The following is a 70,222-nucleotide window of genomic DNA, read 5'->3' as shown; positions in this document are numbered from 1 at the left end:
AGAGGATGTTAATAGCCTTCATCCCAGAATCACAACCTGTACAATTATGCAGTGGAGTCGGTTGACGCTCAAGTCAGCAGGTAGGGTAAAACTTGCTCATAGGAAAATTTTTCCTTGAGTCCCCCATAAAGAAGAGACTACACTCACAGCTCATACTTAGGGAGGGGGAAATGCTCTCACTATAGGATAAGAAACTTAAAGTGAATGAGGAACCAGGGGATTCTTGTGTTTTATCTCATGCTTAGTCTAGTCCGTATGTTCATTAAATGGAATTACACTCCACCAGCGCCATTTAAATAGCTCTCAATCTGAAGGTTGGATGTGTCTATGCGTATGCCCTCACATGTACATGCTGTTAATTTTGAGGAAATTCATGCATAAGACAACTCAACTCAATCAGGCTTTATAAGACAAAAATAACACATCAATCATAGTTGAGACTCTGGAAACTCTTTTAGTCAATCAAAGTCCTCTCATTGTGTAACTGCTAAGTGTCAGGAAGATGGAAAAAAGATATTTCAAATTCATTCACTCGGCCACATACTGCTAACAGGAAGTAAGAAAGAGAACTGAGGCAGGAAGGTTAAGACGGGGGCACCAAGGTGAGGTGCAGAGGGTCGTTGGCCATGAGCGTAGTGAAAGCAGTGCCCCAGACGCAATGCTGTCTGGGACCTGCCCAAGAGGCTGTCCTCCTACACAGGCGTGAAAGCAGAAAGAAAGAAACACTTCTGTGTGTGGTGCCCTTGCTATTGCCAGCACCACCTGGCACATCAATACCCGCCCCTCCCCCAACCTCGTCTGCCCTCCCCAAAGCCAGAGGACCCTAATATCCTTCACCCCAGAATCTCAGCATTTATGTAACCCTTCGGCCTTAACTATCCCCGGCCATTAGCCTGCAAACGGGTAATCTCAAGGCCAAATCCAACAACGGACAATTCTGTTCGGCTCCTCGCAGCGTCTTTAAAAATGTGAACCAGCCGTGCACATTTAAGTAAAAAGATCTTAAGTAAAAATCCTCGATTTCTGGCTTCTCTTGAAAAGCCTGAATATCTGGCAATCCTGAAACGGAACTCCCAAATGGATACAAGTCAAGCCGCGACTCCTGACTTGGCACGGGGGTGTATACATTTCGCCTCCCGGTGGTTTTCACCCAAACGACTTCATTTTTGTTCGCCTACCGGACCCTGGCAGGCAGCGGTGACCCTCACTTCACGAAGCTGACAAAGAACTAGGGAACCACAGCGCACGGGTCGCCCCCCTCTCATCCCTCCACTGAGAACGCACCCGGCTCCTCTCCGCCGGCTCCTCACACGCGCGCCTCCGGGCCGACGGAAACCCACCCCCGGGGCCGTACCTCTCCCCGCCGCCCCGCTGCTGGATGTCCTGCAGCTTCTCAACAAACTCATGGAACTTCATCTCCTCCCGGTTGGACCTTGGCTTGAAGTTCTGGAAATTGGCCATCTTCTTCTCGTCGTAGTACAGGAACTTGTGGGTGCTGGCGCTGTACACGGAGAAGTCTCCGTGGCCAATGTTCTCTTGCAGGTAGTCCAGGTCCCATTTCAGGGCGGGATACACGAGATTCGTGTCGGTCAGCACCACAGGCTCCTGAGGGAGAACATCAGGTGAAGCAGCGCAAAGGAAGTCACCCCGAGGACTGGTGGGCTCTGGTTCCGTCATTCCAGCTACTTCCCAACTTCCGAGGAACCCCGTCTGCTAGCCAACACGAACCCCTCAAGTCCCGCTTCTCCTGGCCGCCCTCTCCAGCGCCCCTCAGGCCCCAGTCCACCGCCCCGCCGGGTCCCACCTCCGTCGTCGCCCGCCTTTGACCTCTCCTCCCAACCTGCTCCCTCCCCCGCCCCGGCAGGGGACACGGCCCCGCCCCCTACCTCATTCTCGATGAACTCCTCCGCCCGGGGGTCGCTCTGGCTCAGACGCGGGATGGGCCGCGTCGGGAAGCTGTAACTTCGCAGCTGGGACTCATTCCAGGCGGGGCCGGGGGCCTCAGCCTCTTCCCGGGGTCCTCCAGAGCCTGAGGCCGCGGCCTCCGCCGCTGTAGCCGCCATTTCCGCCGCTAGGGACGGCCCCGCCGGAACCGGAAGCTCCGCCTATTCCGGAGAAAACACAACGGAAACCATAGAGATGGGCTGCGAGAAAGAGCGGCCCTGAAGCACAAAAACAAAAACAAAAACGCGGAGCCAAGACGTGGGGGAGCGCCTCCTATTGGTGACCAACAGCGCTACAAACTAGGCTCCGCCCCTGAAGACCTGGGCTAGACGTGAGTCCCACTGATGAGCGTTGCTAACCCGGTTAACCAATTCACAAAAGACTATTGCTGCCTCAGTGTGCCCAGGCCTACACAACAGGCAAAGAAGGAGGCAAGTTTAGCGAGGAGAAAAGCAAATGATAGACCTACCTAAGGAAGTCAGAAGGAAAAGCAGTTGTCAGATTGATAGATGCTGTGGAGAGGGAAGGATGGGGGGGCGGGGGGTGCAGGATGTGGGCAAAGGTTGCTTTGAAGGCCTTTGCAAAAGATATATGGCAAGTTGAATTCTTTTAAAAGCACAGACGGGGTTGCTTGTTTGTTTGTTTGTTTGTTTGGCATCATTTGATTTTTCTACTTGTATCACCATCTCTCCTACTTGAAGGTATTTTTGCTATGAGACCAATGTTATAGTCAAGCATGAGCATCCCACATATTCAAACAATTTATATTGATTATTAAAGGCCCTATCAATGACATCTATTACTTACTTAGTTCTTATGGCTGGCTGTTGGAGGTCAAATTCTAAGATAGATCCAAAGATTTCCATCCCATGGGTTACATGCCCTATATAATAAGTCTCTCCCCTTGAAGAAGAACAGGACTTATGACTATGATAGGCTATCACTCTGGCAATGAGGTTATATAGCAAAAATATAATTAATGTCCCTAATCAGTTCACTTTGAGTTCAGCAAAGGGGAGATTTACCCTCAGTTGGCCTGACCTAGTCATTCTAGCTCTTTAAATCTGAGTCTAGAAGGCAGAGACAGAAGTTAGAGAGATTTGAAGGTACAGATGATGTGCTGTTGGCCTTTAAGAAACAAACTATATGTGGCAGAGAATGACAGATTCTAGGAGTTGAGAAAGGCACGTCCAGGAAGCAACGAATCAATGTTTCTCTCTTTCCCTCTCTAAAAATCAATAAAACAAACCCTTGGGAAAGGAATAAAAAAATACACACTACAATGAGATACAATTCATATCCACTAGGATAGTGATAATAAAAAAGACAGACAGTGACAAGTGTTGAAAATTTGGAGAAATTAGAACCCTCATATATTGCTAGCAGACATATAAAATAGTGCTTCTTTGAAAAATAGTTTTGTAGTTCTGCAGAAATTAAACATAGAGTTACCCTATGACCCAGACATTTTACTAATACTACAAGAGAACTGAAAACATACATTCACACAAAAACTTATACAAGAATGTTAACAGAAACATTATTCTGTTATGCCCAGAATTCAAGATCCCCAAGAAACCACGCCAGGGAGCCAGTCCGATGCAAAAGCAGAAGGTCCTTTATTGAGTTAGCTAACCCGACCCGGGCCTCCAGTCGACGCAGCGACCGGAAACCGAGTGCTACTCACAAGAAAATCAGGGCTTTTAATAGTGAGGGGAGGGGAGCTGACTGTGGGCCCTCCAATTGGCCAGGCGCCAAGTCGGGTCTTGTTACACAGGATGTGGTCATCTCTATGGCGCGCACATCCCTTGCTTGCCATTGGTTAGTTCAAAGAAATCCCAGGCGTGGCCAGGAGAGGCCTGGACCTCCGGGAAGAAGGCACTCCTCCGAGCACATGGCCTCCGCCCCAACATGGAGGATCCAGGGTAAGATAGAGGGCATAGCCCTCGCCCTTTCATATTCATCATAGTCAAAAGTAGAAATAATCCAAATACCCATCAACTGATGAATGTATAAACAAAATGTTATATATTCATATAATGAAGTATTATTTAGCCATAAAAATGAATGAAGAACTGACACATGCTACAACATGGACAAACCTGGAAAACATTATAAATGAAATGTGACACAAAAGGCCACATATTATGATTCCATTTATACAAAATGTCCAGAATAGGCAAATCCACAGAGGCAGAGAATAGATTAGTAGTTGTGGCGGGGTGGGGGGGGGGGGCGGGGGGGGCGGCAGGATGTGCTAATGGTATGGGATTTCCTTTTGGGGTGATAAAATTTTTTAGAGTTAGTGGTGATAATTGCACAACTTTGTAAATATACTAAAAAGTAACTTTATTATATACTTTAAAAGGGGGAATTTATGGTATTTAAATTAAATCTTAAAAATAAATTAGACCAACTCTGTTTTTTGACCCAAATTGGATCAATTGACTACAGATGGTGTCCAATTATCCTGAACATCAACTACTGATGCTTATTTACTAACTAGAGGCCCGGTGCACGACATTCATGCACTAGGAGGGAGGAGGCGTTCCCTCAGCCGGGCCTGAGCCCTTTCACAATTCGGAACCCCTCAGCAGACGTCCCCCAAGGGGTCCTTAGCGCTGCCGCAGAGGTGGGAGAGGCTCCCGCCACCCCTAATGTGTTTGCCAGCCATGAGCTCGGCTTCTGGCTGAGCGGAGCTCCTCCTGAGGGAGTGCACTGACCACCAGGAGGCAGCTCCTGCATTGAGCGTCTGCCCCTGGTGGTTAGTGTGTGTCATAGTAACAGGTTGTTCTGCTGTTCAGTCAATTTCCATATTAGGGTTTTATTATATAGGACTAGAGGCCCGTTGCACAAAATTTGTGCACAGGTAGGGTCCCTAGGCCTGGCAGGTCTAGGGGGTGACCAGCAGGGCGCCCCCCCCCCCACCCACCTTGGCTGGCCTGGAGCCTGCGGGTTGGGGGCAGCTCCTGTGTTGAGCATCTGCCCCCTGGTGGTCAGTGCGCATCATTCGGCTGTTCAGTCGATTTGCATATTAGGCTTTATTATATAGGAAGGGCAAGTTGCTGTGATGTAGTCCTTTCCAAAATTTATATACCAAATAGTATATATCAGTTTTTATTACTCTGATATATGAGAATGTCTATAATAATGAATTCTGCTCCAAAACAGTGATCACCCTAAAAGTTTCTGAAAATATGTGCATATTTACACTGTGTAAACCAAGCATGTCAAACTCGCGGCCCGAGGGCCATAAAAATTTCATAACTTAATTTTTACAATATTCGTGTTTACATAATTTTTAATAATGAACTACAAGGTTCACTAATGACTGATTACTATATTAGTGTTGCATTCATTTCCCTTATGCGCCTTATGTGCAGGTGCACCATTTCTCTCCACTAATACTAGCAGAGAATGTTTTAGCAGCCAATTGCCACGTCATTAGTCTTGGACTGACCTGTTTAGTGTGCACAACAAGAAATATTTTGCTTTCGGAGAACAAGAAAAATAGGTTTATTTGCGTTATGCTTATTAATTGGTGCAGTTATTCAGTGTCTGGTAAGTTAATGTTCAAGAAAAAATATTAATTTTTATTAAAATGATTTATTATTTTATGTTAATGATTACTCATTTATTTCAGCCCTTTGTATTCAGCATGTCTCTATTGAAATAAACCTACGTTTCTATGAAAATTGAAGCTTTTGTTTTTTTGTGGCCCACATAAACTTAAACCTTGTTTAGTTGGCCTGTGTTAGCCTTTGAGTTTGACATGCTTGGTGTAAACTATGCAAATTCCACTTGTTTAAATAAAATGAAAACATATTCATATGCAAATATAATAATGCCTTCCCTCCCCATTCTTCTAATGCTTGTTAATTGTGTCAGTAATGTAATTATCTAAATCTTGACAAATCTGAGCCTTTATGCGGGCTCCTAAAAGCTGCCTCTGGTGATAGCATTGGTTTTACATTTGTTGGGTAGAGGTGACTGGGACAATCCTAAGTTAACAGGACTGAAAATGGGGAACCAATTCGAGGCCGATTTACCTGTTGCACCGCACATCAGCTGAAAGATACCCACCAATTTGGAAAACAACAAAAACAAGTAGGACCAAGGGCTGAATTTGAAGAATGATCACGTTTGGGGATGGATGGAGCAAGTGCCAGTAAAGGAGAGGAAAAGGCAAGCCGTCAGAGATGAACCCGGGCTCACTTCACTTGTGCTGCTCTTGCTGGAGGGGGTCAGCTGTCCACATGAGATGCTCAGGTCCTGAGTCCTCATTATCCTTGGATGCGTCTAAGGTAACTTGGGGAGAAAAAGAGGCACAGCAATCTGAAATATGGAAGCAATGGCCTGCTTGGTTTTCTCCCCTTCCAGCGTTCCCTCTCAGCCTCTGTCCCTCTGCACATCCCGCCTCTGCTTCCCAACACCCTCCACGCCCCACCCTTGTTGAACCCTTAGGACGTGTCTTCGCTACCTGCCGCCTCCACGCCTTTTGGCCCAGCTCAGCCGCCGTGACAGGCCTTTGCGCATGTGCGGAGTGAAACCTCAAGAAGGTCAAGATGGCGGCGGCCAGGGCGGGGGTTCTGGCAGTCCGATGGCTGCAAAGGGCAGGCCGGACCGTGGTACCGCTGGGTGCACGGACAGGTCCGCGAGAAAGGGCGAGGCCTCCGTGTGGGAAGGGGGTGCCTGAGGGTTGGTGTGTTTGGGGGGAGGTGGGTATCGTGGGTACCGCGGCGGCCGTGTCGGGGCTGGGGGCGGAGGTGGAGCTCGCGTTTCCAGAAGAGCGGGTGGAGGGTCTCGCTGGTCCCTGGAAGACTCGGGCTCCGGCCTCCGCTGCCGCTGCCGCTTGAAATCGGCGGGGAGGCAGGCGGAACGGGGTGCCCCCTGACCTGCCCTTGCCTGCCCTCTAGCCTCCCACATCACCAAGGACATGCTCCCGGGGCCCTACCCCAGGACCCCAGAAGAGCGGGCCGCCGCCGCCAAGAAGTATAACCTGCGGGTGGAAGACTACGAGCCGTACCCGGATGATGGCATGGGGTGAGAGAGAGGGGGTCTGCGCGCACTTGGGTAGCGATGGGAGAAGGCGGCTGGGTTGGGCGGCTCGACTCTGACCCTCTCCCCCGCCCCCCAGCCTTCCCGTGACCCCTCCGAGTCAGTGGTGTGGGTGCTTTTCTCGGTGGAGGGAGGAGGGAGGAGGGAGGGGGTGGGGGTGAGCAGCTGCAGCCGGGAGGACTTCAATTTTCTCCTTGGCTCGGGTTATTTCCTCAAATGAGGAAGCGAGGTGGTAATAGCTCCCCGAGGACCCGTGAATAGCGGGAATCTTCCTTGGCTCCATCCAGAGCGCAGGGTTTCATTTGGATGGAGCATCTGCTGGGCTCAGGTGCTGTCATCCAGGCACGTGACCGGGCTGGACCTGGACTCCTGTCTTGAGAACCTTATTCGTAGATGGAGTACTCTTATATGTGTGTATATCTCTTTAAAAAAAAACAAAAACCCGCTATCATTGTCGTTGGGGCTGTGGAAATCCTAGCAACTGCAGAGCAGATTAAATAGCCAATTCCCTTGCTCCAATTAATGCTACTCCGTCCTCCTCTCCTGTCCTCATAGCTACCGCGCATCTCACATCTCTCGGGTTAATTATCTGAAGTGATTGCCAGCACCCTCATTTTCTATCCTAGCATCACTCTTGCAGTGTGATTTCAGCAGCTCCTATTCGTCTTGTTGTTTTCCAATCGCTTTTTGTAGCGTATGTCTAGTTGTCATCATTTCCTGTGTCTTTGATTGTGTTGTGGACAAGAGCAGCCTTGACAGCCGTCTGTATAAGTTGAACCTGGATTGGTTGGAGGAAAACCTAACTTGGCAAGAAGTCCCATGAGGTGTTTGGAACATGAAGATGTATGCCAACTCGGTTGAGGAAAATGCTATGAAAATAATACTTTTCTAATCTGTACCCTTTTTGTTTTTACTCCAATTAGTCACGGGTTTAGACCCCATACTTCAGTTTCATTTTCTGCTCATGAAGAAATCAGAGTGACTGATAACGCCTTCCAGGCCTAGCATTATAACATTATGGGACTTTTTTCTTTTTGTTGAAAGAAGGTGAGAAAAGCTTACGGTATTATAATATTTCAGAGTTTCATTTGAACTTTTTTAAAAATATATATATTTTTATTGATTTCAGAGAGGAAGGAAGGGGAGAGAGAGATAGAAACATCAGTGATGAGAGAGAACCACTGATGGGCTGCCTCCCGCACGCCCACGCTGGGGATAGGGACAGAAACCCAGGCATGTGCCCTGACTGGGAATCCAACTGTGATCTCCTGGTTCATAGGTCAACACTCGACCACTGAGCCATACCCGTCGGGCTGACGAACTTTTCATTACAATCTGGGCTTCTTTGGTTAGTTCTTTGCTTAGTGACTAAAAATTGAGATCTTGATTTGAAAGTCAGTTCCTCTGTCCTTAGGTAAGACAGTTATTTCTGTCAGTTGGTTTCTTATCTTTGAGATGAGGATACTCTGAATTATCTGAGAGACGTTGCTCAGAGCCCTTTCCAGAACTCTTGTTATCTCTCAGGTATGGCGACTACCCAAAGCTCCCTGACCGCTCACAGCATGAGAGGGATCCATGGTATGACTGGGACCACTCAGACCTGCGATTGAACTGGGGTGAACCGGTGAGAGAACTATATCCCGTTTAACCTTTCTTCCTTCTCCCTAATGTATTCCTGGGATTTTTTATTTTTATTTTTTATAGTTCAAATAACATTTCTCTGTCCAAATAACACTAAGGTTTACTGCCCAAAGAAGCCAAGTCCATGAATCTGAGATCTGATGTTCCCTGTGTGGCATGTGGAATGTGACTTCTGGATATTAACAAGCTCTGTATATTTCCATGATTGAGCTGTCTCTGGTCAACGGAAACTACCCATAAACCAGCATCTCAAACTTGGCTCTCAGAATATTGTTCAGGGCAGTAGGATGCCTTTGTCAAGCCCTGTGTCAGGCTCTGCCCACTCTGGACTGCCTGCCTTTGTAGGAAGAGTGGTATGTGACCTTCACCTGTCTTTCTGCCTTAGCTTCACTGGGACCTAGACATGTATATCAGGAACCGTGTGGACACGTCCCCCACACCTGTTTCTTGGGATGTCATGTGTAAGCACCTCTTCGGCTTCGTGGCCTTCATGCTGTTCATGTTTTGGGTGGGGGAGATGTATCCCTCCTACCAGCCAGTGGTGAGTATCTGAAAAGTGCATTCTTATGCACATTTACTTAGCCCTGCTTCCTGGGGGAATGCAGCCTCTGGAGTAGGGACCGCCTGTGGAGGGCCTTGCACATGGACGTGGCACAAGTACCAGAGCACTGCTCCGTCCTACATCTTGGATCAGTCTGAGTGAGAAAACACTTTAGGACTCTGAGGAAAGAGAATATGGAAGCCAGCTAGTCTCTAGAGTTGCCATTTGGGGACTGTACTTACCAATTATATTTCCTCAAGTGATTCACTCTAAGGTAGAGCCATGGAATCTGGAGTTGAAGCCTTATCCTTTTTGAAGGTGTGAAGGGCACCTCCTATGAGGTATTGGAAGCAGTTAAATGTCTACTATAAGCATAGACAGTTATATTTTGGAGAATGTAAAAGAAAAAATACTATCTAGCTTTAATGAAGTTGAATTTGAATAATAAGAAAATTCAAATGAGCAACATTTGAACAAATACAGGAATTTGATAGATTTTCTGTATATATATGTGCGTAGTGAATGTTTGTACTAATGGATATGAGGTGCTGTTAAGAAGGGTTAAACTAGATGCAAAAAATATTATACACTTGGGGTGGCAGGGAGAAGTTGGAGAGAACGTTTGGGGCAAGAGAAAACGGAAGGACAAGGAGAGAGTTAGCTGGAGTGGCACAGGCATATAAAATAATTCCTATATAACTGGCTGCATTGGTTACCTTGAGAGCTGCTAAAAACTCAGATTCCTGGGCTCCACTTCCTGGAAAGCCTAATTCAGTAGTTCCATAGTGGGAATCTAGAATCAATATTTAACAAGTCCCCAGGTAATCCTGATGTCCTGGGAAATCAGATGTGGAAATTGCCCTGTTAAAAATGATTGTGAGGTGAGCTGATCAGTTTACGTTGGACAGCTTTTACTGTATTGCTAAGGGATTTGGACTTGATGGTGTAGTAACACATTATTTCAACAAATACTTATGAAGCCCCTGTTGTGTACCAGTCCAGACCTTGCTAGGGTTTGGGGACACAGTGATGACTTGGTCTGCCTCTAGGCCAGTGGTTCTCAACCTTCTGGCCCTTTAAATACAGTTCCTCATGTTGTGACCCAACCATAACATTATTTTCGTTGCTACTTCATAACTGTAATATTACTACTGTTATGAATCGTAACGTAAATATCTGATATGCAGGATGGTCTTAGACAACCCCTGTGAAAGGGTCGTTTGACCGCCAAAGGGGTTGCAACCCACAGGTTGAGAACCGCTGCTCTAGGCAACCGGAAGCCATGTTGAGTTTTTGAACAGAAGAATAACATAATGAAAGCTGGGTTTTTAGGACGATTATCTGGGAGTAGTCTGCAGCAGCGGTCACCAACCTTTCTGACCTCACGGACCACCAGTGGTCCGCGGACCACTGGTTGGCGACCGCTGAACTGCAGGCTAGATTGTAAGGAACGGAACGGAAAGCAGGGAAGCTGCTGTGTTTGCAGTTGGCTGCTCAGTGCTACCTTTGCAGAGACAATCAATGTCCTGATGGTAGCTGGTATGTCTGTGTGCACTGACACGAGCCTTCCTGCCAAGCCCCAGGGGCCCCAGGCTGGAGAGTGCACGCAGGGCTGGTGTGAGCACTAACTTCACTTCAGGAGAGCAAGAAACACAGTGTGGCTCTTCCATTTTTCAGTTCTGTAAGCACATCACCCTTTTCTCCTCCCCTTGAGCTGTGTTCTCTGACAGCTGTTTGTTGGTAAAGCCAGCAGCCCCTAAAGCACGTCCCGGCCGTGTCTCCTCCGTGCTTCCCTCACTGCTGCTCCTGCACGCCTCATTTGCTCGGCCACTTTAGTGGTGGAACCATTAGAGGCTGAGTGACTTAAAGGAGATTGAGTCTGTCTCGACCCCGAGAGAGTGGGATGGATGGATGCATCGTCTCATTTAGAAAGCGTTCCCTGGTGCTCTCCCTCATTCTCATTCTCTCTCTCTCTCTCTCTCTCTCTCTCTCTCTCTCTCACACACACACACACACAGTGTAGGCGCCACGTCTCTTACAGTCTAGGCTTTCTCTCTGCCTTGGGCTGAGCAGGGAGAGGAGTGCTCTTCCTGCCATTCTAGCCCAGCTGGGTCTGACCAGAGGCTACCACATACCCATTTACTATGCGTGACTATTAAACTCAGAGTGGGATGTAGCCAGGTACTGGCTGATGTATGTTCTTGCTGACCTGTGTTTTTTCCTTAGGGGCCAAAGCAGTATCCTTATAATAACCTGTACCTGGAACGAGGCGGCGATCCCACCAAAGAGCCTGAGCCTGTGGTTCACTACGAAATCTGAGGAGGCTTCATGGGCTTCGTGCCCACTAACTGACTTCCTCATTCCTAGAGATTTAACCTTAATGAAATCCCTGATTAAACAGTGCTGTGGTGTCTGTGCCTCATTTCCCCAGGATCGGCCACTGCCTGAGGAACCTCTCTTCTGCCTGCTGTCTCCCCTCCCCTCCCCCCAGAGATTGGAAGGATGGGAGGGTGGGGGGAGTTAAGCACAAGAAGATGTTAATTTGTCGTCGCTGGGACTGTGAAAGTAGTGAGGGTTTCATTTGTACAGCAGTTGCTAAGGGTAGCTTCTTCTTTACAGGGTTGAAGAAGAAGGACATTCCTAACTTCCCAAGTTGGAACAAGAATTATGTCCCATTAAAAGACCTTTTTAATAATAATGGTTAGCTAACAAAAAAATGGCATTCTAACATGTTGTAAGTATATTATAGGACAAATAGGTAGTGTTTTTGGACTGGCCTAGGGCTATGACTACCTCTTAATTTTACTTCTGTTATATAAATACGTATGTCTCCTTCCAAAGCAACTTCTGAATCCTAGCTTATAAGCTAGCATTACCTATATTTATGAATTAGAGGACAGTTCAGTGAGTTACTACTGAACCTATGGCTTTTGTTGCCTTAATAATTCATCCAAGCGCTTATATAGCCTTAGAAAGAGGAAAACCATGTTTTTGAGAGTCTATCTCAGTGTATCTGTTTTTAAGTGAACCAACTTATGTTCTTTTCTTCCTTTGGAGACATCTTCTTAAATTACAATAATATTGCTGAAAATCTGACCCACTGAAAAAGCATACATTCAACAAACCTATAGAAGCAAGTCTATTCAAGTTAAAAAAGGGGTCCTTTAATGGTTGTCCAGGCAATGAAAGACTTTTATGAGATCAGGGAGTACTTCTCATGAAATGCCTTTCTTTGAAAATCTCCACTGTCTTTTTCTGTCTTCATTCTCTGTCCTTTAGAGCAGTGGTCACCAACCTTTTGGACCTCACGGACCACCAGTGGTCTGCGGACCACCGGTTGGCAACCGCTGCTTTAGAGCATTGCTCATCATTTAACATCTGTGTGCCTCATATATAACAGACACTGATAGGCCCTGGGGATATAAAGTTAAAACAAGACAAAATAATTTTCTTTAAGTAGTTACCGAGAAGAGGAGACACAGTTAAACAAAGTGAAAAGAATTAGGGAAGAGTACACTTAAAAAAAAATCCTGCTTGACACTGATCTTATGCCTTTGGTTCAGATTTCTTTCAGAGAACTTAATCAGTAACATTTCTGCCTCATTCCCCAATTTGAGGTATTGCCTGTGGTTCAGTTATCAATCCTGTTTACTTTCCTCAGGTCTCATCCACTGTTGTGGTGCTAAATTCAAGAAATAGTACAAGGAATGGGCAGGCACAGACAATGCCCTAAATTGTCTTCTGTCCTGAATTGGAAACTTCCAAGTCCACATGAAAGGAAATCTAGGATTGTGTCACAGTGATGTGGGGGCTGTCATAAGATAACCCGGTCACCATCTTTGGAGGCTATCAAGCAGGAATACAGTGGGATTTATGCATTAAATGGAAGTTGTTTTTTTTTTTTTAAAGCTTTTGTCTTTTTTAAAAATATATTTTATTGATTTTTTACAGAGAGGAGGGGAGAGGGATAGTTAGAAACATCAGTGAGAGGGAAACATCGATCAGCTGCCTCCTGTACACTCCCTACTGGGGATATGCCCGCAACCAAGGTAAATGCCCTTGACCAGAATCAAACCCTGGACCCCTCAGTCCGAAGGCTGACTCTCTACCCACTGAGCAAAACCAGTTAGGGCTTAAATCAACGGTTCTCAACCTGTGGGTCACGACCCCTTTGGCGGTCAAACGACCCTTTCACAGGGGTCGCCTAAGACCATCCAGCATGTCAGATATTTACATTACGATTCATAACAGTAGCAACATTACAGTTATGAAGTAGCAACGAAAATAATGTTATGGTTGGGTCACAACATGAGGAACTGTATTTAAAGGGCCAGAAGGTTGAGAACCACTGGCTTAAATGGAAGTTTTTAATTAAATAATTTTAGATATAAGATTTTCAGCTGCCTACAGGACATTTTTATTTGGAAATGCCATAATTCCCTCAATGAGCATAAGAAATATATGATCTTTTCATCTCCAACTCCTTTATCAGTCACAAAAGCCTGTCCAATTTTGCTTTACAAACATTGCCACTGTATTAATGCAGGCTTTCATCACCTGATACCTAGGTCCTGTTAGTCTCCTAATTTGAGTTCATGCCTCCAGCCCTCTATTCTGCCTCCCTGAGTGGGTCCATATTGCTCGTCTCAAAATACAATCTATATCTTACTGCATCCCTACCCACAATTTTCAATAACTCCCTATTTGAGTTGAATTGGTATTTCTCAGTCTGTAACCAGCCTACTCACCCAACTTCTAGCTCAGCCATGGGCAAACTATGGCCCGCGGGCCGGATCCGGCCCGTTTGAAATGAATAAAACTAAAAAAAAGAAAGACCGTACCCTTTTATGTAATGATGTTTACTTTGAATTTATATTAGTTCACACAAACACTCAATCCATGCTTTTGTTCTGGCCCTCCGGTCCAGTTTAAGAACCCATTGTGGCCCGAGAGTCAAAAAGTTTGCCCATTTAGCTTCTTTCATCCTTGCTGAGACATTACCTATGGGGCAACTCCAAGGTATATGCCTGTCTCATGTCCCGGAAAGCTTCCAGGAAAGGAAGCCCCTGGTTTACAGTACCTGGCTCTCTGCACACCTATAGTCTTTATCAACCAATAGTTTTGGGCACCAGTTGCTGGGCTGCGTGTGTCACAGCTAATTATGGCCTCGATTGCTTTTTGCCTGTTCAATTAGGTTCTGCTGAGGCCCAGTCTTCTCGACTTAAGTAGGTAATGAATTAAGTGTTTTCCCTTTTTAGAGCTGGCTCCAGGCCTCGCTCAAATTGAATATCAGAACTTCCCGGTGGTCGGATCTGACCCCCTGTGGCAGAACCGGGCAATCAGGGCAGGTGAGGGGGGCCCATTAAAAGCTATCGTCCTATTACATCCTCTCGGTGGGGCCGCCGGCCCGGTTCTCAGCTCCCCGCTTCGCAGCGCGCATGGGCTGCGTGCCCCGCGGCCAGGACTCTTGGCCCTTCACAGCCGCCGTCCGCAGCCCGCGGAGCCCCGAAGCCCTTCAGACGGCCCGCCCGGCTCGCCGCTGACCCCTGACCTGGGCTCCCCCGCAGGTTGGTGTCCTCGCCGGCCTGGGGCCCTGAGAGCAGAGACAGAGCCCGGGACTCGGCGGCTGCTGGCCGCGGGGGAGCGTGACCTCCGCGGAGACCCTGGCCCGCCCGCCTCTGGCCGTGCGCCTCGGGGCCCGCCGGCTCCTACCCTCGCCTTGGACCCGACTCCACGCCACCTGCCCCGGGCCCTCTTCAGCGCGGCCCCCGCACCTCCCCGGCCCGGCCGCTCTGAGTCTGCGTCCCGCTGGACAGAGGGTCTTCACTGGCCCCCACGCGCCGCGCCGGGAGGCGGGGAGCAGCGGTGCTGGCCGCCCTCCGTGGGGACGGCTCTGCCGGGGTAGCGGGCGCCCTCCGTCCCGCACGTCCGCTCAGCTCTTGCTTGAAGGGTCACAGCTCTCCCAACTGCAACGCCCCGTCCCTGGCCATTCTGACCGCATCGAGGGCCCTATTTGTGAACAGATGTCTCTGAACAAAGTAGATTAAAAGCCCTTTTCCCCAATTTCTAGGCTGTCGGGATTTAAACACTTTATGGAGTTTCGTGTAGTTTAGACCAGTAGAAAGGTCCAAAGCACTGGGCTCTGGAGGCTGATAGGGGTTCACATCTTGACCTACCCTGTTTTCCTCTTTGTAAAATGAGGGTGATAATAGTATTTATCGGGAAAAAATAACCCCATAATGAGCGTTAAGTTAGTTATACATGCCAAGTGCACGGGGCTAATAGCAACTCCTACTTGAGTTACGCGATCTTTTCCCAGAAACATGAAAAAGGCTTTGACCGGCAGGTGGCACTGGTAACGATAGTATGATGTGTAGCCCGCCGGTCAGAAGATTCCTGGGGTAGCCTCAGGTGTTCAGAGGCCTCCTGGAAATGGCTGCACTTTCTTCAAGCTGGAAAGTGCATTAGACATTCAGTAAGACTACTCCCTGGTTTGGTAAGTTGAGAGCATTCTGAGTGTGACGTGCTAAAGCAGGTTGCAGTAGGCCCCAAGTTTCTTCCCACAAGTTCAGTGTCACTTTTCTTCCTTTTTAAAAAAACACCTTTTCTGCCTCCTTGTGAGCTCATTGGGGTAGTACCTTGAACGTGTGTTAGAATGGATGTCTGCATTCACTCAGCAAATATTATGAAGTACTAACTATGTCGTGTTGCTCTGGCACTACACGATGAACAAAGCAGACACAGTGCTAGCTTCGCTCTCATGATGTTTACTCACTGGATGAGACCACTGTAAATGTAGGTAAATATATGATTATAAATTGCTGCAAAGAAAAATATGGAGGCTGTTTTCGATTGGGTGGCTCACCTCTCTCAGGAGATGAGAAGCTGAGCCCAGAAAGATGGAATAAAGAGCCAGTCATGCAAAGATTGAAAGGAAGAGCATTCAAAGTAAGGAACGGATTCAAAACGGCGCTAAGGTGGGAAGAAGCTAGGAAATGCACAAATGCTAATGCAGCTGGAGCACAGTGAGTAAGGGGGAGAGTAGCAGAGATGATGTTGAAGTAGGCTGGAGCTCTTGATTAGGGCCATACTAAGGGGTTTGAATTTTATTCTGAACGTGGTAGAAGCCATTGACAGATTTTAAGTATGGAATGCCAAAATCCCATTTTTTATTTTAAAAAATCATTCCTGATGCTATGTAGAGAATGAATTGGGTGATGGTATGGGTAACAGGGAGATGACCAATTGGAAGATTATTGACGTAATACAGGTGAGAGGTGATATCTTCAAATAGAGTGGTGTGGTAGAGATAAAGAAAAGTAAACAGATTAAGATATACTTTGAAGGTAAAGTCTGGAAGACTCAATGAATTAGAAGGAAATAAGGGAGGAGGGAATCAGGTGATTTTCAGGTTTTTGGATTGAGCAATTTAGTGGATAGTAATACCATTTACTGAGCTAAAGAAGACTAGAGAACAGATTTTGGGGGGATAAGATGTGAATAGAGAATTCCATTTTAGACAGACTAACTTGGTCTGCTATATCCAAGTGGAAATATTTGATTAGCCGTTGTATGTAAAAACTTGGAGCTCAAAGGAGAGATTTGTATTGGTCATATAAATTTTGGAGTCATCAACATATGGATGATATTTAAAACCAAGGAAAATGATAAAGTCATTGAGAGATTATCTGGTTTGATGGTTATCATCACCATGGGGCCTGTGACAACCATGCTTTTTGGATTTAAAGCATTAGATTTTAGTAATCAGTTAATTGAACTGTCCTTACAGACGTGCAAATGGTCATGTGTTTGTCACTCTGTGTTGCCCTGAGATGCCCCATCCCGTGATGTTGAGAGTGAAACAAGATCTTGTGTCCACAGGTGCTCCCTGGATCAGGCCCGTAAGCTTGCTGGTTTCTATTTTCAGTGAGCTGAGGGCCATGTCAGATTTCTGCCACCTACCGGTCAGACCATGAAGCTGAAGGAAATTGAGAGACCAGCTGTCCAAGCGTGGAGCCCAGCCAGCCAGTATCCTGTGTATCTGGCCACAGGTATGGTGATACTGTGGACTAGGAGCCAGGGGAGGTACACAGGTCCAGGGAAGCTTAATATGCAGAATTCTTTATTGAACATCAGAGAAAGCTTTAGAGTCATGGGGTTGGCTCACAGCAAAGCAAGGAGATATTAGCTGTTTTTGGTACCTGGGGGTAGCCTTGGACTATGGCTCAAGGCTAGGCACCTCATTTTTTTTGCAGTTACCATTTGAAAAAGGGTATACTCAGTCTTTTCTTGTTTCTCCTCCTCTCCACTCCCTATGTAAATATACCCCAAATCCATGCATATTTTGTTGCTCATACGTTGCCTCTTCCTAACTTTTCTCATGCCTAGGAACATCTGCCCAGCAGCTAGATGCCTCCTTTAGCACAAATGGCACATTGGAAATCTTTGAGGTTGATTTCAGGGACCTTTCTCTGGACTTGAAATGCAAGGGAGTCCTTTCTGCCTCAAGCAGGTACTATGTCTGAAGTGCTGGTGGGTACGCAGGGTAGACCCTGATGGGGGATCCTGGGAGTAGTGTGTGCTTCTCAGGGCTCATGAGGAGACCAGTGAGGGAAGAAGGATCCTCACTAAGTTGGAGAGAAGTTAACTCTGGGTTTATGTTGCAAAACTATTTAAAAAGCACCCACTCCTTTCTGGTCAGCAGCAGCAGCAGGAGTGTTAGGCAGAATCATGTGTTAGAGATGCCACCCACAGGCCTGGACCTATGAGTACCTGATCTCTCTCTGAGTCCAAAGATGTTGACTTCTTCCTCCCTTGGCTCTTGTGAAGGTAAATACCTTACACAATATCCCCCTCTTCTGCCAAAGGGAGGAGAACGAATGATCCTCTCCTCACTGCTGTCAGGGACCGACTGGGACTCATGACTCTGGCAGGCTTACAGGGCTGGCATTCACTTACTAGCATTCGGTGAGCACATGTATACATGCCAGGCACTATGCTAGGGGCTCTGTATATCTTACTCATCCCTCGAAATGAGCCTAAGCAATAAATAACATTATTCCCATTTCACACAGGAGGGAACCAAAACTCTGAGAAGCTAGGACTTAAGCCTCCACCTGTTTAATTCCAAAGCCTACCTTCTTTCCATTATTCCATTGCTCTTTTATAGGTTTGGAAAGATGAGGCTTCCAGTATGAAGCAATGGTCTCCACATTTTTATGCCATTGGAAAAATGTGAATTACTATATTCAAGTCATTCAATATAAAATTATATATTCAGCCCTAACCAGTTTGGCTCAGTGGATAGAGTGTCAGCCTGCAGACTGAAAGGTCCCAGGTTCGATTCCAGTCAAGGGCATGTACCTTGGTTGCAGGCACATCCCCAGTGGGGAGTGTGCAGGAGGCAGCTGAATCGATGTCTCTCTCTCATCGATGTTTCTAATTCTCTATCTCTCTCCCTTCCTCTCTGTAAAAATCAATAAAATATATTAAAAAAATAAAATTATATATATTCAATGTAAATAATGTACATTTATTATTGTACTATTACTAAAGTGTAATTTTTAAAAGTGTAATTTATATCATTTCTTAGATTAAAAATATGAATCTTTTTCTTACAGCCCAGAGAATTATCTTGCCCATCCATCCCAGTTTAGAATACAGTGTTCCATCCTCTTGTGAATTTTTGGGTCCATCCGAGAGATTAGTTAAGATGTTTAGAAAGAGGTATCCTCTTCTTTATTTTCATGGTTTAATCTATAATGAGGATTAGGTATTGTCTCCTTTTTCTTGAACCCCTGTATAATTTTATGAGAGTATCTGTATTTTGCAGTTTTTCATATATCTTTGTATTGCTAGTATTGGTGCCTTTAGAAGAGCAGGCACTGGAGGGTTTACCAATCATGATGAGAAATCCTTAGCCTCTAAACAAGCATTTCAGAAAGGGCCCCTGACAGGGGTGAGCTAATTCAATAATGTATCAATTCCTGGAGGTAAGAAAGGGGGCAGTGGGCAAGGGATCTTATTCTTGACGGGCCAAGCAGCAGCTTCAGCACAGTCGTGGTTCCTTAAGCTTAGAGTTCCTAAAAAAGGGGCAATATCATTGCTTAGGAAACCTTGAAATTGAATCCTAAGATCCATGTGGGCAGAGATTTTTGTCAGTTTTATTCACTGCTGTATCTCTAGCACCTAGAACAATGCTTGGCATGAGGTGCTTAATAAATATTTATTGAATGCATGAGCGAAGTAAGAAATTCCTGGGTTATCAAACTGAGCATTCTATCTATCACTTCAGTTAGTTATATTAGTCTTCACTTAGTCTAAGAGCTTTTCAAGGGTGATGGTCTTGCGCAAGTGAACTGAAGTGAAAATGTTTTGCAGCCAACTAGGTTGAAGGGACCCTTTTTGAAATGTTGGTACTGAACGTGGGCAACATGAACTTTACCTCATGTCCTGCTCCACCCTGCAGGGATTTGTGGGCTATAACCAACATAAATAGTACAGTTAATTGCACCATAATTGTTTCCAAAGATTGGTTCTCATTCCCAAAGTCCTAAGGGATTACCTTTGACACAGTCCTGTTAAGGTCCTTTCGAAGAAGTCATCTGAGATAGCATAAGCTTAAGACACCCACTTCTTTCTGTTCCAGCCTGGGTTAGGTCACTTACTCAAAAGTCAGTATCACAAACTATTGACCAAAATGATCAGGGTAGATAGAGGGCTACCCATCTACCCCTGTTTTCTCTGCTGTAAATCTTTATGCTTTAAGCTTTACTCTTTCTTTTCTTTAGCGTCATCTTCTGCATGGTTTAGTGCAGCAGTCGCCAACCTTTCGGACCTCACGGACCACAGTGGTCCGCGGACCACCGGATGGTGACCGCTGGTTTAGTGCAAAGCACAGTTGTCTTGGGTTGCAGCCGTAATGAGAGCTGTGTGCCTTTGGGCAAATAGAGCTCTGTCAGTGGTCTCAGGTTTCCTCACCTATGTATAAAGAAGAGGCTTTACAAGATGACTTCTCAGAACCTGCTGAGCTCAAAATTCAGGTCTTGTGTTCTTTTTTTTGGCTTAGTCTCCTTCCTCCCTCCCACCTTTCTAAAAACTCCTCCTTATGTCTCTTCATTATTAACTAAACATACGCTTTTTAAAATCTTCTCCTTTCCTTTGCCTGCCCTGTTCACCAGACCCATGCCTCAACCACATTTGAATCCTGAAAATCCCCTTCTCCTCAATCCATGATGCATCAGAGAAATATCCATTTAGAAATATCTGACTGAAGAGAAGCGTTCTGAAATACTGGTATGGATGTAGATTCGTGACCACCTCAAGCGATAAATAGACTGATAAATGTCACCGAATGCAATCAGAATCAATATGGATTAGCATGTGCACTGAAGCAAGTGATGTTTGACTGGTTAGATGAATCTCACTCAAGAGAAAAGGTTTCTCGGAGAATAATACATTGTTTATGTATTGATTTTTGAACTGAGGACATAGCTGCCGTGGTTGAATGATGTCAGAGGCCAGTGTGTGATCTGCTCTCCCCCTCTGCCTTCTCTGAGGTTCTAGATCTCTTGAGAGGCCTCCATAATCTCTGTATGACCCAACCTCTTCACGTGGAGAAAGCAGGTGATGTATCTGCCAGGACTTCCACTTTGGTTCTATCTTCTCTGGGAGCATTTTGATCTCTCTTTGGGTGCCTGTGTCAGAGACAACACCAAGCAGAAAAAAGATCACTTTGTATACTTCTCTTAGTTTTCCAGTTTCTAAGACTTGCCTTCTCTCTAAAAGATGCTGAGATCACAGCATAGAGAGAGCATGTGCTTTGCTGTTGGACATACCTGGGTTCAAATCCCAGTTTTGCCATCTACTGTCCTCTTGGACATGTTATTTAACTTCTCTGGCCCTGTTTTCTCTGCTGTAAATCTAGGGTATATAGTAGGCACATAATAGGCTGGCACATACAGAGCATTCAGAAAAGTAGTTCTTTTCTCAGACAGCCATTGCTCCACTCCCCCGTCTTCATCTCTAGCGTGGAGCACGGCCTTCAACACTCAGTGTGACTTTTTAAGGAAACTTGGAGTTCCTCAGCTATTTTGGACTGGATGTGGACAAGCTCATTTTCACTTTAGTTCACCTGCACAAGGCTGATATTTTTCAAAAAGGAACCTTTCTAAGCAAATAAAAGCAAACTCCAAAACAAAAACAAGTACATAAATCATAGCAAGAATTTATACAGCACATATTCCTAATCACTAAAGCTTGGCCTCAGAGGAGCTTAACTGGTGTGATGTTCTGCTTTCACACACTTGAGTTTATCCTCTTCAGCCCTGTGTTTTGCTTTTCACTAGAAGCATAGCAGTGAGCTGGTTGTTAGGGCTGGTTCTATCTTTATGAAATTCAATGTCTTCCCTGATTGTTCTAGGCTGGTGTGCAGTCTGATGCACCTAGTACGGTCGTTCTCACCCTCAACCTGGCTGCTGGTTAGAATTACCTGGAGGGTCTTGCTGAAAATGTAGGTTCTAAAGTCCTGTCTCTGAAAATTCTGCTTCACAAGGTCTGAGTAAGAGTCAAAGAACCTGTGTTTAGGTGCCACCTATCATTCTGTCATGTCCTAATGTCTCTAGTGTTGCCATCATTATCCTGGGAACCTCTTTAGCAGAGAATTACATTTCTATTCTTATGTTTTCCTACCTTCCCATACAAACTTTTCTTCCTAAACCTTCCCCTTAAATGGCTTAGTCTCTATTTTCAGGCCAAGGCCACTATTTTTATTTTTACCTTTTTTTTTTTAAGTATGCTAACATAGACAAGTTGCAGACTAATACAATAAACACTTGTGTACCTTCACTTAGTTCATTGCTTGTTAACATTTTGTCACATTTGCTCACATGCTCGCATGTGCTCTCTTTCTCTACACACACCCACAGCTGTCTCTGGTCCTCTGTCCATTTGCAGAGCAGAGCTGATCGACGCTCCTTGAGCCTACTGAACGATCAATCCCTGTCCTTGCTTGAATCATCCCAGGTGTTCTCTATCACGTCCTATTCAGGCTCCAGCTTCGCCCTCACTCATTCAGTGGCTAACAAAATAGAATGTGCCGTCTACATGCTTACAGAAAGAAAATCATTTTGTCTGCATTGCAGCCACTGTAGAGGAACTGGGTCCTCTTCTCAAACCCTTTGGTGACCCCCCAACCTTGAGGTCTCTGGTACCTTCTACTCTGGTCTGTATGTCATGTGCTCTGACCATAGTGAGGTCACTGCACCTCTTCTACCATCCCCAGGTGAGGTTTTCACTACCATACCCCTCTCTGGTTCCTGTGTGACCTGTTATGGGCTTCTCTAGTCACTCTGTTGACTTTCCCACTACTACACTGACCTCTAGCCCCAGGATGCCTCTAGCCCCAGTATACTAGTAAAGCACATTCTTCTGCCCTATTAAGATCAGACAACCTTAGAAACCTTATCAGCCTTTCTGACAATAACTTTAGACCACCATTTGTGTCACCTCTGATGTTGTTTTTTTTTGTTTTTCAATCTATTGGGGTGACATATTAATAATATATCATCTGTATATTGCATTGTGTGCTCACCACCCACAGTCTAGTCTCCTGTCACCATATAATTTGATCCTTTACCCTCTTTATCTTCTCCCCATTCCCTTCCCCTCTGGTAACCACACTACTGTTATCATAGCTCTGCTGTTTTGCTAACCTAGTCTGAACTGGTGCTCAGCTCTTGACTTCTGATAGGTTGGCTCTGCTCTTATGACTGGCCAAACTGGTTCCTGACTGGTCACCCCACTCACTTTCTTTGCTGACTGTTCCTAAGGTGAGGGATCTTAGGACACCATTCAGTGTGAAATCTGATTTCTCGGAAGGGCTGTGGAAATATCCTTGGCTAGCAGCTGGGAAATGGACGTACCACTTAGGAAGCTTTGAAAGGTTTCACGTTCCTTCTTTAGGGGCTTTGCAGAAGACCTACACCTGTCTGCAGAGGGCCCAGGGTCCATCCTTTTTTTTTTTTTTTTGGTAAGACACTGGCAGTATCTTGTTAGAAGCATCCTCAGGAAACCAGAAAAGTGTTTCCCATAAGATATGTTTATTCTTCATGCTTCTGTGTCTCTAGGGCTGGGCCATGGCAGCCACACAATGCTTCAGTGAGCTAGCCACACGGGGAAGGCATGAAGTCCTTCGTTTTTTTCTCACATCCAGTTTGAGAGGGAAGAGGGGACATCAATTCTTAGTCTAGGGAATCTGCTTCTAGTTAGGGGCAGAAAAGTTTGGTCTTCCTCTAAACAGGCATTATAGATCTCAGGCATTAAAATAAAATGGGCTTGACTTTGAACCTCGATTCTGCTACTTCCTAGCTGTAAAATGGGCATAAAATTACTAGCTGTACATGCATAAGTTTCATAACTCCTCTGGCCTCAGTTTCCTCAACTGAAAGTAGAATCAATAATAACACCTTATGGCAGTGGTTCTCAACCTTGGCTGCACATTAGAATCACCTGGGAATCTTTTTAAAATCCTGATTTCTGGGCCTCATCCTCCAGAAATTCTGTTTCTTTGTTACTAATGTTGTGGCCCCACCCCATAACAAAGAAACAGAATTTCAGGAGGATGAGGCCCAGAAATCAGGCTTTTAAAAATAGCCGAAACCGGTTTGGCTCAGTGGATAGAGCATCGGCCTGCGGACTGAAAGGTCCCCGGTTTGATTCCGGTCAAGGGCATGTACCTACCTGGGTTGCGGGCACGTCCCCATTAGGAGATGTGCAGGAGGCAGCTGATTGATATTTCTAACTCTCTATCTCTCTCCCTTCCTCTCTGTAAAAAATCAATAAAATATTTAAAAAAATAAAATAAAAATATTCCCAGGTGATTCTAATGTCCATCCAAGGTTGAGAACCACTGCCCTATGGGGTTGTTGAATATTCGATCAGTTAATACATGTAAAGCACTTAAGATAGTGCTTGGTACATAGAAAGTATTCAATAAATGTTAATTGTTATTTGAGTTGTGAGGATGAGGTGAAGTGACCTATTTGAAGTAGTGATCTAGGCCTATATAATATTAACTTTTAAAAAAAGTATCCCCACACAAGTCTGAGGCAGTGGCTTCCCGGCTTCTAGTGTAACATAGAGCGAATATTTTTCAGAGAAAGGGCAGGACCCAGCAGAGGAGACCTTCATTCTGGGTCTGGGATATGAGGAAGACAGGCAGGCCCCAGCTCAGGGTGGGAATGCCTGCATAATGGCAGAGGCTGGCAGAGATGCTTGCTCATATGGACCTGAACTGGTGCTGATTCAAGTTCCTCCTCTCTGTAGGTTTCACAAGCTGATCTGGGGGAGCTTTGGCAATGGGAACCTGGACGGCACTGGGGTTATTGCAGGCGGCGGGGACAACGGTATGCTTACACTATACAGTGTGACCCACATCCTGTCTCCAGGAAAGGAGCCTGTGATTGCCCAGAGACAGAAGCACACGGGGGCTGTCAGAGCCCTTGACTTTAACCCTTTCCAGGTACTACATTTCATTTGGTCAGACATGGCCAAGCCCCCAAGCAATAGATCGAATGGAAGCATTCACTTATGACTTTCAGTCTGTAACTCTGAACCCTTCCCAGGCTGTTTCGGGGGAGGCTTTGGGAGCCTCATCTATGGGTCGCTTTCCCCCTCTCCTGCTCCCATCTCTTCTGGGATGGTGGTCTCCAAAGACCTGTGCTTTGTACAGGGCAACCTGCTGGCCTCAGGGGCGAGTGATTCTGAAATCTTCATTTGGGATTTGAATAACCTGAGTGTGCCAATGACCCCAGGATCCAAGTCACAGGTGAGGAGGCTCCGGGGCTGCTGCGTACAGTGTGCAGCTGACTTTCCCAGGGAGGCAGCCAGAGCATCGGAGATTTTAGGCTTTACCACTGGAGGGCAATAAAGCTCCACAGACAATGTGCTACCAGCCAGATGATGACAGGGATGGAGGGGAGGGGAGTGTGTGTGTGTTTGGATGGGTGGTTTGTGGTCATTAACTGTCTTAGGGGTTGGAGTAAGACATTGAGAGAAGACATTGTATAGCTTAGGCAAGGTTAAGCAGGTTTGGTGCAGAGGGGACTCCCAGATATACCCTGGTCCTTTTTGTGGGAGGGTCAGCCTTGTCTCTGTATCTGGTTTTCCCATGCAGTCGGGGGTCTCATGTAGTTCTGTCTCTAAGTGTGCCTATCTGTCAGTCTATAGCTGGGCCTATCTTTTTGCTTCCTGGCTTTTCTCTGGCTTATGCTTACAGTATCGTGAGGTAAGTTAAGAATGAATTTCATAGCATCTGTGCCCTAAAAGTAGCAATGGCTTTTTTTTCCCTGCCTTGCTCTCTCTGGGAATCTTGGGTGTTTATGTTCCCCTTCCTCACTTCCTCCTTTTATCCTTGAGGGTTATTTTTAAATCTTGACTCTATCCTCTCAGGAGCACCTTGAGATAGGAGTGAAACCCAAGTGTGCCTACCATTGTCTCAGCTCTGCACCAGTACCCTAAAGGAACCTCTCTGGAAAATTCAACTCCAGCTCCCTGAGACTGTCTTGGTTTGGGTAGCACCATATCTACTGTTAGGCTTTCTGTGGGTGGCTGGGAGCAGTGGAACAGCAATTGCCTTTTGGTTGGAGGGGGAGAGCAAGTTGTCCTTCACCTGCTACCCCCATCCTGCCTCAGCAGCCCCCGGAAGTCATCAAGGCACTTTCTTGGAACCGGCAAGTTCAACACATTTTGTCTTCTGCTCACCCCAGCGGCAAGGCAGTTGTATGGGATCTCAGGAAGAATGAACCTATCATCAAAGTCAGTGATCACAGCAGCAGGGTGAGTCATGAAGCAAAATACAGGCTTGGGCTGTGGCTTCTCTCTCAGGCGTAGTCATTGCAGCTACTCCTCCCCAGGCCAGGTTCTGTTTGCAGCTGTTACACATGTGGATTCAGCCCCGAGCAGATTTCCTATTGAGAGTGAAAGCTTAGGGACCTAAACAGACCTGATAATGGGCGCTTCTAAGGCTCCTTTCTTATTCATGGTCATCACTTATTCCCGATGGCTGTGGTGGTCTCAGTCACCTAGAGGAGACACAAAACCTGCCCTTGGAGGGGTCCCATCCCTATTGGGCAGAATGGGTTCTCACTAGAATGGGCAGGTTATGTTACCCATTGGAGTCTGCTTTGTTCACAGATGCACTGCTCAGGCCTGGCCTGGCACCCAGACATAGCCACTCAGTTGGTGCTATGCTCAGAAGATGATCGTCTCCCAGTGATTCAGCTGTGGGACTTGCGCTTCGCCTCCTCACCCCTGAAGGTGCTGGAGAGCCATAGCAGGTAGTATCTCAAACTTCATCTGCATCCTTGGTGGAGAGCAGGGGCATAATGACCTGGGTAGGGGGCAATGAATGCCTCACTTTAGCCACCAAACATCCTCCCTGTCTTCACAGCCATCCCAGTGAACACACAGTCACCCAGTCCTAGCTCCAGCCCCAACCAAGAGGAGTTCCTTTAGACCCAGAGGTCATGGAAAAGAGCCTGAGATGCCATCTAACTTCTAGAGATGGGAGTGGAGATGGGGAAATGAGAAATATTGGAGCCAGTGTTTAGCCCCTAGGAGAGTCCCCAGGCTCCCATCTGGTAATGTTCATTTCTTTAGTGATGAGGTTGCCTTCTCCAAGACTACTTCTTTTTTTTATATATATATATATTTTATTGATTTTTCACAGAGAGGAAGGGAGAGAGAGAGTCAGAAACATCGATGAGAGAGAAACATCGATTAGCTGCCTCCTGCACATCTCCTACTGGGGATGTGCCCGCAACCCAGGTACATGCCCTTGACCAGAATCGAACCTGGGACCCTTCAGTCCGCAGGCCGACGCTCTGTCCACTGAGCCAAACTGGTTTTGGCTCCAAGACTTCTTAATAGAAGAATCTTGGCTTTTGTCTGTCCTGCACACAGGCCTGCCTCTGAAGCTGAGTTCTGGGGCCCATAGCAGAGAAAGCAGCCCCACAGTCTGTTCTTTGTGACTAAAAGGCCATGTTGCCTTTATACCTTCTTGGGAACTTTTGAGGGTTAGATCCTCGCTACTCTCCTGAGCTAACAAGCACCTATAGGGAGGGTGCTTCTGTGATTCATGCTGATTCATAGTCCCTACTCTACAGTCAGGGAACAGAAGAAAGCCATCCTGCAGTGATCTATGGAGAGCAGAGTGATACAGTGCACAGTGCATAGGCTCTTAGAATTGACTTGGGTTCTGGCTGTTTGCTGAAAATTCCTTAATTTTTTAAAACCCCATTTTTCTCATTTGTAAAATGAAATCAGGCTGCTCATTTTGTAGGGATGAGATTTATCAGAGCTATATAAAGTACCCTATTCAGAGTAGGCCTTCGGCCAATGCTATGGACAGAGGGACCTCCTTCCTTTTTAGGGGTATCTTGTCAGTGTCATGGAGCCAGGCTGATGCTGAGCTGCTGCTCAGTAGTGCCAAGGACAACCAGGTCTTGTGCTGGAACCTCGTGAGCAGCGAGGTAGGCTGGCCCTTCTGTGGGCGTTCTGGGATGGGAGATGAGATGGTAGGGGAAACCCAGCAGCAGCTATGCATTCTGGGCCGCCTTATCTGTGTCAGGGTTTCCCTGATGGTGTGTTCCCTTATATTAGGTGGCATATAAGCTACCCACACAGAGCAGCTGGTGCTTTGATGTGCAGTGGTGCCCTCGGAACCCTCCAGTATTCTCTGTTGCCTCCTTTGACGGCTGGATCAGTTTGTACTCTGTGATGGGTAGGAGCTGGGACGTCCAGCAGATGAGACAGGTTGACAAGGTTTGAAGGGCTTAATGGAAAATGCTGGAGGGAAGGGGCTGTCTCTCTTTGTGGGGAGAGAGCAGGACATATGGCCTGGGAAGAAGTGGGGATATTGAATAGTAGGAGGGGAGGGCCCTGAGTTTGGGAGGGCTCTACTTTTGCTCCAGTGCCCATCTTCCTGGGAGGAAGTCAGTCCTGCCACAATACAAAAGAGGCCTTCACCTTCACTTTTGTTCTTGGATGTTCCCTGTGGTATTTCAGGGACATTGGACCTTATGCTGGGACATTATTTGGAAGTATGAACTGTCTTACCTCCCTTGCTCCTACATATCCATTTTGTGTCACATTCCTCTGCAGACCTTAGAGCCAATAGGCTACTTCATGGGAATCCCACAATCACCATTAGAGTACAGGAATCTCGTCTTTGTGGGCTAGGTTAGGTATCGCAAGGGTTTCTCCCAAAATGGAGTTTGTAGGTGGAGTTCCTGGCTAGACCACCATTTCAGGCTGGTGATGCAGGTGTCCTTTTGCCCCCAGATCTCTTCCTCCTTCAGCAAAGGCCAGCCTCTCCCCCCATTGCAGATGCCAGAGCAGGTGACCCAAGCATCACTGATACCTCCTCTGAAAAAAACCCCCAAATGGATGAGAAGGCCAGCAGGTGTTTCATTTGCTGTAAGTGTAGTGTGTGTATGTGCGAGGTTGTGTGTGTGAGGGCTTGTGAAGCCTACTGTGTGCCCAGCACGGAGCTACGTTCTGTAGGAGATACTTTTTCCATCTACCTGTGTCTCAGAGTAGGTCCCGCTTTACTGCTCAAGCTTCCCTCTCTACCCCTTCACCTGCTTGCTGTCAGTCCTGTATAAAGGCATTGATTGCTTTAGACCTCCCGGTTATGGAGAACTGCCTGAGATGCCACCTGATTTTTATCTAATCTTTATGTGTCTGAGTAGTGAGTACTTTAAGTAGTGAGTCCAGCTATGCAAGGGTTAGAATACAAAGCAGGAAAGAAAAAAATAGATTTCATCCTGTCAGTCCTCTGCTCAAAACCCTTGACCTTTGACCCGCATTACCTTATTGGCTCAAAGCCAAGTATACACAGCGCCCCTTTACCCTTCCAGTTTTTATTCCCACCTTATTCTTATGTGTTCTCTACGGTCCAAATAAATATGACTCTATGTTCCACGAATAATTCCCCAACTCTGCTGCCTCCACCTGTACCCCATCCTTCAGCTTCTCTCTCAGGCTATTGAATCCTGGTACAGCCCTTCAAGTTCCCTCACTTAAATCCCACCCCCTTTCGGAGGCCCATCTTTAACCTCATCAAACTTAACCTCACTTCTGTAATCTCACAGATTTATACTCCTGTAATGATACATTCTAACTGTACTAAATTTATGTAGATGCATGTCTCAGGACCCTACTAAGTAATAGACCCCTAGTGGATAGGGAGCATATCATCTTCATTTTTATCCCTAAAGCAGTGCTTCTCAAACTTTAGTGGGCATACAAGTCATCTGGAGCTCTTATTAAAATTCTAATTTTGGTTCATTCGGTCTGGGGTTGGGCCTAAGATTCTGATTTTCCAACGAGTTCCCAAGGTGATGCCCTTGCTGCTGGTCTGAGGAGTAGCAAGGCCCTAAAACACCTAGCCCAATGCTTTAAATACTAGGCTTGAATTAAAAGCAGAGGGATAAAAGTAGAGGCTCTTGTTTTCAGAGCCAACAGTTTTATTAGGGAGGTTAGACCAACACACTCAAGAGGCAGCGAAGTGAAGGATTCTGAGGTCACAAGACTTAAATTATTATCGATCTGTCGATTATCAGCTGTGTAACCTTGGGCAGGTCACTTCACTTAGGACTTCAGTGTTCTTATCTGTAACACAGGGATAGTGGTAGCTGCCTAGCTTACATTAGTGAATTGACATGAAGCTCAAATAAAAATATATGTAAGCACTTGTCAAACTCTTCAGTACTATACCAATCCAAATTCAGGTGGTTTTGTTTAGCACTAATCGAAGTACAGTATAGATTTTGTGCTGTAGGAGTCAAGAGAGGATTTCTGCTTGGGAAAGCTCATTAAGGAGGGGGTCTGAGGAAGGGAAATAGTAAATGGCTAGGGCAGTGGTCAGCAAACTCATTAGTCAACAGAGCCAAATATCAACAGTACAACGATTGAAATTTCTTTTGAGAGCCAAATTTTTTAAACTTAAACTATATAGGTAGGTACATTGTTATTAATTAGGGTACTTCTGTGGCTTAGGAAGAGCCACACTCAAGGGGCCCAAAAGCCGCATGTGGCTCGAGAGCCGCAGTTTGCCAACCACAGGTCTAGTGGAAAGATAGATAGGTAAAAAATAAGTAAAATTTGTAAATGCCATAATTGGGGTATGATAAGGTGCCATAGATCACACAGAAGAAAGCAATTTACTCTGTGGGGGATGGATGTTTAGGGACTATTTCAGAATGAGTATGATGTTTGATCTCAGTCTTTTTTGTTAATCCTCACCTGAGTATATTTTCCTAAGGCTTAGGAAGAGCCTCACTCAAGGGGCCAAAGAGCCATATGTGGCTCACAAGCTGCAGTTTGCCGATCACGGGGCTAGGGAATAAAGCAGGAGTTGTCAACCTTGGCTGGCTGTAATTGGAATAACCTGAAGAATTTAAAAATACTGATGCCTGGTCCCACCCCCAGAGATTCTGACTTTATTGTTTGGCGTAGAGCCTGGCAACTCCGAACAGCTCCCCAGGTCATTTTAATAAGGAGCCAAGGTGGAGAACTGCTAGAGTAAAGGGCCTTTACTAAGCTTTGTATTTATGCCGAGTGCTTTATTTTATTTTATTTTTTAAATATATTTTTATTGATTTTTTACAGAGGAAGGGAGAGGGATAGAGAAGCTAGAAACATCGATGAGAGAGAAACATCGACCAGCTGCCTCCTGCACACCTCCTACTGGGGATGTGCCTGCAACCAAGGTATATGCCCTTGACCGGAATCGAACCTGGGACCTTTCAGTCCACAGGCCGATGCTCTATCCACCGAGCCAAACCGGTTTGGGCCCGAGTGCTTTATATAAAGCACCTAGTTTGGTGAGAAGGATGCTCAGGTTGAGGTGTTGTGGTGGGTGAGGGCACAGAGCAGGAAGGAACTGGGGACTTGGGGTATGTGGCGCAGTCACATGAATGAGCAGGGAGAGAGGTGCTGCAGAGGCAGGTCTGGCCATGGTTTTGAAGGATTTTGTGTACAACAAGCAGAGCAGCTTCAGGTCTCTCCTGTGGCTTTACGAAACCATTACAAGCCCCTGTGTAGCAACAGATACAGGGTTGTGGGCTAATGCTTGGATTGGAGGGAGGAAAAGCCTAGAGGCTAGTAACCTATTCCAGTATTCAGGTGCGCTAGCACTGGGAATGGGATAGAGGGACCTTCACAAGAGACACTGAACAAGAGGTAAGACTTTGTTGTTGCTTGGCTATAGTTGTATAAAGACTGATGATGCCAAGGTGTTTGGTCCAGGTGACTGGGAGAAGGGTGGTGCCAGGACAGATGAGGAGAAGATGAGTACCATGTGCTGAAGATTTAAGCTGATGGTACTAAAAATGCAGAGCTGGTTTTGATATGGGGGCACATTTGCTACTCAATTCCTGATTCTATTCCATCCCCAAGTGTTTTCTTATTATTGATTTCCTATCCTAGGGTTGACCAATATAGGCCTGTCCTGTGATCCTGACTTGGTGTTAATTTTTAGCTCAAAGGCATGACCGTTACCTTTCTTGTTTTTCCTCATCAGTTTGGGGGGAAGCTGGTTACTTTTGGCCTTCCCAGCACCCCTGCCCACCAGGTGCCACAGCCCTGCCTTCGCCTAGTCTTCATCAGTCAAGTCACCACCGAATCCGAATTCCTGATGCGGTCAGCTGAGCTGCAGGAGGCCCTGAGATCAGGAAACCTCCTCAATTATTGTCAGAACAAGATCCAGCGAGCGTCAGTGCAAAGTGAAAAGATGCTCTGGCAGTTCCTGAAGGTAGGAAGCCTGAAGGCTGGATGCTCAGCGGTGTTTCCCCAAAGCTGGGTACGGCAACACCAGGAGATGCATAGCCACACTGTGACCCAGATTTCAGAAGCCCTGACTCCTAGTAGGTCTTTTCCTACATGACACCCACCCTCCGGACACAAACTCTTCACCCTTTACCAGAGAGAGGCTCAAAGACCATTCGCACTAGGAAAGGTGAGGGGTACAAGTGACATTTGCCCTTTTTGCTACTATTGCTCATGTCCTGGATACTTTGCTGGAGCTGAGGGGAAGACTTCCACAGGGCCATGCTGAAGGGCAGATAAGATGATGGGAAGGGAGAAGATGGGAAGGGAAAGGAAGGGAAGATTAGCTGAAAGAATATATCATTATAAGAAGGCTTTGAGTTTGTTTCAAGTAACCCAAGGCAAGTCATTGTGGTGGGACTCGGGGCTCAAGCCCTGCTCTACTCTGGAGGCATGGCTTCAGTTGCAATACTGCTTTAACTTCAATTTCCTTATGACACCAGGAGGAGTGCTATAGATCAAAGGAAGTGAGCAAATGAGAGGAGAGGGCTAACGAAAGAAAGATAAATAACTGACCAGGCAGACAGTGAGAGGGTTATTCAGATGTTTGGGATTGTAGAGAAGAATGCAATAAGGACAGGGCCTTGCTCCAGGGGATCTGAGAAGGACGTGGGTCTGTGCCTCAGACATAGAACTTAATGAAGAAGGACACCCAGAATCTGGGGCGGAGAAAGGGATTTGAGAAAGATCATCAACTATAGAGTGAAGCTGGAAGACATGTGGGAAGAAAAGAGAAAGGGAGCTTTTGTTATAAGCAGGATACAGATAATAGCTCCAGGAATGGTGGGGTGGGAGAGAGAATAGAGGGAGCGGTCAGGAGTTCAGCCTTTATTTTTACTCAAGCAGCGGTGTCCAGAGGACAGAGGGAAGACTGGTTGAAAAGCTACCCCAGAGCTGTCCATCAGAATGGTCCTGAAGCTAAGTGCAGATGAACATTTCCAAGGGAAGAGCATGGAAGAAGGAGGGGCCTTGAGAGGCTATGGAAAAAATTGTAGTCAGAATTCATGATTCAGTATAGGAGAAATGAAGGGCCCAGACCAGCGAACCCAGGTTAGGGTATGGCTTCAGGAAGGCTTGGCCCTCAGTATCTGGTACACTGAGTAGGTAAACTGACTTTGTTTACTATATCCATGCACTTTCCAGCAGGAGTCTTCTCAACCTGACATTTAGACTCAGAAGACTCACTTGGTATCATCTCCTCAGAAAGATGTGAGATAGAAACCACAGCCTGTCAGCAGGGCAGCATAGGGTGCTCCCTCCTGGGGCCGTTCTTGCAGCATCCATGCAGCAGTGCAGAGTTCTCTTCAGCGCCCCAGAAGGTAGCACAGGCGCAAGGAGTTAAGATGTCCACCAGGCAGGTATATAAGTTGTCCTGGCTTAGAAGTCTCAAGCCCTTAAGAGCCAATATCTCTTGTACCAACTCCAAAAGTGTAGCTTCTAGAGCAGGGGTGGGCAAACTTTTTGACTCGAGGGCCACAATGGGTTCTTAAACTGGACCGGAGGGCCGTAACTAAAGCATGGATGGAGTGTTTGTGTGAACTAATATAAATTCAAAATAAACATCATTACATAAAAGGGTACGGTCTTTTTTTTTTTTTAGTTTTATTCATTTCAAACGGGCCGGATCCGGCCCGCGGGCCGTAGTTTGCCCACGGCTGTTCTAGAGTCTCTGCAAGGGATCTATTCAGTTACAAGAGTCTTTGCAATCAGGGAAGCCTAGAACATGGTGCCCCCATCGATTATTTATAGTCTATATAGTTCCAGTCCAAATGCAGTTTACCAATCACAAGCAATGTTGCCTAGAAACATAGCTCATACTTTACTATTATCAGGTTACTAAGGTAACAAATGTAGGAAGTCAACTGAAGGTTCAGTTTTCTTGCAGAGAGGGAAAAGGTTTTGTTAACACCATGCCTACAGCCCAGCAGGAATCAAATCTGAGGAGAAAAAAAGGGAGAGTACAAAGAACTATATTGGAGAGTACACTGGCACAGATGTCCAGTTTTAGCAGGAGAGGGTTATTTACATTCATATAATGGAGACTTCTGTGTCCTGTGGTTCCTTAGGTGACCTTGGAGCAAGACTCCAGAATGCAATTTCTAAAGCTATTAGGATACAGTAAAGATGAGCTTCAGAAGAAGGTAAGCTGCTTTCACATCAGAATCATGTACTTTATATGCAGAGAATCCTATCAGTGGAAACTATCTCAGAACGCCTCTTCCTGAGTGTCACTAATGTATATACAAACTTAACCTCCTGGAGTTAGGCTGTTTCCCAGGAAAATAGCTCAAGGATCTTAGTCTAGTTGGTGGGGTTTGGAGGTGGAAAGAAAGCAAAATGCTTGTTTGACCTTGTGCTGGGAGAGTGGTACTCACAAGTCTCTCCCTGCAGGTGGCCTTGTGGTTGAAGAGAGACTCAGGGCTGGGTAAGAGCCCTCAGCCCAAGGGAGATAACCTCAGCAGTACCAGACAGCAGGCCTTCGGCAGCCAGGTGTGGTAGGAGCCCAGCCAGCCAGACCTGCAGTAGCACAGGAGTCCGGCTTTTAGGGCATTTCCCCCTTCCTGGCCCTTTGCTTTGCTCTCATGAAGTGCTCAGCTTCTATAGAAGTCTTCAGACCCCTTCCTCTGTGTCAGTGAGACACAGAGTTCATAAGCTTTTGGGCTGGGAGTGGATCGGTGTTTTAATCATGAACTTGAGCCCTTCCCAAACCTTACCTGCTTCTTCTTTTAGCTTTACCCATTGAGGGTCAAATTTATTACTGTTCCCAGAGAGAGCTACTAAGCCAGCTCTCTGTCTTTGGGGTTCATTTCCTAAGTAGCCACCTTGGTCCTTCCTTGTTCAGGCCTCCAAACACACCACAGAAGTCTCTGCCTCCTCAGCTTTCTTTGATGAGCTGGTCCCTCAGAACATGACTCCATGGGAGATCCCCATCACAGAAGGTACCCTCTGCATGGGAGTAGGTAGGCTCAGAGTTCTCAGACTTGAGGACATTGCTTTCTTGTCCCTTGCCTCCTGCCTCGCACCATCACAAATGCTGGGTGGTTCTGTTACAGGTTAGAGCACTCTTTGGCTGTTGATTTTCATGGATGGGTCTTTCCTATGGAAACCTTTCTACTAAGATATTTTCTCAATCTTTCTGGGTTCTTGCTTTAAGGACTGTGACCCTGTCCTTGCTGAGCAATCAGACATCACCTGTGATACTGCCACATGAGTTACTTCCTCATCTTGGGTTCTCTCCTTAAAGAGTAACCAGGACACCCCACTATATTTTGTTGTTGAGGAATGAAACTTGGGAGTTTGTTTGGGGATAAGGAAGCTGAATGATACAGACATAGGAGGCGTGCTATGGGCTCTGCAGGTGACGGGAAGCTAAGGTTTGAGGGCAGGTTAACGTGGAGGGGATGCCTCTGCCCCCAGACACAGATGGACTCCTGAGCCAGGCTCTCCTGCTTGGTGAACTGGGCCCTGCCGTGGAGCTGTGTCTGAAAGAAGAGCGCTTTGCTGATGCCATTATCCTGGCCCAGGCAGGGGGCGCAGATCTGCTGAAGCAAACACAGGAACGCTACTTGACCAAGAAGAAAACTAGAATCTCCTCGGTAACTGCCCACTGTGCTGGAGAGGAGAGGAGGGCATTTCTTGGACTTTGTGAGGTGGATGTCCACACTTTGGGACTGGTGTTCAGAGGATCTGCCAAACTCTTTCCCACTCTAACCCTGGGCCCCTAGTACGTGGTCTAACAGGGAGCCTGCTCCTGCTGCCTGTGCTGGATGAATGGTTGATGACCTAATTCCCTCCCTGCCCATTACAGCTGCTAGCCTGTGTTGTGCGGAAGAATTGGAAGGATATGGTGTGCTCCTGTAGCCTGCAGAACTGGAGAGAGGCACTGGCTTTGCTGCTGACATACTCAGGGCCAGAGACATTCCCTGAGCTCTGTGGTAGGTGGCCCTAGGCTTTAGAATGGAGTGGTGTGACTTCAGCGTGAAGTCAGTGGACATGCTGATGGAGGAGGCAGAAGGGCAGGCTGAGCTCTAGGAGGCCAGGCCGTGTTATCAGAGCCAAGGTCTGGTTCAGCTGGGAGGCAAGGACTGTAGTGCATGCCCCTACTTTCATTTGTTGTCCTGTTTTTCTTGTCACCTCTTGAAGCAAGAGCTTTGCCCTTCATTGTAGAGCAGGGTGAGCCTCAGTATTATCCAAAGCCACTGTGGCTACTTGTCCCATAGCTCATGATCCACCACCCATTTCCAAATTGGGAAAGGAGGAGGAGCCAAGGGAAGCTGTGACATTAAAGAAGTTTCCATCTCTCTGCAGACATCTTGGGTACTCGAATGGAGCAGGAGGGCGACAGGGCACTCACCTCCGAAGCCAGACTCTGTTATGTGTGCTCAGGGAGTGTGGAGAGGCTGGTGGAGTGCTGGGCAAAATGCCACCAGGCTTCATCCCCCATGGCTCTACAGGTACCCCTTCTCTGCAGGGCACAGTCCCTTCATTACAGACCCTAAGGAGAGGCTAGTGGTAGGGATGTGCAGGAACATCAGAGCGAGTCCTCTGGTTACCCAGACTGGAGTCAGGGTATAAGGGAAAATGGGCCCTTAATGTCTGGGACCTTCTCCCAAGGATGAGCTGTCACCTCCTCCCCTCCTCAGTCAGGGAGACTGAGCAGAAGCTACTTAGGTATTAATCTTCATAATGTTTTCCTACTTCAGATTTGGTTATACAGGTTCATTCAGTATTTGAGTAATTGTGAGCCTGGGCCTCCTATTAACTGCTATGAAAAATTCTGTGGATCTAAATTATACCAGACACTCTTCAGGCAACCAGAGAAGATGGGGGTCACAGACTCACAGGGAGACAAAGTCATACATAAAACAGTAGCATAAGTGAGGCTGAAATTGCTGATGGCCTAGCAGAAAGTGTAAAGAAAATAGGCAGAGATGTACGAGAATCTAAGATCCCAATGGCCCCACTTGAGCCCAGTGCTAAGAGCTTGGGAGATGAGGCCAAGTGGCTCTTCTTTAACTGTCATGTCTCTTGTATGTCATCACCTTCAATTTCCATCTGGCTGTGGCCAGATGCCCTCCTTCCCATAGTGGGAAGTCCCTGGGTGAGCTGTCTGGGCTTAGAGAGCAGGATGTGCTTTGAACAGGGCTGACTGCCCTCACCTTGTTCCTCTAGGACCTGATGGAGAAGGTAATGGTTCTGAACAGGAGCTTGGAACGACTGCGGGGTCCTGATGGGGTGAGCCCAGGCCCTGCCACAACCTACAGGGTCACTCAGTATGCCAACCTCCTGGCAGCCCAGGGCAACCTGTCCACTGCCATGAGCTACCTACCCAATGACTGTGCTCAGGTGAGTGGGGTCTTGGGGAAAGAGCAAACCATTTAATTCAGTCATCGAGCACTGGCTGAGCAATTCAATGTTCCTAGGCACTATGCTAAATGCTGAAACTCCCAGGATAAATAAGATCTAGTCCCTCAGGAAGCTCACAGCCCCTTGGGGGTGGGGGGTCAGGGTGGGGGTGCAGGTGGGGGTGGGAATTAGATGTCACTAACTCATAGTGCCATAACAGAAGTTTATACTAAGCACTGTGGGACTCCAGGGAAGGGGCTGGTTTTTGCCTGCAGAAGTCAAGGAAGGCTTCTGAGTTGTGCTGCATTCAGCATTGCCAGGGGTGAACCTGAGGTGGGGGGTAGGGGGGGTCGGTGAAGGATTAAAGAAGACAAGAGAATAAAGCTGGGCCTAGGTGGGACACTGCTCTCGGATGGAGAGACAGTGCCACAACCTGCAAGCCAAGTCTTTATTTTATAGCCAGATTCCCTAGGCAAAGTAAGGGCGTGGTCAGGATGTTTACAATGTTCTCTCGGTTTCAAATCTATTCAGTTACATGCACCTGAACTCTATCAAGCTTTGTTTTGGCAGCACTTGCTGTACCTCCCACAGCCTGTATCACTTAGCCTCCTGGGACCACAGGTTTGGACCATAAGGTCAAACCTACAGCTATATCCTTTGGCTATAATTGTGCTGGGAGGGCTTTGCTCTCCAAGCTGGGACTTGTAGTGGCTTTGCCACGAGCACGAGAGGACCAGGCCCTCTCGTTAATTCGAGGCTTGAACCTGTCCAAACACTATAGCCGCTCTCCACACTGAGTGGCTAAAATTGTTGAGCTGGACCTTCAAAGAGAAGTAGATATAGGGCAGTGGTTCTCAACCTTGGCTGCACATTAGAATCACCTGGGAATCTTTTTAAAATCCTGATTTCTGGGCCTCATCCTCCCGAAATTCTGTTTCTTTGTTATGGGGTGAGGCCACAACATTAGTAACAAAGAAACAGAATTTCTGGAGGACGAGGCCCAGAAATCAGGATTTTAAAAAGATTCCCAGGTGATTCTAATGTGCAGCCAAGGTTGAGAACCACTGATAGAGTGATCTAGGCAAAAAAAAAAAAAAAAAAAGGCAAGGAGGAAGCCTTGGCAAGGATTGTAGCTATCTTTGAGTCATCTAAAGTGGCTAGAATGTCGAGAGTCATCTGAAGTTTGAATGCTATATGGGGCCAGGCTTGTAAGAGAGGATGTTTACTTGTTTTAATTTTACTTAACTCAGTTCTTCATTATTATGACTTTATAGCCATCAATTCAGCAGCTGAGAGATCGGCTTTTTCATGCCCAGGGTGCTGATGTCTTGGGCCAGCAGTCTCCTCCTTTCCCCTTTCCTCGAGTCATTGTGGGAGCTACTCCCCACTCTAAAGAAACGTTATCTTGCAAATTGGGATTCCAGCCTTCTCACCAGGTAACACCTTGTTTGTTCATTCATTCAAAAATACCAATTAATGTCTACCAAGTGCCAGGTATGGTTCTAGGCACTCGGAATATATTAGTGAACAGAAATGATGAAAATTCTTGACTTCATAAAGCACAGATTCAGTTATTTTTCTAATAACTGTTTATTGAACAGTTGCTTGGCTCTCAGAAAGGTGCATAAGCCATGATCCTTGCCTTTAATTAGCTTATAGTCTAGTGCAGTGATCGATTGGTCGGCAAACTCATTAGTCAACAGAGCCAAATATCAACAGTAAAACGATTGAAATTTCTTTTGAGAGCCAAATTTTTTAAACTTAAACTATATAGGAAGGTACATTGTTATTAATTAGGGTACTCCTAAGGCTTAGGAAGAGCCACACTCAAGGGGCCCAAAAGCCGCATGTGGCTTGAGAGCCACAGTTTGCCAACCACGGGTCTAGTGGAAAGATAGATATGTAAAAAATAAGTAAAATTTGTAAATGCCATAATTGGGGTATGATAAGGTGCCATGAGATCACACAGAAGAAAGCAATTTACTCTGTGGGGGATGGATGTTTAGGGACTATTTCAGAATGAGTATGATGTCTTTTTTGTTGTTAATCCTCACCTGAGTATATTTTTCCCCATTAACTTTTTATTTTTTTAAAATATATTTTTATTGATTTCAGAGAGGAAGGGAGAGGGAGAGACAGAAACATCAGTGATGAGAGAGAGTCATTGAACGGCTGCCTCTCCTGCACACCCCACAGTGGGGATGGAGCTTGCAACCAAGACATGTGCCCTTGACTGGAATCGAAGCCAGGACCCTTCATTCCACAAGCTGGTGCTCTATCCACTGAGCCAAACTGGCTAGGGCTCCCCACTAATTTTTTTAAAATATATTTTATTGATTTTTTACAGAGAGGAAGAGAGAGGGATAGAGAGTTAGAAGCATGGATGAGAGAGAAACATCAATCAGTTGCCTTCTGCACACCCTCCACTGGGGATGTGCCTGCAACCTTGACCGGAATCAAACCTGGGACCCTTCAGTCTGCAGGCTGACGCTCTATCCACTGAGCCAAACCGGTTAGGGCCCCATTCATTTTTAGAAAGAGTGGAAGTAGTGGTAGAAACAGCAATGTGTGAGAGACATATTGGTTGGTTGCCTCTCACACATACCTGACCTGGGCTGGGGATTGAACCTGCAACTCACTTATGTGCCCTTGACTGGGAATTGAACCCAAGACCCTTCAGTGAGCCAGCACTATAACCATGGAGGTCAATGCTCTGACCACTTAGCACACTGGTCATGGCTGTTTGATCTCAGACTTGAAGATTAAAAGTTATTTAGGCAAAGGAAGAGTTAGGTGAAGGCTATTTTAGGCAGTGGGGACAGCATGTACAAAAGCATTGAAAGGAGAGTGAGCAAAGCCCATATGAGGAGCTACTGATATTTTAGTGACATTGCAAAGCAGGTCTTTGTGGCAGTGGAGTAGGCTTAGATGAAGCTGGGGTAACAGGAGTTATATCAGGAAGGACCTGGCAGTCTGAACTAAAGAGCTTAGACTTGACTCTGAAATTGATAACAATCAGGTGCTATTGAATAGTCTTATGCAGGACAATAACTAGCTCTGTGTTCAGGAAGGGCAAAGCTAGAGGCAGTTAGGAGGCTATATAGAAATAAACGATGAGGACATGAAATAATCTAAAGCTAGAGAGTGAGGTTGGATTTGAGATATTTAGTACATAGAATTAACAGAAATTAATGATAGTTAAGAGGAGTGTGTGAAGTGGGGGGACTGGCTCCTAGTTTCAGGCCAGATGGATAGGGTGCTGTTAACTTATGATGCCGTACTGGAGGGGCTGGAGAACAAAATCCAATGAGATTGTAAATAGAGGTATTAGGCAGAAGTCACATAGGAATGAACTGGGAAGTCTCATGTATCCTAACCCCACCCCACCCCACGCCAACATCCTACAGCAACCACAGTGCAATAACAAAACCAAGAAACTGACATTAGTACAATCCATAGATACAGATTTGAGATTCATATTTCACCAGTTTCATATGTACTCGTGTGTGTGTGTGTGTAACTATGTAAGAACTTGTCTTTTTATCTTTTTAATGGGATCCTTCACAAAGCAAAAGTTTTTAATTTTATAGAGTTCAATTTATTGTGTTTCTTCTATGGATCTTGCTTTTTGTGTCAAGACTAAGAACTCTTTGCCTAGTCCAAGGCCCCCCAAATTTTCTCCTCTGTTCTTTCTAGAAGTTTTATAGTTTTACATTTAAGTCCATGTTACTTTGAGTTAATTTTTATTTAAGGTGTGAAATTTAGGTTAAACTTCATTTTCTTGCCGGTGGATTTCCATTTACAGAAAAAGCTGTCCCTCCTCCATTGAATTTATTTTGCTCCTTTGTCAAAAATTCATTGGGCATATTCATATAGATTTATTTATTAGTTCTCTATTCTGTTCCATTGATCTATGAGTTTATCCCACTACCAATACCACTCACTCTCTTGATTACTACCTCTATGCAGTATGCCTTGACATGAGGAAGAATAACTCCCCCACTTTATTTTTCTTTTTCAAAATTTCTTGGGTATTCTAGGACCTTGCCCTTCCCACATAAATGTTAGAAAAAGCTTGTCTATGTAAAAAAATTATTTGCCCATATAGATGTGAATTTATTTCTTGGCTCTCAGTTCTGCTTCATTGGTCTGTGTGTCTGTTTTATGGCCAATACCATACTGTTTTGATTATTGTCACTTTGTAGTATAATTTGAAGCCATCAAGATCTTGATGACTTGTGTCTTTTCTCCTTATCATTGTTGATTTTTATAGAGATTTATCAATTTTATTGATTTTTTTTAAAGAACTAGCTTTTTGTTTCATTTTTTTCTAGTTTTCTGTTTTTCAGTTACTTACCCTTTTCCCCCTTTCCAAGTGCTAATCCTTTATTCTCTTCACAGGTTCCCACTTCATCTACAAGGCCAAGGATTTTCACACCCCAGTCATCACTAGTGATGCCCTTGGCACCTTCCCATTCTGGCCCTTATCAAGGCTCCAGAATGCAGAATATAAGAGACTACAGGGTACCTGAGCCCCAGGTTGCCCAGCCTTTGCCCCTGGGCCCTGGGGTAATGCCTGGTGAGTGAGTGATCCGTCTGGGTAGAACATAGAAGAAAACAATTGGCATGGTCAGCGTGGATTTGAGAGGTAGTGTGTCTATAGAGTGAGAGGAGCTTGGAATTTGAAGTCAGAATTCCCAGTACTGTCACTTGCTGGCTTTGTACCTGTGGGCAATATACTTAGCAATATACTGTTTCTTTTGAAGAGTAAGAGTAGTTGTTACGTTGTTCATTTCAACCCCACAGGATTGTTTTGAGGGTCTAATAAGGAATACAGTCAAAAGTACTTTGTACATGGTAGATATCCATATGCATGAGTATTAATCATTTTTGTTATTAGTGTTTTAAAAAATTATTGTTGCTGCCTAGTCTCCCCTCATGTGCTCTGAGTCTCTCTCAAATTGAAATTCTGTTGCACTTCAGCTTTATCTCAGCCACAGCTGTTAAGAGGGCAAAGGACGCAAGCTCCTAACCTCATGGGATTCCCTGGAACATGGCCTCTTCCTGGCCCCCCTCCACCCATGGCACCCTCAGGCATCATGCAGCCTGATTCTGCCCCCCTGCCTGAGACTGCTCGACTGCTTCCTTTCCTTCCGATGAGACCACCAGTTCTCAGCCCTGTGAGCTCCCAGCCCCCAGGCCCTCCTGTCAGCTTCCCTGCAGCACACCCTCCAGGAGGACCAGGCGCTCCATGCTCTAGCACCATTCAAACCACTGGCATCTTGACTCCTCACCCAGGTCAGTCTCCTTTCCATGGCTTTCTTTTTCTCGGCCATTGCCTCCCTCCCCTCTCCACTCCTCCCTCTACCACCTTAGGAATCTCTTCCTCAAACCAATGAACTGGGGCTCCTTTGGTTGGAGCATGTCAACTGAGAGTATAACTGGTCTTCAGAGGGAGGTGAGGTGGACTCCAACTAAAATCATTTTGATGGTCTTCAGACTAAGAATTTGCAATGTTCCTGACCATGCCCCGAAATACTTTTGTCTTTGTATTATACAGGACCTCAAGATTCCTTAAAAAATGCTCCAGCTCCCAGGGCAAACCTCCAGAGGAGACAGGTCAGTGCACCTCCTTACCGACCCCCTCATACATTTACTAGTGAGTAACCCACATTTTAGTTCCTTACAGAATTCAGCCCAGTCCTTCCCATGCTCAGACATGCATTCTGCCCTCTCTTCCCTCTCACTCTTCTTCCCTCAGCCCCCTCCTCTTTCCTGCTTACATTGTACACCAGTCTTCCCACTTCCTGGTTTCCCACTCACTATTCTGTCCACTGTTCACTCATAATTTCTACCACTCTCTCACATTAAGGCCTAGGGAGTCACTCAGCTTAGACTCAGGTGCCTCTCTTTCTCTCTCTTCAGTTGCCAGAGACATTTATGTCCACAGCACCAATTACTGCTCCAGTTATGAGCCTCACCTCTGAGCCACGAGGGGTCCTTTCCTCACAGCCCCCTGTCCCTGGTGTGGGTCATGCTCCCCCTGGAGCACCAGGAGAACTCAGCCTGCAGGTGACGATGTGTTCCCCTCCCTTCTTCCAGCCCTCAGAAAAGCAGGGAGTGCCCTGGCCAGTGCGGCTCAGTTGGTTGGGCATCATCCCACGCACCAAAAGGTTGCCAGCTCGATTCCTGATCAGTGCACATGCCCAGGTTGGGGGCTCAATCCCCAGTAGGGGGCATGCAGGAGGCAGCTGATCCATGTTCCACTATCACATTGATGTTTCTTTACCTCTCCTGCCCTCTCTCTCTCTAAAAATTAATTTTAAAAATCTTTTTTAAAAAAGGAAAAGGAAAGCAGGGGCTTGGTAGATGGGCCTCATTCCTAAAGGTAGAGTCAGACTATGAGCTGGGGAATGGGGAGGGACAGGCACCAAGTGTCCTTACTGTAGCGGGTGCCCCTACCCAACTCTGCTATGCTCCAGTGAGAACAGTGAGGTGCCGAGTCGCTGAGGACTAGTCCCTAGGGAAGCTGCGAGAGAGACAGCTTGCCCATCTGTCCCCTCTCCGCTTCTTCCTCAGCAACGGCCACCAGAGAAGGTGTACAGGAAGGAGCTGCCCCCAGAGCATCAGTCCTTGAAAACCAGCTTTGAGGCACTTCTACAACGTTGCTCCCAGTCTGCCACTGACTTAGTAAGTCTGAACCTTCCCCACAATGCCCTCCTTATACCCTTAGCTGGTTCCGGGACCCCTGAGCTCTAGAGCAGTTCTTTGTGTGATCAGCTCTTTTCTCACTGTCACTTGACATCGTATGCTTATTTGATCTCCATGCAGGGGGTTGGGTTGGGGGTGGGGGGCGGACACTTGTCTGATCTGAAGTCCAGCTCCTTGGCAGCAGGACCCAGTAGCATCGGGACTAAACTCTTGGAAAGGCAGCAGGAAGTACTCAAACGAGAGTGAAACCAGGAGTAAGGAACTTGCCATGCATTCACTGGCTGTGTCAGCTTGAGCAAGTCACTTACCCGCTTTGGGTTTCCATTTCCTCCTTCAAAATGAAAGAAGTAGCCTTTAGCCATTCTGGCTCTAATCTACTGTGATTCTTTATAGTCCTGTGTAGTGTGAGGTTTAGGGGCTAGAATCAGAATCCATTTTCCTCCCTGTAGAAGACAAAACGGAAGCTGGATGAGGCAGCCCAACGCCTAGAATGTCTATATGAGAAGCTCTGTGAGGGGACAGTAAGTACACTGAGTGTGCTCCTCTGCCTCCTGCCCTTCCACCATCACCCATGGCCAAAGGGAGCTCAGGTGTCCTCTGTCCTCTCCCCGTAGGTCTCACTGACCTGGGTTCCCACAAAATACATCCACGTTGCCTGGACTGTGCTCCAGAATTCAGTCCTCTCTTATCCTTTCCATGCCGCCAGGGTGGGGGCTGGTGTGGGCTCACTAACCGAAGGGCCACTCCCTCCACAGCTCTCGCCTCAGGTCCTGGCTGGGCTCCACGAGGTTGCCCGATGTGTGGACACAGGAAGCTTTGAGCAGGGCCTTGCAGTGCATGCCCACGTGGTGGGCTGCAGCCGTTTCAGCGAGGTCTCCAGCTTCATGCCCGCCCTGAAGGCTGTCCTCACCATTGCTCTTAAGCTGCACGTCTAAGCCAGGCAGCCTCTCTTACCAGGAGGTCACTGCTGCTGTTACTCAACTGTTCTCCCTGCGGAAAAGGGAATTTCAGAATAGATTCTGTTTGTATTTCCCAGCCCTCATTCTTGTTGCCGGGTATATGATGCTGTAGGCTTGGCTCCAAACTGGCAGAGTGCCTGCTTTCTTTCCTGTGTGCCTGGCCCTCGATCTGTCCAAGGCTTGCTCAGCCTCTGAGGCAGAGCATAGGGCCAATTCTGTACTTCCCCTAATACTGTTCTCTGGGGCAGGGCGTGGGGCAGGGTATCTTCTCCCCAGGGATGTTCTGTTTAAGTGGCTTCTAAGAGGATGAGCAGGATCCAAGTCTACCTCTGCTGTACCCATCTTTTGGGTCTTTTGTTTTTCTCCTTCTGTGGGTTATGAGCCTAATCTTACCTTCTCCTGGCCTCTGACTTCATATTCCCAGGTCCATATTTCTCTTAGCCCCAGTGGCTGGAGTAGAGTTGACTGTTCATCCTCTGAACAAGTCATAGACATGAGGGATGGGTACTGAGCAGAACCGAGAGAAGGAATGTTGGCCCTTTTCTAAAGGAATATCTCATCTGCCAGCATTATTCGGGGTGGGTGAGGTTAGGTGGAAGGGGTGCATTGCCTTTTGCTGGGAGCTATCTTGGCCTTGAGATAGAAGCAGAGGGACCACCGCCTATGGGAAATCGCCCCTCACTTGACCTGTCTGAGCCCTGGTCCAAGGAGGGCTAGACCATTCATTCTGTATGAGCCCAGCTCTGGAATAGGAGCCATATTAACAAAAGCCTCTCTTTTTAGCACTGCTGCTCGAGGGTGGGAGGCCCTCTCTCCCTCAGCCTCCACATGTCTCAGGGCTGCCTTCTCTGGCTGCACGTCCATGGTTGGATGCTGCATTTGAACCACTGATGTACTTAAGGTGCAATAAAGCTGCTTTGATTTGGTTTCCTCAGTCATCTCCCAATAATTGTCTCCTGGGTCCTATTTTGCTCTTACCTCTCTTCCTAGTCCTCTGTTCCTGCACCTTAATAAAGCAGGGAGAGGCTTTGGTCAGCTGGGGAATCAAGAGAGTTGAAGAAAGGAGGTGTCACTGAAATACTCTCCTTGCAGCATTTGTGGCCACTCTGCCGTGTGTGTGCGCACACATGTGTGCATGTGTGTATCTCCATCCGTGCCTGACCATCAGCTCCAGGGTTTCCCCCACACCACTTCAGGGCTGAGCTCAGCTGCACAAAGGGACTGGGTGTGAAGCCAGGGGGGACTGTCTCTAATCCTGTTGTAGATCCCATCATGTCTGCGGGCTAGATGTGTGTGTTTGGGAGGAAGGGATTGTTAGGCAGTATTTGTTTGTAAAGCCACTTGCTCTTCAGATAATACTTGCACTAACTTCTATTGATGAAGCAGTGTGAGCCCCAGCAAAGTTCTTTCCCAAAGTGTCTTTGAAGCCAAGAGCCCATTGAAGGGAAGAAAGGCCGGGAGAGGGGATTAGTTTGTTCAGCAGCTGTGAATTTCAGTGGGAGGTTGATGAACTCCGAGGTCTTTGTCTAAATTAAAGAGGGAGGGGGAGGGAGCCACTGTTGGAGCGAGAGCCCCACTTGGGGCCCTGAACTAACACAAGGAGAAGTCTGAGCTGCAGGGAGCTGTGTACTGACTGCGAGGACTTTTCCCAAACACTTTCGGAAGAGGTGTTGTGAGAAGAGAAGGGGGCGGAGTGGGGGATTAGCATGTGAAATGAAGTTTTCATTGACTCCCGTGGGGGTAGAAAGCTATTTTAATGGCATTTTGTTCTCCTATTTTCTCTTCTTGAGCTCTTTAGAGGTATTGTTTTGCTAAGGCAGGCTTTCTTCCCCCTTCTTTCCAGTCTGTGGATTGCCTCTATGGGAGCCAACATAAATATTTCTCCTCCAGGAATGCGGGTTAATTAAAAGGAAATGAATGAGTGGAAGCATCCAATCCAGACCCACAATAGGCGAGTGCCCTGTCCTGCCCTCCCCTCCTACCACCACCAGCACCACCAGCGCTGAGCCTGACCCTGTCTCTGTCTCTGCCCTAACCTGCTGCTAAGGCCAATTGAGGCTCAGATTCTTTTCAAGAAAAGAAAGCCCTGCCTGTGTGTAGGCTTTCGGGCCAGGGACAGGAAGGAGACAGTGTTTTACACCATCTCCACCCCCCACCGCCGGAGTCCTTGTCACTTCTCAGGACCTCCCTCTGTTTCTGTCCCAAAGAGCACCCAAGAGAGAAGGGGCCTGGGTTTCACTGCCCACCCCATGGTAACGTACTAGCCGATGGAACGAGCCAGACAGCGTTCTCAGCACCAGTTTACATCTATGAAACAGAAGGTTTGACTAGCTGACTGGAAGGTGTTTTCCCAAGCAGCCATTCTGGAGTTGTCCACGTTTGTAAGGGGAACACAGCCCTGGTGATTGAGTCTGAGAGAGAATCTCAACTCCATGAATGCAGGGAGAGCAATGTAGTGTTTACCACTCTGTTTCCACTCTGGTGTTCGTTGATGAATGAATGGATAATGCAGAAAGTGTGTGTGTAGCGGAGGGCGGGGAGAGAAGCAATACAAATGTAAGGTAACTCGGCAATGTTTTCTTTATAGAACTTGAATGTATCTGGTATCAAATATATCCATTTGGGAATACAAACAACCTGTGAAAGAACTACCTGGCAGTGTGACATGTTTTGGGTATTGGCCTGAAGTTATCAAATATGAAGGACAAAAGTTCTCCTGCTTTTATGCTGAGAGACTCCCCTGGAGAATGCAGCTTTCCTTTACAACATCGTGCTTTTTTAGATTTTGTAGTTGTCTTGCCAGGTTTCTTACTGTACACTGTCAAATACTCCGCCACGTGGGACAGCCAGGTTGGGATATGCTGCTGCTTGATGAAGGAAGAAGGGCAAGTTGGGAGACTCAAGAGACCCAGATCAAAGCTGAGGGAAGAAGCAAAGGCGTTTTGCTGGTGGAGCTGGGAATACAGCGCTAGGGAACCCTGAAGGGAAGTGTGTCCCCTAGAAGGAAGGAAGGAAGGAAGGAGAACCGCTCTTTTCATAAGTGTTAGGACCAGAAGAGGCATAGGAATGAGGCCAGGGCCTGGGGGTCTGACCTGGCCACTGTCTCAGTCTGGAATATGGGAGCCCTTACACTCACAGGTTGGCCCCTAGAGCCGTGGCCCCTGTCACCTACTTGGGGCCACACCATCTCTGTGCTTTCTCCTGCTCTGGGAGACGCGGGATGAGGTTGTCTAGCATCTGACCAGTTCTGCTCCCAAGAGCAGACCCACGGCCGGCCTAAAGGAAGAGAGTTGGCTGGGAAGCTCCTGGGCTGCAGAGTGACGGTCGGGGATTGGCTCTTCCCTTCCCATGGCCCTCTCTCCTAAGCAGGTCCCTGCTGCACTGCTTCTGGGACAAGAACCAGGAGACTCGAGCACCACAGCAGCATGCGCTCACTCCTGAGTGGACGTGTTAGTGGAAGATTTATGTGGCTGACTGACTAATCCTTGGCAGATTCGCCTCAGGCCAGAATAACTATTTAGGCCATCCGGAAAGTGAGGCTCTACGGAGGATGGTCTTCTGGCAAGGTGGGACCAAGGGGAGGGCCAAGAGCAGTGATGTGAACCTTTTGAGCTCGGCGTGTCAGCATTTTGAAAAAGCCTAACTTCACTCTGGTGCCGTGTCACATAGAGAAATTTTTTGGTATTTGCAACCATAGTAAAACAAAGATTTATATTTTTGATATTTATTTTATATATTTAAATGCCATTTAACAAAGAAAAATCAACCAAAAAAATGAGTTCGCGTGTCACCTCTGACACACATATCATAGGTTCGCCATCACTGGCCTAGAGGTTGTATCTTCCACCTGCCTTCCTCTATGTCCCCAAGAATAAGTTCGATCCCTGGAAAAGGCACATATCACAGCGACTGCAATAAATCAAAAATCCAAGGTACTGAACTTCCTATTAGTTCTAGTTTCATGGCAGAAAGTTTACTTATTAAAGGAAGGTATCCAAGGCCCTGAATCCTGCCTGTTTGAGAACCAGGTTAGTGAAAAGGAAGGGTCCCAGCTCCTCCTTTCTTATACCTGCCTTTAGAGGTGCACAACCCAATGGGAAACTGGCTTTATGGAGCTCAGTCTTGGCTCGGAGGAACACGGATCCTGTGGGGAAGGAGAAGAGGTAGAGATGGTTGCTAGGGGGCAATGGGCTAGGGGCAGGGAGGGTAACTTAAAGGGTAGGAAATGACTGGCCATCTGACCTTACATAGTTCCTAGACCTTGTGGGTATGTGTCTGGAGCACCTTGGTGATTGTCAGGAAGTCATTGTCCCACCGGTAAAGTCCATTAGACACGGAGTCACAGGATGAGTAGCACCCTGGGTTTTCAGCAGGCAGCACTCTAGGGTACCCACTTTCCCCATCTTCAACCCTTGCCCCAAGAACCGGTCCCCCAACACATGCTTTTCCTGGGTCAGTTTTCTCACAGTTTCTCTTTAGGGAAAGAGGGTAAGGGAGAAGGGGAGAGGAAAGCATTAGAGATTCCTGGGGAGTGGCTCTGCAGAAGGAAGATGTAGCTGTGATAGAGACCTGGCAGAAAAGGGGGCGGGGCGCAAAAAAGGACAAGAGAGAAGCCAAGGCTCCCCCCACCCCCAGCCCCCTGTGAGCCCTGTATATTTGAGCAGGGGTCTTCCTGTTCCTACGGCTCCATAGGCTAGGTCCAGCGTTAGGGCAACTAGGACGGGGAGGAGGACCATCTATTCTCATCCTCGTCCAAAGAAGATCAATAGCTCAAACCTCAGAAAGTTCTCAGAGTAAGTGTGGGCCGTGAGGTCAAATGGGGAAAGGAGCGGGAGAGGAGACCCTTAGGGTTTTCTCGAGGGTTTGTGCGCAGCGCCCCCCCGCGGCCGCTCCGCGCGGCTGCAGAAGTACTTGGTGACGCGCCGGCGGCACTGCTCGCAGCGGACCGCGCAGCACCAGTGGAACTTGCAGTTGCAGCTGGACACGGTCTCGGCGCGGCGCTCCTCCACCGCCAGCCCGCAGTCCCCGCAGAGCCGGCGGCAGCTGCGGCGCTCCCAGCGGCCTAGGGACCGCCCGCGCCGCAGGCACTCTCGGCCCTCCGTGCCCAGCAGGCCTAGCGTTTTGTTCTCCAGGCAGTAGTCTGGGGAGTCCTCCAAGTGCACCAGCTCCCGCGTGGAGATGGAGCGAAAGGTGTCGGCGATGGCGCCGCGTCCTGCCGCGCTGTTGCCAGCACCTTGCAGCAGGTCCACCTTGAGAGCTGCGTGGTACTTCTCCTTCAGGTGCGCGCCCACCTCGCGGAACTCCGGCAGCTGCAGCCAGCAGGTCTGCGTGGTGCAGCTGCCAGACACGCCGTGGCACTTACACGTGCGTTTCATGGTGCCCTTCACCGCCTGGGGGGAGAGGAGTGAGCGGGCCAGGGATTTAGCGCGTGGGGAGGAGTCTCTGCTTCTTGCGGGGGATGGGGGGGGGGAGGACGTTGCTAGGCGTCTAGTACCGCCTACGCCTCAGTACCTCGTTTTCCCAAACTTAAGTGAGGAGTTGTCCTCACTTAGGCGTGGTAATGGATGGAGCCAGCTGCCAACCCCAGGGGCTGCAAGACTCACCTTGCGGCCGGCCTCATTGTTGTGCAAGTTCATGGCTGCCCGGGCATCCTGTCCGGTCTCCAGGGCATCAACGAACTGCTTGGATATTGCCTCTCCGAAGCCCACGTTGTCACTGCAGCCTCCCCACAGCCAGCCTTGACCCCCTGGAAAAGAGCAGGGGAGAGGGAAGGTCGTTGAGCAGCTGTTTCTAATTGGGAATCTGAGATTAAGGTTGGGTGAGTGCCTTGTCTCCAGATTAGTTTCAGCCTAGACTTGTTTTTGCCACTTTTGAGCGCCCACGTGTAGCCTATCATCTGCTCAGGACTCCATGACGTAAGTAGTTGCCGAGTGGATTCTCTGCAAGGTGCCTGCGCGCCCATCTTCATACAGTTTCTGGCCTTTGGGCAGAGTGTGCATGTGCCCGTCAGCGACTGACTTCCAGGAAGGACAAAATAGCTGGAAGGGAGGTGAGGAACGCGCGAGCACTGAGAGAAAGAGAGAGAGCGAGAGCGAGAGAGAGAGAGAGAGAAAGAGAGAGAGAGGAGCAACTGAAATAATATGGAACAACTAAGTTGGAAGTTGAGCCGCAGGGCAGGGAGGATTGGGACAGTGAGGAAGAGTGGAAAGGAGACAGACAGACAATATGGAAGGATGTCCCCACTGTGTTTGAGAGAGTGACCGATCGACTCCGTGGGGAATGTTCTTCATCATTATTGTGTTAAATTAAGGAAACTACTCAGTAGGTGAGGGAGAGCCCGTGCAGCATTCAACCTGGTTTGACACATTAGGGTTTGGGCTTAAACTGGTTCACCCTGATTTTCCTCAGATTTAGAAGAATACAATTCCTCTGCACCCCACCCAGCTACCCATCAAGCTTTTCATTCTTTAAGTGAACTCTACCAGCCTGCCCTACCCACCCCCAATATCACTACTCACCCAGCTGCCCGTTGCGGGAGTCATCACAGCCACAGTTGTCAAAATCCCCAAGGCTGCAGTTCCGAGTCAGAGTGTACATGACGCCGGCAGAACTGATGGCGTGTACGAAGGCTGTCTCCCGGTTAGCTGGCAGGAACCAGAAATTGGGTGAGTTAGAGAGAGGAGTCGCAACCCAAAGAAACACCAGCCATGCCACCTCCCTTTAATACAGTCATTGTCCTCCGATCCCAGCTCTACCCACCTTTATAATGTTCCTTACTCTCCAGGGTCCACTCCAGCCCTGGTCTCAGCCCTTCCTTTCTCCCCTCCCATCTTTTCAAGTCATACCCTTTGTGATTAGGTGGCTAGATAAAGGATTTCGGTGGGAAAGAGCCTGAGGAAGAGAGGAATCTGAAGGCCAGGCTATCAAGAACCCATCCCACTTCCTCCTGGAACACTGAAGTCTAAGAGGCATGCGCCACCAGTTCTGAAAGAACCTCTGACTGCCAGCCCTTATTTACTGGCATGGCCACTCTCTCTTCTCCAGGGAAATCTGGTCTCCAGGTCTGTCCCCACTTGCCTTGTACCTGGCTGCTGAGCCTGCTGAAGGAAGGGGCTGAGAGGAATGAGGGATTATGACCCTACCTGCCTCCTGATGTTATTTATATAGTGGGGAAGCCATTAGCCAATTGATGAGGTCCATTTGTTGAACAGTGAGGGTTTGGGGGAAGAAAGAGAAAGCTCTTAGGTAGGAAAAAGGAGCTAGAGATGGAACAGAGAAGATCCCAGAGAGGGAGATCACCTGAGAGTAACGACCAGGTGAGGAGTTAGGGTATAAGGAGGCAGGGGCCTTCCCTGGGGAGTGGGGCTCTAACCTGTGGCCAGGGGGTCCAGGGAGCTGTGGCCGAGGCTTTCCTTACCACTGCGCAGGCCGCCATGGCTGGACAGCTGCAGGGCTCTCTCAGGGCAGTTCCAGCGGTCCCAGGCGAACTGGTATTTGCATTCTTCAATCCCGCTCTGGGCACCAGCTGCCACGCTGCTGGAGTAGATCAGGTAAGCCTTTGGGGACATAGGGGTCAAAATTCAGACTTACAAAAGCTGGACTTGGAGACACTTGCCCCAAAGTGGCCAGGCCCCTCTCTTCCTGCCCACTTTCCCATCCCTCCAAAATAATGACAGAGTAAGCACTTTAAATGTGTTGTCTCATTTAACATCACAAATAACCTTGTCAAATAGGAACCATTTTATAGATTAGGAATCAGGCTCAGAGAGGTGAAGTAAAGCAATTTGCCCAAGATCCCACAGCTAGCAAATTATAGAAATAGGAATAAAATTCAGTTTATCAGACACTAGACCTGACTTTACTCACTACACTATTCTGCCTCTCCAAAGTGATTCCCAAATTACATAATTTATGAATTTTCACTGTTCTCATCCCATTACCATCTTAGAAAATAATATTTTGGAACTGGAAATGTCCTTAGAGATAATGCAGTACAATAGCAGCTTTGTAAAGACTGCATTCCTCCCCTCCCTGAGAAGGTTGTGTGACTGCAGCCTGATGGTGTGAAAGGCTGTCGACTTGTCTAGCTTTAGAAATTCGGCTGTAAATTTAGAATCAATACTCGTGAGTTCTTGCCTTGGCTCTGACACTAGTCTGCTGTGTGGTGTGGGTTGTGTCACTAATCCCCTCTGTGCCACAGTTTTTGTCTGTAATAGGTACAGCACAATAAAAAGTGTGGATATAATGAAAAGAAATTAGCACGTATAGTGTTCAGTTAAGAAGCTAAGATTAGTGAAATCTAAACAAATCAAAGGAATATTTTTCTTACCTTTGGACCAGTCATCAGAAAATTGTTCACTGACCTAGAAGAGAACAAAACCACAGAGCGTAATGGAGATGCACCAACTCATTTCTGCTGCCAAGAGTTGTAAGGATTACTTTAGAAAATATAATTGATGGGAAGAAAGGGGAAATGGTTTGCCAAGGAAAAATTATGCATAAGGAGTCTACTAAAGACCACTTATTTAATAAAAAAGAATATGTATTATGCTCCTTTTCAAATACCAAAAGTATTGGGAGTAACGTTTGGTCATTATTTTGCCATGGGTGGGAATAGAGCTAGCATTAACTCATTACTGTGTAATAGATGCTCTACTCTCAGTATTTTACATGTTGATTTTGTTAAATCCTTACTATTGCAGGCATTATTATCCCTATTTTACAAATAGGGAATCTGGGACTCAAAAAAGTATTTAAGGTCACCCAGCTAATAAATTATTGAATCAGGATTTGAATCCAGGACTACCTGGATTCTGAGGAGGGTAGTTCAGTTCTCTAATCAGAAAGATGTAAATAGTAGAATATCTTTCTAGGGATTGGATTGTAATTAAAGTCCAAAAATAAATAATCTGACTCTAGAAAATAGCTAGGCTGTTCCTTTCAAAACTAAAAATAGATTTGTCATACAACTTAGCAGTTCCACTCTTGGGCATTTATCCTTGAGAAATGAGGACTTATTTTTATCCAGGATCTTATACTTGGATGCTCATAGCACTTTATTCATAATAACCCAAAATTTGAAAGTGTTTAAATGTTTTTCAAAGCGTGAGTGGTTATAATAACTGTGGTACAAGGCCTGGCTGGTGTGGCTCAGTTGGTTGAGCATTGTCCCATGCACCAAAAGGTTGCTGGCTCAATTCCCCAGTCAGGGGCACATGCCCAGGTTGTGGGCTCCATCCATAGCAGGGGACATGCAGGAGGCAGCTGATCGATATTTTGCTTATCACATTAATGTTTTTCCCTCCTTCTCTCTCCCTTCCTCTCTCTAAAAGAAAATCAATGAAAATATTAAAATCATGGTGGTACATCCATACAATGGAATACTACTCAGGAATGAAAAGGAGTAAACATCTGATACATGCAACAACTTGAATGAATCTCAAGGCAATTATACTGAGTGATCAAAGCCAATCTCAACAGGACACATACTGCATGATTTCACTTATGTAATAATTGTGAAATACATAATTATAGAGCTGGAGAATAGATTAGTGGTTCCCAGGGGTTAAAGAGGAGGGATACATGTGGCTACAATAACACCAGAGAGTTTTGTGATGGTAGAATTAAGTGTCTTGATTGCGATGTGATTATGCAAAGCTATACATGTGGCAAAATTGCATTGAGCTATACATACACACCGAGTGTATGTAAAATTGGTGGTCTGAATAAACTTTATAAATATTGTACTGTAGAACTTTATAAATATTATAGGATAGTTGTAAGATGTTACCATTGGCAGAGGCTTGTGTAGGACTTCCCTGCACATTTCTTTGCAATCTTCTGCCAGTCTATAATTATATAAAAATTAAAAATTCAATGTATACATACCTGTATATAACCTGGCAAATGGACTTCAGGATAGGCATTTGAAAATTAACCCAAATATATTACCTATTATTGCTCTTTTCCCATTATAATGGAAGAAAGTAACATGGGAATCATTATGTATTGTTCCATAAAAGTTGGTGTACCCTGCAAATGTAAAGGCCAATAAGATGCTGGCCATCATCAGAAGTGAAAAGAGCTTAGCCGACTCTCTTCACATCAAACACAAATAACACCTAAAATGTGGGTGGTTTTTGAAAAACAGTATCATAAACTGGGAGGCTGCCATGTGAGAGATGAAAAAGATTTGGAAAGAAATGTAACAGGTTTTTAGAAAATCATAAAAAACTACGTAGTCAACAAAACTTTAGAGCTTGGTAAGGGGAAAAGGGTATGTGAAAAATACAGGAGTAAACATGTTTAAACATGAAGATGAAAGATCCTGATTTGATGGAGAGCTCCTATGACTGCTGTTCTCCCTGTGTTAAGTTAGGTCATTCTCTCTCTCTCTTACCTCTGCACTTATTTTTATTAACAATTTATTGTCTGTCACTGCTCTTATGTTCACATTGCAACTCCATGTTTTGTCAGTCATTTTCAATTCTCACTTTTGTTAAAGAGAGATAAATGAGCAAACAAACAAACAAGCAAACAAACAAAAAACCCTCCTAAAACTTCAAAGCTTGGCAGGCAAAATTAAGTTAACTAAAAAGTACTACTATCTTGGGAGTGGTAGTACCAGCAAAGAACAAAAATAAATTCAAAACAATTTAAATGAATTCATAACTGCTAAAGCCATTATGGGTTTGCAGATAAATTTCTGTTCCTGAAAGAGCGGTGTCAGAGGAGTCAGCCAGGCCCTCTGCTTGCTCTGGCTCCGGAGGGTGTTTTTTCTGTTAGATAACTGCCAAAGACGCTTGGACATTACCAGGCAAGACAGAGGCTAGTTCCCGTCCCCCAGGACGGACAGCGTCAGGAAAGAAAGCAAAGCAACAAAACAAATATCAAGTGGTAGACAGAGGAGAAAGCTCTGCCATGAGCGTGGGTGAAGAGACTCCCTGTGAGAGGACGCGAGGCTGGAATCGCGGGGAGTGTTGCGCAGAATACTGGAGGATTCTTCCTTCCTCAAGGGCGCCGCAATATGTAAAGTTTTGTATGACGTGCTGGTCTAGTTCAATTGATTAATCAGATTTAATTGAGCAACTGCCGTGAGACACGACTGCCAGCCTTAGTTGGACAGCATTCCCATAAACTGACTTGTGTTGGAAACCCTGAGTTATTGGCAGATATATTTGAACCATTGTGGCTGACTTGCTCATAACCAAAATAGCCAGTATTAAGAAACGACTCGTCGTGATAGATGTTAACTAGACGCATTGTAATGATCAGTTCACAATATACACACACATCAAATCATTATGCTGTCCACCTGAAACACAGAAGGGCAACTATCTACAGAGATAGGGGAATAGGAGAAAAACCCTTATTCATGCCTGTGGTCTTAACTACCGTGATTATGCAATGTCTCCCTAATCTTTACCTCCAGCCCTTTCATCTTGAGATCCAGAGCTGCATTACCAAATGAATGCTAGACTTCTCCACTGGGAATGTTTCAAATTAAGAAGACAGTATGTCCAAATGCCAACTTATGCCCAGCCGGTGTGGCTCAGTGGTTGAGCATCGATTTATGAACCAGGAGGGCACGGTTCCATTCCCGGTCAAGGCATATGACCAGATTGTGGGCTTGATCCCCAGTGTCGGGTGTGCAGGAAGCAGCCGATCAATGATTCTCTCTCATCATTGATGTGTTTTTTTAAAAAATATGTTTTATTGATTTTCTACAGAGAGGAAGTGAGAGGGATAGAAAGAAACATCGATGAGATAGAAACACTCATCATCCGCCTCCTACACGCCCCCCAATGGGGATGTGCCCGCAACCAAGGTACATGCCTTTGACCAGAACCGAACCCGGGACCCTTGAGTCCGCAGGCCGATGCTCTATCCACTGAGCCAAACCGGTTCTGGTTCATTGATGTTTCTATCTCTCTCTTCCTCTCCCTTCTTCTCTGAAATCAATTTAAAAATATATTTTAAAAAATATAAATAAATAAAAGCCAACTAATATTCCCTGTTGAACTTGACACTTCTCCTGACTTGACTATGTTTTGTTAATAGAGCCACTATTTCCCCACATCTCTCTCAATCCATTTTCACTATCTAATCAGTAAGACTTGCATGTTTTACCCCCATTATACTTTTCACTTACCAGCTCCCTTTTTTCTCTCTCACTTTCTCAGGAATTCTCACTGTCATATCTTATTTGTGGCCTCCAACTTAGACCATTGTAGAAGCCCTACTAATTGACCTCTCTAGTTATAATTTTTACCCCATTCCAATCCAGTGTATAGTCAGTCTGCAGCTAGATCAATCTTCTTAAAGCCTGATTCTGATATCCTGCTCAAGGATCTTCCTTAGTTTTTCAACTCTTGCACTCAAGGCTCTCCATAATCTGACCATACATGTGTTTTCAGCTTAATTTCCCATGAAATATCCCTACTTGTCCAATCGTCTAGTCCAGTGGTCGGCAAACGGCGGCTCACGAGCCACATGCGGCTCTTTGGCCCCTTGAGTGTGGCTCTTCCATAAAATACCACGTGCGGATGCGCATGTACAGTGCGAAGTTGACTTAAAACTTTAAGTAAAGTTTATTAAGTTAATTTTAGGAAACTTGGAGTGAAAGAAGATGTAGTGTCGAGGATTGAAAAAGGTATGTTGAGATGGTTTGGACATATAGAGAGGATGAACAAAAGGAGATAGACGAAACAAGTATGCAAGACGAGTGTGGATGGGAGAGTTGGAAGGGGTCGACCTCAGCGAACGTACTTCAATCAGATTGAGGACGTTTTTTAGCAAAGGCCAGCTTAGGAGTACCCTAATTAAGTTAATAACAATGTACCTACCTATATAGTTTAATTTAAAAAATTTGGCTCTCAAAAGAAATTTCAGTTGTTGTACTGTTGATATTTGGCTCTGTTGACTAATGAGTTTGCCGACCACTGGTCTAGTCAAACTGAAGCAGTTGCTATTCCCAATACCATGCATTCATACCTCTAAACCTTTGCCCACACTGTTCTCTTAAACCTTGCCTAGTCTTAGTATTTTCAACCAATGGTGCTGGAACAACCACTGGATTTCCACATGCAAAAGAATGAAGTTGGTCCCATATCTCACACCATATACAAGAATTAACTCAAAATAGATCATAGACCTAAATGTAGGCACTAAAACTATAAAACTCTTAGAAGAAAATATAGATATTAAGTTTTCGTGATCTGAGGTCAAGCAATGTTTTGTTTGTGAATCTGATACTAAAAACACAAGTGACCAAAGAAAACATTGATAAACTGGATTTCATCAAATTAAAAAGTTTTGTGCTCCCAAAGTCACCAAAAAGGGAAGTAAAAAGACAGCCCACTGAATGGAAATATTTGTAAGTCATATATCTGATTAGACACATTCAGAATATACAAAGAGCATTGATAGCCCAAGTAAAAAATGGGCAAAGGATCTTAAGAGACATTTCTTCAAAGAAGGTAAACAAATGGCCAATAAGTGCATGCTATGATGCTTAATAGCATGAGTTACCAGAGAAACCCAACAATTACTACTTCAATCTTCTAGAAAATGGATGCTCCATTTACAACAGTAATAAATTGGTGACCATTCTCCTCTTTCTTTTGTATCTGGATGGAGCATCTTCCAGGTTTGGTAGCTCTCATCAGTCCTCTAGGAAACATGCTAACTACTTCTACCCACAGAAGGCTTTAATGCCATTATTATAATTTTACGTTCTTTTTAAAAAATATATTTTTATTGATTTCAGAGAGGAAGAGGGAGATAGAAACATCAATGATGAGAATCATTGATCAACTGCCTCCTGCACATCCCTCACTGGGCATGTGCCCTGACCGGGAATAGAACCGCAAGCTCCTGGTTTATAGTTCGACGCTCAACCACTCAGCCACACCAGCCAGGCTATTTTACATTCTTAGACTGTCTCCATACTCTTATCAACCCTGAAGTGAGTCTAATTCATTCTTTGGTCTATACTTTTTCCTACAGCTTCTAATGCTATCTCACCATTCTCCCAAGTTAATTTACCAATAGTAAGAATTTGCAAGAGTGATCAGGACTCTCTCTCCATCATTCATTCTGAACTCTCACAATAACGTTTCACTGTAAGTAGCTTCTGCTCTCATTCCCATCAAGGCTGGGTAGACAAGTCCTTTTGTCCTCTTCACTTTCTGCCACAACTCCCCTACTATTAACATTTGCAAGTTCTTTTCTCTTCCTTTTATTGTGTACTAGGGGCCTGGTGCATGAAATTCGTGCACTGGGTATGGGGGGCGCGGAGAGTGTCCCTCAGCCCAGCCTGCCCCCTCTCACATACTGGGAGCCCTCAGGCGTTGACCCCCATCACCCTCCGATCGCCTGATCGGCCCCTTGCCCAGGCCTGACGCCTCCGCCAGAGGTGTCAGGCTTGGACAGGGGACCCCCATCTCCCCCCATCACTGGCTCTGGCCCCCGCCCAGGCCTGAGGCCTCTGGCCCAGGAATCATGCCTGGGCAGGGGACCCCCATCTCCCTCTGATCGCTTGCTCCACCCCCCGCCCAAGCCTGATGCCTCTGACCCAGGCTTCAGGCCTGGGCAAGGGGACCATCATATCCCCCCAATCCCTGGCTCCGCCCCCCACCCAGGCCTGATGCCTCTGCCAGAGGAGTTGACCCTCATCACCCTCCGATCACCAATCACCGGATCGGCCCCTTGACCAGGCCTGAGGCCTCCGGCAGAGGTGTCAGGCCTGGGCAGGGGACCCCCAGCTCCCCGCGGTTGCAGGCTCCGCCCCTGCCCAGGCCTAACGCCTCTGGCCTAGGCGTCCGGCCCAGGCAGCGGGGACCTGCAGTGGCAGCGGGGGTCGCCGCGATTGTGGGCTTCACTTTGGGCCCAGGCAAGGGACCCCTAGCTCCTGGGACTGCCAGCTTCGACCGTGCCCAGCTCCCATCGCTGGCTCCACCCCTACTTCCTGCTATCACTGGCCAGGGCAGCAAAGGCGCCTGATTCTCCGATCATGGCTGGGGGGCAGGGCAAAGGCAGCCCCAGGGCCGCCTTTGCCCTGCCCCCCAGCTCTTAGCTCCCCCCTGGGTTTCAGATCACTGTCAGTGGCAGGGGGCTTCTTCCTGCTTTCCCTTTCGCCTCCCTGCATTGTGCCTACATATGCAAATTAGCCGCCATCTTGTTGGCAGTTAATTTGCATATAGCCCTGATTAGCCAATGAAAAAGGTATCGCCGTACGCCAATTACCATTTTTCTCTTTTATTAGTGTAGATAGACTAAATCCTTGCTAGTCTCTTCATTACTAAATATCTTTTCAACTCTTATTAAATACTGATACAGATGCATTAGTAGTTTTGAGGCTATGGGTAACCGCTAAAGCAGAGCTCTGGGCACCTTCTATCATTTTCCCTTTGTGTCTGCTCTAGGGACCAACACCACAGTGGCTATAAACTAGCCATAATCAAACCACTATACAAAGTTTCTTGATCGAGGGCACTATAGCTCCTCAAACACCCCCGGCTTTCAGCATTATGCAGCTTCTCTCTTGGGCTATACTGTCTCCTAAATTGCCTATTTTATAATATGTCTGATCACCAGTAAATATTTTTCCTAGGGAGCTGGGGCAGAAAGGGAGGGACTTTAGATCAACCCAAATACAAATGTCACAGCTTTTCTTTTAGCTCTTGGAAAACCTCCAACTTTCTTTTGTTTGTTTGTCAGTCTTCTTTGACCTAATATTTATTACCCATATATCCATGCCCTCTAATTTTCAATGCTTGTCTTTCTTTGGTACCATTTGAAGAAACCTTTAATCATTATTTATTACTATTTTACCATCTTAGAAAGTTCATGAAAAATTGCAAGTTCCCATTCTCTGTCAATTATGTCTAATGATGGACGAGAGGTTTAAGCCACTATCCAATGTTTCAATCATTTACCCCTGTTTGGGGGTGATTCTCCAAACTAGCACAGCCCATGAGGTGGTCTGTAGCACATCGCATTGTATTGTTGGGAGTTTAGCTGCCATGGTGAGAACATGTGCCTGATTCTATATAGCCTGTGACACAGATGGGCACTGGACCAGGAGTGCCAAGCACCATGCTACCTTCAGACTTCCTTCTCCCTTTGCACAGCCAGGACCCTGTTCCTAGGCCAAGTGTGTGTGCCAGACTCCCTCTCCCTGAGTATGGGAGTTTCTTCCCAGGAGAGCACTAAGTCTCATGCAACAAGTTTCTTGCAGGCCAGCCCCACTAGTTTGCCAAGTGTGCCTGGATACGTTTAAATCCCAGTGGTTCGTGTAGCTTAAATTCCAGTTAGGATTCCCCCATTCTCTTCCCCTCACATAGTTTTAAAAAGCAAAGGTTCTGCATATGAATATCCAGAATTTAGTATTTTCCTCTCGACGCCCAGGACTTTCATCTCGATGCCTTCTGACTCCTCCGCTCGCCCCCCCCCCCCCACTTGGTTCTCCCTCTCTCCTCTTTCCTCACAAGTCTTTGAATACTAGGGTTGGCTTCTCTCTACCCTTTAATCTCATTTCTTGAGGTCCATAAAAAGTCTCGGGGTCATGAAGCTCTAGTTGGCCTACTTCTGGAGAGACTGTGTAATTATAATTTGGGGTGATAGCCCAGGGGCAAGGAGAAGTGGTAGTGAATGAATGTAGATGCACATCTCTCTCTGGAGATTTAGCAGAGAGAATACAGGGAGAAAGGTCGGGGGAGATTAAGGAGAGCGACCAGAGTAGGGAGCTGCCTGGAGCTGTAGCCAGAAGGTGTTCCAGTGAAGCAAGTTTTTCTTAGAATGAATGTCTGACAGCCAGCTTTTTACCTCATTGAATGCACAAGATGCCTTGGGCCCAGGACAGCCCAAACATAGCTCTTTCTGAACAAGTTTCCTTGTGATTCCCTCTATCTGCTATAGCATATGACCCCCACAACACACATGCACCAACACACACACACACACACACACACACACATCCCAATATGTACACACACACCAAATTACAGAGAAGGCAGGCCTTACTAAGCATTGTGAAATAATATCCTACGGGTCCCAAATTTTTTACTACCCCCTCTGACAATACCCAAGGATATTTAAGCTAGGTATAATTCACCGTATAATTAGAAAGAGTAAAGTTTAAAAATGTTTTTCAAGGGTGAACAGCGTGACTAATTCTTATCCGTTGTAAAGTATAAGTAATTGAAATCGGGCTCTTTCCTATTTAGCCAGGGGAGGATTAGGAAGTAGAAGCCACAAGATAATCTGAAGTCTTGTAGGGAAGAGAAGGGTTCAGAATTTCAAAGACAAGTTTCTTCCTACTTAAAAATGTGTCCAGAGGGAACAAAGGTGATGTTAGAGGGGAGCTCTGTTTCAGTAGAGCAATGGAATAGAAGGCAGATAACAGTGCGTAAACAGTTCTGAAACTAAAGCAACCAGTACAGACTCATTGAAGGAGTATGGACGGCATTGAAAGGAAAGAGAAATGCAGTGGCGATTCGGGCCAAGTAGAAGTTTTTTCCAGAAGAGTATAAAAGGAAAATGAAGGAATATACAGGTTTAGGTCATACCCCCAGAGCTATTTCACTTATTTAAACTCCATCTGTTTCTTCAAAGGGAATTTAGCCCTATAAGTAATTCCCAAAATTTGTTTTATAAATGTTAATTTTCTATGTTATAAGGCAGTGCCCTAAAACATATTTTTTAAAAGTCTTATAAACAAGTTGATTAAGCAAAGTTAAACAGATGTGTCAGATTTAGTAGTAGTCTTATGTTAAAATCCCACAATATCTCAAATCCAGTCCTTGACAAATAATTACTGGCAAAGACCACATGATAGCCCTCAGGACAACTGTGTGTCATGGGTTCCTGCCAAACAATCTCAGGCGATTCTTTCTCAGGCAAATCACAAATTTTCAAGGGATAATCTTATTCCCTGAAAGTGAAATGTCATTTGTATTCCAGGATATTTTATAGAGCGATAGCTGTCTTTCCTTGTCCTCATTTCCTTCCTTCTTTATGTATTGTAGCAAACGCTGCTGAGAAACACTGAGCAACAGAAAAGCACTTCAGCACTTAGCATTTAAATGAGGACTCTGACTGGGCATAAGCTGTGCTTATTCTCTGTTCCGAGGTCTCTGAGTGAAAGCTGCTAAGGAACAGCTCGAGCCACTGTTCCCAGAAAGCCTGGGATTGCAGGAAACCCGTCCAGGACCATTATGGAAGCTGAGCATTTGGTTTTGTTTTCTGAACTCGTTACCTTGGTCCCTGTAGTGGAGACTTTAGAAAATATTCACGTTCTCAATTGCACTGATGGATACAATGCCAGTTTATGTCAGGATCAAGAAGGTAGGTGTGCATGATAACTCTAAGACCTGCCCTATAAAACAACCAGTGAACAGTTCAAGGTAGGAAAATTGGCAGGTTTTGGCACTTTGGTACCATTTTCACTACTTAATGGAACTAAATCCGTGGATGGTAAAAATGTCCTCACCTCAATCTGAATAGCCACAGCTCAAACAGAAACAAACTCAAATTAGTAACAAATTCTCCTTTTACTAATTTGTGTTCTTGATTTTTCACCCCAATGGGGGTCATATCTGTATGATGTTCCCCAAGATTCACTCTAATTTCTGGCACTAGATCTCTTGAACATGGGATAGGGGGTTCCTTTTCCTGCCCTTCTTCTTCCTATTTTGAACCACAACAGTATTTGGAAGATTTAGACTAAGGGAATACATGCAGTTGAAAATGCTACAGAAAGTATACATGAAGCAAGTTTAGTCAAGGGTTGATAACTGTTGAAGCTGAGTTATTGGGCGTTGTTATATGTACTGTTCTATGTTTTTTTAAAAAAAGAAAATTTCAATAATATAAAATTAAACAACAGAATACGCCTGAAGCAATAATCTATGCAATTTGGGCTCCACCAGACACCTTGGATTAACATGAAGAAACAACAGACAGGATGACATGGCCCATCTATTGGTTTGCTATTTATTATCCTGGATATTGGCCTGGAATGGAAACTTCAGAGTCTGATACGGTGAACCTGAAGAGCCCAAGTAAATGAAAAGGACTGAGATGGTAGCAAAAGAGAATTACAGTTTTTAATTAAAAATATTTATTTAAAAATATAATTGCTATCTCTATCTAGTTGCATATATGGGAGAATTACAGTCTTGAACGAAGGGGAAATTCTTCTTTATGCAGAATGGTTTAAGTTTGGCCTGGAAAACACAAGAATTTCATCTATGGAGCTGCATAGAAATACTGAACCATTGGCCTACTTACAGGGTCTACTGAGACTCCTGAAGCATAGCTTCAGTCTGTGCTGCGACTGGGGCATGCTGACGTTGGGAAAGCAACCTATTAAGAAAAGTGAATTTGGACTGGGCAAATAACAGTGAATTTAAATGATCCCCTATGGTCTGATTTCTCTTGGTCTGGAGAAAACTATGACCTAAGAAGCATATAGAGAGATGATATAATCAAGGACCTATGATAAAGATTGAGAAAAGCAAACCATAAAAATTTGGCTTATAATGAGACTAGAGAGTCTGCCCAGAGTGGATGATAGTTTTTTTTAAGAGGCCCTCAGAGTGTAGGTACATTTCAGATGGGAGGCAAGGGGGACTGTTATTTACCTTAACCAAGCTCAGAGTTTCCCCCAACTGTTAACCCAGTCTGATCTTTTACCTGGGAGGAAAAATCTGCTTTCTGGGGAGATAAAAGAGAGTTTACCCTAAGTAAAATTGTACTGACCTCTCTTTCTAAGCCCTCTGAGTTCTTCTCTACCTCTAATAGAAATAAAAGGGTAAATGGAGCACAGAAAAAAAAGGGATTTCATTATCAGTTCCAAGAGAGACTAGCATTACCCAATATAGAGCAGCACTAAACCAATTGTCCCAGCTGGGTAAAAGGGGGCAGAGGTCGGGGGAGTAAACTCCTTCATGGAAGAGAGAGGGGTTGGGTTGAAATTCCTTTTCTTCTGATTATGTATATCCCATTTACCTCTATATAATGTCACAAAAAGGAGATCCTCCTTTGTGTCATATTATCACACACACACACACACACACACACACACACACACACACACGCACTGTAGAGCATCCTCCTCATTACTTATGCCAGCGGTTCTCAACCTGTGGATCGCGACCCCTTTGGGGTCAAGGGAAAACTCAAGACCATCAGAAAACACATATATAATTACATATTGTTTTTGTGATTAATCACTATGCTTTAATTATGTTCAATTGGTAACAATGAAAATACATCCTGCATATCAGATATTTACATGACGATTCATAACAGTAGCAAAATTACAGTTATGAAGTAGCAACGAAAATAATTTTATGGTTGGGGGTCACCACAACATGAGGAGCTGTATTAAAGGGTCGCGGCGTTAGGAAAGTTGAGAACCACTGACTTATGCGCATTGGTCTCATAAGAAAAGCTTTAAAAAAGTGTCTCCTCTCAGGACCATATAGCCTTTGTAAATCATAATAATGACAATTATAATAGTTTGTAATTGTTGCTATTATTTATAGCAGGAGAAGTAGAAACTCTGAAAGGAAAAACTCAGGTCTCAAGTTGTTGAGGAAATCAATGACACAACTGGGAACTGAGCTTCCCTGATCATGTCTCAAGGCCTTAGAACCTCTTACACCACAGCTCCCAGCCTAATCCTGCTCAGAATTACCCCACAGACCCCGCCTGTTTTAGGGGACTGTGAACTTTTCTTTACTGATTAGGGAAGCTATTAGGTATGTGACTCCTTTATTGGCGTATTATTTTCCAGATTCCAAAGCAGTTTCTCACACCTGACTTTTTCCCCCTAACTTTCTAATGTGACAAAGCTTAGTGGGTCCTCACTGGATTGTCTGTGTTCTTTTTGTATCTGTTAGAGGGAAAACTCAACAAAAACTTAATAGGACAACACATTACCATGAATTCAATGATTTTAAATGAGCTGTGTATTTTACTGGTCATAATATACATTTGAAAAAGTGTTGCATATATATAGCTAACGATGATGCTTCATGAGAATATGGATTCAAAGACACCCCCCCCCCCCCCCACTTAATAACTGAAGCCTTTGCTAATCAGGGGTTTTGCATGTTGTCATTAGTTGAAATTTCAAGAGCCATAGACAGGTTACTCTAAAAACATAAATGTAGAGAAACAAGGGATGATGTATTGCAAAAAGTGCTTTAACACAAGACTTCAGGTAATCTTGCTCTTCTGCAGAAAAGAAACTGACCATGTTTAAATCCTTTGGAAAAACTAAGGGTAGTGATCTCTGTTGAAGAATTCGACCAGAGCCATGGTTAACCTCTGTGTCCCAGTGGATCTTTCTGATTTGGTTATTGCGTTGAGGAGAGTGAAAGAGAGAGAAAGAGGGAAAAGGAGAGAGGGAGAGAGAGAGAGAGAGAGACAGAGAGAGAGAGAGAGAGAGAGAGACAGAGAGAGAGAGAGAGACAGAGAGAGAGAGAACTGGAAAGACCCAGTATCATTATGATACATCATTTGGAGTTGAACGAAGTCAACAGTTAAGGAAAAATATGTTCTAGGTCCATTCATTTCAGATGAGTAAATGTATTGGAAGTGGACAGTCAAATTACTTCATCTCTGGCCACCATTATAAGCATCAGTGTTTGCTTGGCTATAACATGCTTTCCCATACTCATTTCTTCCTTCCTTCCTTTCATTTTTTTTTTAGCCATTAATAATTAAGAAACAACAAATTTTAAAAAAATATTTTTTCTCAAGTTACTAAAGCATCATTCTTTCAAAAGCATCCAGACAAGAGAAAACTATGGAGAATGCTCTTTCCCCCAATTATGTTGCACTGAGATACCTAGTAAAACTGCGTATTGTAGGCACATGTCATTTTTATCCGTTCCTTTTCAAGCCCAGGAATTTCTGTTGATGAACTCTTTTAGGCAGTAATTTCAGGCAAGCCTACAATTGAACAGCCAAGCAGAAATTGTGATTCTCTATTTGTTAAATGCTTTTGAGGTCCCCACATAAAAGGTTGATAATGAAGTACTAAGAGAAACATCTGAAAGGCTGCGGTTGGTCAAATTTCTCTGCATGGCACAAAGGGAAAGATGACCTTATGCAAAACCCTGATAGTTCCATTATAAGAATAATCGAGGTTGAACGTTAAATTTAAAAATCACATTTCAAATGCCACCAAAACCAGACTCAGCAAAGTATAAATATTCAAATTGAGGCTTATGGAATGCAATTTAAAAAAGTTAACTGCCTTATACAGATTTGTACACTTCTCCTCAAAGTCAGGGAAAGTGAGAAGGGGTTCTTAAACCCTGTTTTTAAATAAGAATTTTCTTTCACATCTCTTTTTTTCTTCTTTCTCTTTGAATCCAGACACTTGAATTTGGACAGACAAGCAACCCAGCCACCTTTCAGTGTGGCAGTGTCAATATCGGAATGAAATGAACATGACCCCCTCCAGCAGGGAAGGAACACACAGTAAAGGTATTTTTTATAGAACAATTCTTCACACTGCCCTGGTGACTGGGGAAAGGAATCTCGTGTTTCTCTTTTGCGGATACTGAATCAGCTGAAGAATACCATGAACATCAGTAGAAATTCTCTGAACTAGTCTCCTCGCCCTTTTGTCTTTTTGTTCTCATGAGAGAGAGAGAAAGAAGATTTTTTTTGGACATGAAATATTTAATTAAAATACCAATTAAAAATCGACCAATTATTTGGTGGTTCCGTTTATAATCAGGAATGTTGCAAATTATTGCATTAACCGGCAAATTGTATTAATTTGGCAGACTTGTTATCAACTCTTTAATAATGATGGCTATACTCATTTATGATAAGAACACACTCTCAATTAGCACAGGAAGCTGATTTCAGCAAAGAAACCCCTATTCTTGCTTCCTCAACAGTTTATGTAGCAATTGGATTCGTAACTTGGTTAAATAGATGGTCAAAATGAGAACTGATGAAGAGAGACTGAGCTCACATCTTAATTGAGGAAACCCCAGACACCCTGGCAACATGCATTTCCTAGGTCTTACAGTCTGCATGTTATTTTGTACTTATTAATTTTTCCATGTATAGGTACTTTATGTGTTTTCCAAGAGCTAAGTGCAAATGATGATCATGTCATCTATTATTTGTGTGGTGATTTGTAGTTTACAAAACACTTTCACACATGCTATCTTATTTTCTGAGCAATTTAGAAATATTTGTAAATGGAATAAATCAAATTTGTAGAAAGTTTAGGTTCCTAAAATATTTAAATTCAAACATGTTGGCTGACCTAGTACCAACTCAGTAGTTAATTTTTAATCTCTAGGAAGTGATGATATGAGCTATTCCTTAGAATATTCTGAAAACATTCAAGTCAGTGCAAAATAAGATCCCATTGAATTTTTGTCTTCAACATACAGTAGAACTTGCTTTGAACTACCATCCTCTTCTCTACAATGCCAAAATCAAGATTTGATAAAAAGGGCTACTGTCTTTCCCCAAAAACCATGCAGAATATTTGTGATACAGCAATTTAGAAAAATAGGAACCCCCATCTTTTAATTCTTTTATTGGTAGGGGTCTAAGGATTTACTGAAATCAGCCACAATTTGGAAGAGCCCTACTCCCTGGAACACTTTTTCCTAGGAGAGATCCCAACGCGCCCTACATTCCTGGAAATGAAAACGAGCTCTCTCCCATATATTACATACATTTTCCTAATTCTAGGTTCCAGGTTACTTACCAGGTATGGCTGAGGTGGAGGACACAGGTGAAAAGAAAGATGCACACAGAAGGCTTCATAAGTAACATAATCCTCTGGAGTAACAGAGATAGAAAATTCTAAAAACTTGGGAAGCAGTGCTAAGATGGGACGTATTCTCCTCCTGGTAGTGGGATGGAATTCTCCTCAAACCCCAACTTCCTTGGTGTGTAAGCGATCCCAAACAGAGTTAAGGGGAGGTGAAATGGAGCTGCCAAACTTCCAAAGAAGAGATTATCTACTTAATTAAAGTTTTTTCCCCCCTCTAAGTCCTTCAGCCAATCAGAACTCAAGTGCCAGAGAAAGATTGAGTCGATCAAAGGAACACTCCAGGATCCTCCCAGACAAATGCAGAAGAAGGGGACGAGGAAAAGGGGACAAAGAGAGCAACACGGAGAAAAAGCACAAAGACAGAGGGGTGAGGGGAGGAAGGAGACATAGCGAATCCCCTCCACATCATCACTGCGTGGGGTCTCCTCCTCCCTCTTGCCAATGCCCTCCCACCCCACCTCAGCCTCCCCCACCATGCACACTCACGTGCAGACTCGGGCACAGAGAGGCGAGCCTGGTGCCCAAGGGGATTTACAAGGGACTGTGCTTTCCCGGTTGTCCTTTGTAGGGCTTGAGACTTAATTTGCATTTAGGATAGCCCTCTTCAGAGAAAAAGGTACTAGGTGCACCTCAGCCCTCTGATCTGAGAATATGGGAAGGGGACCCAACCATCTCTGGTATTCTTCTTCTAAGTTAGAAAGGGAGCCTAATGGTTTCTTCCTTTCAACTTTACCATCAGACACTTACTTGTTGAACACCTATTACATCCTCAGTCCTACCCTGGGCATTGTGGGCATCTTTAAAACCCTCAAACATGATTTCTGCCCTGAAGACATTTATAAGCTGGCAAGGTGATAATGTACAGATGCAATTTAATAAGGTAGTAAATTGCTGCAAGCTGACTACAGATCACACAGGCTGATTTAGGGAAGGCTTTCTGAAGAAGACAGAATTTGAAATTCAAAGAAGGGATGAGATTTCAATAGACAGCCACATTCCTACCCTCTTAAACTCAGGTGGTGAAGCCAGTAGGCGTCAAGCTCACACATCTCTGAGTTGCTGTCCCTTCTGTCCCCGTGGAGAGGATGGGGCACCTCAGTCACAGTGCAGGGTCTTCAGAGGGCCCCCAGCTTACTTCCACACGGACACATTTTCTACTTGAGCATCCACATTGCCTTTCCTCAGGGCTCCCCAGAGACAATGGTCTGTCTCTGTATTTCCCACTTTATCCTTATTTCTCTCGCTTCACAACCCGCTCTGGCAAACTGAACTGGAAAATAAAGAATGACTATATTAATTAATTAT

General features: G+C 45.8%; 4 protein-coding genes across 5 annotated transcripts in view; 2 read left to right on the top strand and 2 right to left on the bottom strand.

The window, feature by feature from the left end:
- HIF1AN (hypoxia inducible factor 1 subunit alpha inhibitor) overlaps positions 1-2,085 on the bottom strand; it is a 9,363-nt gene extending 7,278 nt beyond the window's left edge. Inside the window, exons 1-2 of the mRNA XM_081104615.1 lie at positions 1,887-2,085; positions 1,355-1,605 (exon numbers count right to left, since the gene is read on the bottom strand). Coding sequence (XP_080960741.1) covers positions 1,355-1,605; positions 1,887-2,063 — 428 coding nt within the window. The 5' untranslated portion in view covers positions 2,064-2,085. The remainder of the gene's footprint in view (positions 1-1,354; positions 1,606-1,886) is intronic.
- Positions 2,086-2,133: 48 nt separating this feature from the next.
- On the top strand, positions 2,134-11,587 carry NDUFB8 (NADH:ubiquinone oxidoreductase subunit B8). 2 transcript variants are annotated; one of them, XM_081105423.1, is made up of 7 exons: positions 2,149-2,275; positions 5,958-6,248; positions 6,325-6,594; positions 6,861-6,987; positions 8,527-8,626; positions 9,029-9,184; positions 11,411-11,587. In XM_081105423.1, the coding sequence occupies exons 3-7, from the start codon at positions 6,510-6,512 to the stop codon at positions 11,501-11,503; spliced, it is 561 nt and encodes a 186-aa protein (XP_080961549.1). In that variant the 5' UTR covers positions 2,149-2,275; positions 5,958-6,248; positions 6,325-6,509; the 3' UTR covers positions 11,504-11,587. The 2 variants fall into 2 exon arrangements, with proteins under 2 accessions (XP_080961550.1, XP_080961549.1); XM_081105424.1 differs by having other exon boundaries at positions 2,134-2,275; positions 5,958-6,594.
- Positions 11,588-17,138: 5,551 nt separating this feature from the next.
- SEC31B (SEC31 homolog B, COPII coat complex component) lies at positions 17,139-46,020 on the top strand. Its single transcript, XM_081105237.1, has 26 exons — positions 17,139-17,235; positions 17,573-17,696; positions 24,509-24,704; positions 24,915-25,010; positions 25,461-25,469; positions 25,877-26,020; positions 26,378-26,520; positions 27,615-27,714; positions 27,845-28,006; positions 28,526-28,660; positions 31,770-32,000; positions 34,141-34,215; positions 34,466-34,564; positions 34,917-35,013; positions 35,492-35,685; positions 35,883-36,009; positions 36,383-36,528; positions 37,247-37,420; positions 38,695-38,856; positions 41,822-41,999; positions 42,404-42,718; positions 42,981-43,039; positions 43,346-43,492; positions 44,000-44,110; positions 44,581-44,652; positions 44,887-46,020. Exons 1-26 carry the CDS (start codon positions 17,157-17,159, stop codon positions 45,064-45,066), a joined length of 3,555 nt encoding a protein of 1,184 aa, XP_080961363.1. The 5' UTR covers positions 17,139-17,156; the 3' UTR covers positions 45,067-46,020.
- Positions 46,021-49,934: 3,914 nt separating this feature from the next.
- On the bottom strand, positions 49,935-68,916 carry WNT8B (Wnt family member 8B; the record flags this gene model as incomplete). Its single annotated transcript, XM_081105236.1, has 6 exons — positions 49,935-50,480; positions 50,694-50,836; positions 51,609-51,734; positions 52,508-52,646; positions 53,420-53,453; positions 68,849-68,916. 6 exons carry the CDS (start codon positions 68,914-68,916, stop codon positions 49,935-49,937), a joined length of 1,056 nt encoding a protein of 351 aa, XP_080961362.1.
- Between the last annotated feature and the right edge of the window lie 1,306 nt (positions 68,917-70,222).

This window comes from Myotis nattereri, assembly GCF_964212035.1.
Source record: "Myotis nattereri genome assembly, chromosome: 13".
NCBI classification, from domain to species: domain Eukaryota; kingdom Metazoa; phylum Chordata; class Mammalia; order Chiroptera; family Vespertilionidae; genus Myotis; species Myotis nattereri.
Note: the sequence above shows the minus strand (reverse complement) of the source record. Positions and strands in the feature narration are given on the sequence as shown.

Bases quoted from the DNA above. Each gene is read 5' to 3' on its own strand.
- NDUFB8 (XM_081105424.1), top strand. From the start codon at position 6,510: ATGGCGGCGGCCAGGGCGGGGGTTCTGGCAGTCCGATGGCTGCAAAGG. The intron at 6,595-6,860 runs GTCCGCGAGAAA...CCTGCCCTCTAG, and splicing joins ACCGCTGGGTGCACGGACAG to CCTCCCACATCACCAAGGAC. The intron at 6,988-8,526 runs GTGAGAGAGAGG...GTTATCTCTCAG, and splicing joins TACCCGGATGATGGCATGGG to GTATGGCGACTACCCAAAGC.
- SEC31B (XM_081105237.1), top strand. From the start codon at position 17,157: ATGAAGCTGAAGGAAATTGAGAGACCAGCTGTCCAAGCGTGGAGCCCA. The intron at 36,010-36,382 runs GTAGGTGGCCCT...ATCTCTCTGCAG, and splicing joins GACATTCCCTGAGCTCTGTG to ACATCTTGGGTACTCGAATG. The intron at 42,000-42,403 runs GTGAGTGAGTGA...GTTGCACTTCAG, and splicing joins GGGCCCTGGGGTAATGCCTG to CTTTATCTCAGCCACAGCTG.